Source organism: Triticum urartu, chromosome 7, assembly GCF_003073215.2.
Source record: "Triticum urartu cultivar G1812 chromosome 7, Tu2.1, whole genome shotgun sequence".
NCBI lineage: Eukaryota > Viridiplantae > Streptophyta > Magnoliopsida > Poales > Poaceae > Triticum > Triticum urartu.
In genome coordinates this window covers 218,939,223-219,011,311 of record NC_053028.1, presented here as the reverse complement: position 1 = coordinate 219,011,311, position 72,089 = coordinate 218,939,223, and the positions used below count along the sequence as shown (strand labels likewise).

General features: G+C 46.4%; 1 protein-coding gene across 1 annotated transcript; it reads left to right on the top strand.

The window, feature by feature from the left end:
* Positions 1 to 59,854: 59,854 nt before the first annotated feature.
* Positions 59,855 to 61,565, top strand: LOC125520639 (serine/threonine-protein kinase UCNL-like). The gene has a single exon (XM_048685603.1). The coding sequence runs from the start codon at positions 60,006 to 60,008 to the stop codon at positions 61,296 to 61,298; it is 1,293 nt and encodes a 430-aa protein (XP_048541560.1). The 5' UTR covers positions 59,855 to 60,005; the 3' UTR covers positions 61,299 to 61,565.
* Positions 61,566 to 72,089: the final 10,524 nt, after the last annotated feature.

Sequence of the window (72,089 nt, the reverse complement as noted above, 5' to 3'; positions counted from 1 at the left end):
ACAACATCCTTTTTGCAATCTATCTTAGCATTAACTGTGTTCAAGAAGGGTCTACCAAATATAATGGGACAAAAGCTATCTTGTGGGGAACCAAGAACAAGAAAATCAGCAGGATATTTAGTTTTCCCACACAAGACTTCAACATCTCTAACAATTCCCATTGGTGAAATTGTATCTCTATTGGCAAGTCTAATTGTGACATCAATATCTTCTAACTCAGCGGGTGCAATGTCATGCATAATTTCTTTGTATAAGTCAAAAGGTATGGCACTAGCACTAGCACCCATATCACATAAGCCATGATAACAATGATCTCCTATTTTAACAGAAATAACAGGCATGCCTACCACAGGTCTATGTTTATCTTTAGCACAAGGTTTGGCAATTCTAGTTGTTTCATTACAGAAATGAATAACGTGCCCATCAATATTATCAGCCAAGAGATCGTTAACAATAGCAATATTAGGTTCAACTTTAATTTGCTCAGGAGGTGTATAGGTTCTAATATTGCTTTTACGAACCACAGTTGAAGCTTTAGCATTTTCTTTTATCCTTACAGGAAAAGGTGGTTTCTCAACATAAGCAGTAGGAACAATTGGATCATTATAAGTGACAGTCTTTTCTTCAACTTTAATAGGTGCAACTACTTTTACTTCTATGGGAGGATGGTATTTAAACCACTTCTCCTTAAGGAGATCGATATGAACAGCAAAAGATTCATAGAAAGAGGCTACTATCTCAGAGTCAAGTCCATATTTAGTGCTAAATTTACGGAAAACATCGGTATCCATAAAAGATTTAACACAATCATACTTAGGTGTCATACCTGACTCCTTACCTTCGTCAAGGTCCCAATCTTCAGAGTTGCATTTAATTCTTTCCAATAAATCCCATTTGAATTCAATAGTCTTCATCATAAAAGAGCCAGCACAAGAATTATCGAGCATGGTGCGATTGCTATCAGAAAGCCGAGCATATAAATTTTGAATAATCATTTCTCTTGAGAGATCATGATTGGGGTATGAATATAACATTGACTTAAGCCTCCCCCAAGCTTGAGCGATACTTTCTCCTTCACGAGGCTAGAAATTATATATATAATTGCGATCACAATGAACAAGATGCATAGGATAAAACTTCTGATGAAATTCCAATTTCAATCGTTTGTAGTTCCATGACCCCGTATCATCACATAGCCTATACCATGTCAATGCATCTCGCTTCAAAGATAAAGGGAAGACCTTCTTCTTAATAACATATCCGGGCACACCTGCAAGTTTAAATAATCCACAAACTTCATCCACATATATTAGGTGCTCATCAGGATGCTTTGTTCCATCTCCTACAAAAGGATTAGCTAGCAGTTTTTCTGACATACCTGAAGGAATTTCAAAGCAGACATTTTCATTTTCAGTAGGTTCAGTAGGTTGAGGATCAACTCTTTGCTCTACTGGTTGGGGTGAAGATACCCCGAACAAGCCCCTCAGAGGATTACTTTCCATAGTAACAAGTGACAGGAAATTTCAGCACACTATATAAATTTTTCCTTACCAAATTCCACCTACCAAAGGCGCTTCACTCCCCGACAACGGCGCCAGAAAAGAGTCTTGATGACCCACAAGTATAGGGGATCTATCGTAGTCCTTTTGATAAGTAAGAGTGTCGAACCCAACGAGGAGTAGAAGGAAATGATAAGCGGTTTTCAGTAAGGTATTCTCTGCAAGCACTGAAATTATAGGTAACAGATAGTTTTGTGATAAGATAATTGGTAACGAGCAACAAGTAACAAAAGTAAATAAAGTGCAACAAGGCGGCCCAATCCCTTTTGTAGCAAAGGAAAAGCCTGGACAAATTCTTATATAGAGAAAAGCGCTCCCGAGGACACATGGGAATTATCGTCAAGCTAGTTTTCATCACGTTCATATGATTCGCGTTCGGTACTTTGATAATTTGGTATGTGGGTGGACCGGTGCTTGGGTAATGTCCTTACTTGGACAAGCATCCCACTTATGATTAACCTCTATTGCAAGCATCCGCAACTACAACAAAAGTATTAAGGTAAACCTAACCATAGCATGCAACATATGAATCCAAATCAGCCCCTTACGAAGCAACGCATAAACTAGGGTTTAAGCTTCTGTCACTCTAGCAGCCCATCATCTACTTATTACTTCCCAATGCCTTCCTCTAGGCCCAAATAATGGTGAAGTTTCATGTAGTCGACGTTCACATAACACCACTAGAGGAGAGACAACATACATCTCATCAAAATATCGAACGAATACCAAATTCACATGACTACTAATAGCAAGACTTCTCCCATGTCCTCAGTGTCGGTGTCAAAACCGGCAGATCTCGGGTAGGGGGTCCCGAACTGTGCGTCTAGGCCGGATGGTAACAGGAGGCAGGGGACACAATGTTTTACCCAGGTTCGGGCCCCCCTACCCGAGATCCGCCGGTTTTGACACCGACATTGGTGCTTTCATTGAGAGTTCCTCTGTGTCATCACCTTTAGGACCGATGGCTCCTCCGATAATCAACAACGATGCGGTACAGGGTGAGACCTTTCTCCCCGGACAGATCTTCGTGTTCGGCGGCTTTGCACTGCGGGCTAATTCGCTTGGCCATCTGGAGCAGATTGAAAGCTATGCCCCTGGCCATCAGGTCAGATTTGGAAGTTTGAACTACACGGCTGACATGTGCAGAGACTTGATCTTCGATGGATTCGAGCCACAGCCGGGCGCGCTGCACTGTCATGATGGGTATGACCTAGCTTTGCCGCCGAATAGTACCCCACAGGCCGCGCCCGCATCAGCTCCGACCCTTAGCTTGGAGCCAACTGCGCCAATCGAGGACGGATGGCTAGACACCGCCTCAGGGGCTGCAGTCTCAACGCCGATCGAGCCGAACACCAGCCTAATCCTCTGCGAAGCCCGTGACTCCAAGGTGCCGGACTCTTTTCCGGACTCCGAACCGTCCGCGCCCCTGCCAATCGAATCCGATTGGGCGCCGATCATGGAATTCACCGCCGCGGATATCTTTCAGCACTCGCCCTTCGGCGACATTCTGAATTCACTAAAGTCTCTCTCTTTGTCAGGAGAGCCCTGGCCGGACTATGGCCAACAGGATTGGGATGCGGACGACGAAGAAATTCGACGCCCACCCACCACCCACTTCGTAGCCACTGTCGATGATTTAACTGACATGCTCGACTTCGACTCCGAAGACATCGACGGTATGGACGACGATGTAGGAGATGAACATGAACCAACGCCTATAGGGCACTGGAAAGCCACCTCGTCATATGACATATACATGGTGGATACACCCAAAGAAGGCAATGGCGACGAGATAACGGAGGATGACCCCTCCAAGAAGCAACCCAAGTGCCGACATCAGCGGCGCCGCTCTAAGTCTCGCCAAAGCAAAAGTGGTGATACCGGCACAGGAGATAATAACACTCCGGATAGTGCCGAAGACAACAACAATCCCCTCCAGCAAGATTTAGAGCAGGAGGATGGAGGAGCCAGCCCTCCTGAGAGAGCAGCAGACGGAGAGGAGGAGGATGACAATTACATGCCCCCTCCGAAGACGAGGCAAGCGTCGGCGACGATTAATTCGTCGTACCAGAGGATCCCGTCGAACAAGAGCGCTTCAAGCACCGGCTTATGGCCACGGCAAATAGCCTGAAGAAAAAGCAGCAGCAGCTTCAAGCTGATCAAGATCTGCTAGCTGACAGATGGACTGAAGTCCTCGCGGCCGAGGAATATAAACTCGAGCGCCCCTCCAAGAATTACCCAAAGTGTAGGTTACTACCCCGACTGGAGGAAGAAGCGTATGATACAGCTGATCGGCCACCTCGTGGCCGCGATAGAGAGGCATTCCAGCCAAAAACTCAGCCTCCACCCTGACGCCATTCAAATAAAAAGGCATGGGGAGATACGCCAGACCTACGAGACATATTGGAGGACAAAGCAAAGCATGCAATATCGATCTACGGATCATGAGGGCGCACAACTCTGCGAGACGATAAACATCACGCCGGATACAGTAAAAGCAAATCCGGCCGGGGTGAACACAGCGGGCAAGACCCATTCGAGCTGCGTCGCGATATAGCCCAATACAGAGGCGTCGCACACCCCTTATGCTTCACAGACGAAGTAATGGATCATCAATTCCCAGAAGGTTTCAAACCTGTAAATATTGAATCATACGACGGCACAATAGATCCAGCAGTATGGATCGAGGATTTCCTCCTCCACATCCACATGGCCCGCGGTGATGACTTACACGCCATCAAATACCTCCCACTAAAGCTCAAAGGACCAGCGTGGCATTGGCTTAATAGCTTGCCAGCGGACTCCGTTAGCTGTTGGGAAGATCTGGAAGCCGCATTCCTCGACAACTTTCAGGGCACTTATGTGCGACCACCAGACGCCGATGACTTGAGCCACATAATTCAGCAGCAAGAAGAGTCGGCCAGGCAATTCTGGACTCGGTTCCTTACAAATAAAAATCAAATCGTCGACTTTCTGGATGTAGAGGCCTTAGCGGCTTTCAAACACAACATCCAAGACGAGTGGCTAGCCCAACACCTTGGTCAGGAAAAGCCGAAATCTATGGCAGCTCTCACGACGCTCATGACCTACTTTTGTGCGAGAGAAGACAACTGGCTGGCTCGCAGTAATAACATATCAAAGAACCATGGTACCTCCGATACCAAGGACGGCAATAGCAGGTCACGTCGCAACAAACATAAGTGCCGCATTAACAGCGAAAATACCGAGGATACGACAGTCAATGCCGGATTCAAAGGCTCTAAACCCGGTCAGCGGAAAAAGCCATTCAAACAAAGTACGCCGGGTCCGTCCAGCTTGGAACGTATACTCGATCGCTCATGTCAAATACACGGCACCCCAGACAAGCCAGCCAATCACACCAACAGGGATTGTTGGGTGTTCAAGCAGGTCGGCAAGTTAATTGCCGAAAACAAGGACAAGGGGCCGCATAGCGATGACGAGGAGGAGCCCCGGCAGCCGCACACCGGAGGACAGAAGAGGTTTACCCTGCAAGTGCGGACGGTGAACATGATATACGCAACCCACATCCCCAAGAGGGAGCAGAAGCGTGCGCTCAGGGACGTATATGCGTTGGAGCCAATCGCCCCAAAGTTCAACCCTTGGTCCTCCTGTCCGATCACCTTCGGTCGCAGGGACCACCCCACTAGTATCCGTCATGGCGGATTCGCCACACTGGTCCTAGACCGAATCATTGACGGATTTCACCTCACTCGAGTCCTCATGGATGGCGGCAGCAGCCTGAACCTGCTTTATCAGGACACAGTGGGCAAAATGGGTATAGACCCCTCAAGGATCAAACCCACAAAAACGACCTTTAAAGGCGTCATTCCAGGTGTAGAGGCCCATTGCACAGGCTCAATTACACTGGAAGTGGTCTTCGGATCCCCAGATAACTTCCGAAGCGAAGAGTTAATCTTCGATATAGTCCCGTTCTGCAGTGGTTATCACGCGCTGCTCGGGCGAACCGCATTTGCTAGATTCAATGCGGTACCGCATTATGCATACCTTAAGCTCAAGATGCCAGGACCTCGCGGAGTTATTACAGTCAATTGAAACACAGAGCGCTCTCTCCGAACAGAGGAGCACACCACGGCCCTCGCAGCAGAAGCGCAAAGCAGCCTCTCAAGGCAATCAACTAGTTTGACGCTTCAAAGCCCGGACACCTTCAAGCGCGCTCGGAGCAATCGGCAAATAGACTGCCTGGCGCGATCTGAGCTCGCGTAGCAATACGGCGGCCACCCCAATCCCAGCCCAACGGCGAAACTCGTGCCACGCGTACATAATTATGCATTAAAAATACCATGGGCACAGGTGGGGAGGGGGGCACAACTGCGGCACGCCCCAAGACGCGGCTTAAACCGCACTAGGGGCTCCCCGTTTGGTTATTTTTCTTTTTTTCAGGACATTAATCTCTGGAAACACTGTCCGGCAGCACTATTGCCAAACACATGATGCAGCAACCAAGGAGGCAGACAACTACGTCATACCACGGAATTCCCAGGTGGATTACAGTAAGGAGCAAAATATTCGATTTAATATCATTCCTCAGCTTGCCCTTGGAAGGGACATAGTCCTACTCTTTACTTATCACACTATCTGTATCACTCTGCTTTAACGCAATTTTTTGAATAAACAATGCATGACATTACGACTATTATTGCATTCTTGTTTATATATATATATATATGTGTGTGTGTGTGTGTGTGTGTTCATTAATGATGCCTTGCAACCGTACACTTTGGTATGGCCAATACACCAGGGGCTTATGTACCCCACAATACGGTGTGAAAAGTCCGAACACTTTCACAAGTGCGGCACCCCGAACTTATAGCATTATATGCATCAGCTCCGAATCATGTCTTTGGTCAAATGTTGGGTTTGCCCGGCTCCTATGTTTTGGTACCTTACGTTCCACTCTATCGGCTAAGGTAGCGCTAGGAGAACTACTGCAATTGTGCCCCGGTTCTGCTGGGTTCAGCACCTCAGTAGAGAAAGCTAAAACTGACTGTCATGATAAGGCGAGAGACTGGTCGCTGTTCGGCGAGGTTTTCGAGTCCCTAAAGACTTATGCCGCTTAGAGCAAGGGGCCGGCCCTGTCCGGCTTAAAGGCGTGTATCGCGCCCCAAATTCGGCCTTCCGAATACCAGGGGCTTCGCCGAAATTTAAAATTATAGAATTCTATGGCCAAGTGAGAGTGATAAAGCATTATTAGTCTGGTTGCCTTGTTCGTTGTGCTGAGCTCCTCCCCCGAAGGACCCAAACATGGGAACAAGAGTGCTCAGGTTTATCCCGAACACCCCAGTACTCGTGGCATGGGGGCAGAAGCCGAGGACTAGCCATCTCTCAGATTGGATAAACAACCAAAAAGAAGGTAATATTTTAAATTCAAACAAGCGTTGCATAGCGCATATGAAACAAGTTTTCATAAATACATGATAAAATGAGCAAGTCTCACTCAAATATTACATCTTTTGAACACTCTTCCGCTATGAGACGGGCACCCGGCAGAATACCCTTGTAGTACATCTCGGGGTGGCGGTGCTCCTTGCCCTCCGGTGGCCCCTCCTTGATCAGCTTCATGGCGTCTAGCTTGACCCACTGCAATTTCACACGGGCGAAAGCCCGGCGTGCACCTTCAATGCAGACAGATCGCTTGACGACCTCCAGCCGCAGGCAGGCATCCACAAGCCGCCTCACCAGGACGAAGAAGCTGTTCGGAAGGGCGTCGCCAGGCCACAGCCGGACTATAAAGCCCTTCATGGCCCGATCAGCCGCCTTATGTAGCTCGACCATCTGCTTCAGCTGGTCACTCATTGGCACCGGGTGTTCGGCCTCAGCATACTGAGACCAGAACAGCTTCTCCGTTGAGCTTCCATCCTCGGCCTGGTAAAATTGTGCGACATCGGACACGCTGTGGGGCAAATCTACGAATGCTCCTGGAGAGCTCCGGATTCGGGTAAGTAATCGGTAATTTACTTTTACATGCTTGCTTTGCATATAGAAAGCCTTACCCGCCGCTATCTTCTTCATCGCGTCGATCTCTTGGAGAGCATTTTGGGCTTCGGCCTTGGCACTTTTTGCGCTCTCGAGGGCCGCGGCAAGCTCAGACTCCCGCGTCTTTGAGTCAAGCTCCAATGCCTCGTGCTTCGCCACGAGAGCCTGGAGCTCTTGCTGCACCTCGCCCACCATAGCCTCGTGCTTCTCTCGCTCGGTGCGCTCCTTGGCCGCGTTATCTTCGGCCTTGGTTAGCGCTTGCTTCAAGGTCGCCACCTCGGCCGTGGCCCCTGGCGAATATACGATGATCCTATCATTTTGCAATCGCGTCTTCTTTTATATATACATATCTATAGACAGGGTATTACTTACCCTTGTTCTCCTCGAGCTGCCTCTTGACAAGGCCGAGCTCTTTGCTGGACCCCTCGAGGTCCTGCTTCAGTACGGCGACCTCCGCAGTCAGTGCGGCGGATGCCAGCAGCGAAGCATGCATATGCATATTGACATACTTATATTAGACTCCTGCGATATTATTTGATCCTCTGTTCGGCTTTTCTTTGCGAACACTGAACAAAGCATCAGGGGCTACTGTCTATGCGGTAATATTTCTACTACATTTTAAAACACTTACCTCAAAGCCTGTTAGAAGGCCGGCACAGGCTTCAGTCAACCCGCTCTTGGCGGACTGAACCTTCTAGACCACCGCACTCATAATCGTACGGTGCTCCTCGTCGATGGAAGCGCTGTGAAGCACTTCCAGTAGATTGTCCGGCGCCTCTGGATGGACAGAGGTCACCAGCACAGGTGTCTTGCCCCTCTTAGAAGGAGGCCGCCTGCCCGAGCATGGAACCACTGGAGGTTCCGGCGCGGTGTTCGGCTGAGGGCCGAACTCGGAGCTCTCAGGGGCCCCGTCCCCTCGGCTCCCGGAGTCCGGAAGGTCGCCTTGAGGCGCCTCTGGGACTGTCTCCCCTCGATCCGGTGCCTCTTGAGATAGCACCTCGGCGTCGTCGGCAGGATGAGGGGAGGTGGCGGTCGGGACTGGATCGCTATCCATGTCCGACGAGCCTAGGGAGCCGTCCGATGATACATCGATACTGGCTCGTGGCGGCCTGCATAATTATGTTCGGCGTTAGGGAAAGTAGTGCGACAAAGGAATGCTATGAGTTACTCTGGTATCCGAATACTTACGATCTCCCCAGGAGCTTGGCCCTGGGCAACCACTCGTCTTCGTCTTCGCCTTCGTCGGCGGTGGTGGAACTGTCCGGAAGGAGAGTCCTTCCCTTCTTGGACCCTTCGCCCCCCCAGTTGGGGCGGCCTTCCTTTTCTTATCTCCCCCAGCCGGAGGGGGAGCATCTTCTTCTTCTTCCCCGTCTTCGGGGAAGGAGTGCGCCGCAGAGTCATCGGACGGTGAGTCCGACGACGACTGGCGTTGGGAACTCTTTAGGGTTCCCTTGGCCTTCTTGGTCTTCTCTGGCACCGTATAAGGAGCCAGAGTCAGCATCTTCGCCAGAAGAGCGTCTGTTGGGTCTTCGGGCAAAGGAGCCGGACAGTCGATCTGTCCGGCCGTCTCCTGCCAGTCCTGTCAAAGGTACAGGAGTTTAGATCCCGCATGGAGTCAATCTATAAGAAATAAGTATCCTGTGAAAGGTAAAGCAGCTTACCGCACCGGCTTGGCGCTTCGCGCTGAATCCACGATCCTCGGTAATGGGAGGGGGGGACCTCGGCGCTTTTGAACAGCACCCTCAAGGCATCTTCGTGAGTTGTGTCGAAGAGCTTGTTCAGAGTTCGGTGCTGCGCTGGGTCGAACTCCCGTTGTTGGCACGGGAGGATCCGGCGGTGGAGCATGACCTGGACCACGTTGACGAGTTTGAGCATCTTGTTCACCATGTTTTGAATACATGTTTGGAGTCCGGTCAGCTCTCCCGAACTACCCCAGGACAGGCCCTTCTCCTTCCAGGAGGTGAGCCGCGTGGGGATGCCACATCGGAACTCAGGGGCCGCTGCCCATGCAGGGTCGCGCGGCTTGGTGATGTAGAACCACCCCAATTGCCACCCCTTTATGGTTCCCACAAAGGAGCCCACGAGCCATGTTACGTTGGGCATCTTGCCCACCATGGCGCCTCCGCACTCCGCCTGGCGGCCGCCCACAACCTTTGGCTTGACATTGAAGGTCTTCAACCATAAGCCGAAGTGGGGCTTGATGCGGAGGAAGGCCTCGCGCCGAGATGTTGAGGATGAAGTTCGGGGCCAGACCGTGGAAATCCAGGCCGTAATAGAACATGAGCCCCCGGACGAATGGGTGGAGAGGGAATCCCAGTCCGCGGAGGAAATGGGTGAGGAACACTACCCTCTCATGGGGCCTGGGGCTGGGGATGAGCTGCCCCTCATCTGGGAGCCGGTGCGCGATGTCATCAGGCAGGTATCCGGCTCTCCTCAGCTTCTTGATGTCTCCATCCGTGACGGAGGAGACCATCCACCTGCCTCCCGCTCCGAACATGGTTGGAGAAGGTTGAGGTGGGAAGTGTGGACTTGGGCGCTAGAGCTCGAGTGTGCGAAAACGGATGAGCAAGGGAGGAAGAAGGCATGGATAGAAAGGTGAATCCTTATCCCTTTATATGGGCGGACGAAACTAAGCGTCCCCACTTGCCTGGTAAAACTCTCTTATCCCCAAAGCGCCGTAATCGATGGCGCGGTTGGGTTACCCACGCCCGTATTGATGAGAATCCCGTAATAAGGGGACACGATCTCTGCTTTGACAAGACGTGTCGAAAAACTGCCTCGCGTTATGTGCGGGGCTAGTTAAAGGAAACGGTTCGAATAATCACCGGGCCATGACATAACGTCGTACTGTCAAAACAAGTCAGCAAATTAGATTTGCGAAGATATTATTCTCTCTATGGAAGTATGTGGAACTTATGTTGCAGGTTCGGACACTATCCTCGTATTCAAATTCTTCTGTGATGTATTCGGAGGAGGAACCCGCCTTGCAATGCCGAAGAAAATACTGCGCGCTGGACTCATCGTCATTGAAGCCTGGTTTAGGGGCTACCAAGGGAGTCCTGGATTAGGGGGTCTTCGGACAGCCGGATTATATCCTTTGGCCGGACTGTTAGACTATGAAGATACAAGATTGAAGACTTCGTCCTGTGTCCGGATGGGACTCTACTTGGCGTGGAAGGCAAGCTAGGCAATACGGATATGGATATCTCCTCCTTTGTAACCGACCTTGTGTAACCCTAACCCTCTCCGGTGTCTATATAAACCGGAGGTTTTAGTCCGTAGGACAACATACAATCATACATAGGCTAGCTTCTAGGGTTTAGCCTCTCTGATCTCGTGGTAGATCTACTCTTGTACTACCCATATCATCAATATTAATCAAGCAGGACGTAGGGTTTTACCTCCATCAAGAAGGCCCGAACCTGGGTAAAACATTGTGTCCCCTGCCTCCTGTTACCATCCGGCCTAGACGCACAGTTCGTGACCCCCTACCCGAGATCCGCCGGTTTTGACACCGACACTCAGGAACAAACGTAACTACTCACAAAGCATATTCATGTTCATAATCAGGGGGGTATTAATATGCATATAGGATCTGAACATATGATCTTCCACCAAATAAACCAACTAGCATCAACTACAAAGAGTAATCAACACTATGAGCAACCCACAGGCACCAATCCCGGACTTAGAGACAAGAATTGGATACAAGAGATGAACTAGGGTTTTGAGAGGAGATGGTGCTGGTGAAGATGTTGATGGAGATTGCCCTCTCCCAATCAGAGGAGCGTTGATGACGACGATGGCGATGATTTCCCCCTCCTGAAGGGAGGTTTCCCCGGCAGAATAGCTCCGCCGGAGGCCTAGATTGGTCCCGCCAAGGTTCCGCCTCGTGGCGGTGGAGTCTCGTCCGGATAGATGGCTTCTGATTTTTTCCTCATCGAAAGACTCCATACAGCAGAAGATGGGCATCGGAGGGCCACCAGGGGGCCCATGTGGTAGGGGGGCGCGCCCAGGGGGGTATGGCGCGCCCCCACCCTCGTGGGCAGGGTGTGGACCCCCTGGTGAACTTCTTGCGCTCGGTATTTTTTATATATTCTGAAAATGACTTCCGTGAAGTTTCAGGACTTTTGGAGTTGTGCAGAATAGGTCTCTAATATTTGCTCCTTTTCCAGCCCAGAATCCCAACTACCGCCATTCTCCCTCTTTATGTAAACCTTGTAAAATTAGAGAGAATAGGCATAAGTATTGTGACATAATGTGTAATAACAGCCCATAAATGCAATAAATATCGATATAAAAGCATGATGCAAAATGGACGTATCAGACACCACGTGATGATCGGGTGTGATAAGCTCTATGTTCACATACAACAGGTGCAAGCTTGTTTTGCACAAGTAGAATACTCATGTTAAACTTGACGAGCCTAGCATATGCAGATATGGCCTCGGAACACTGAGACCGAAAGGTCGAGCGTGAATCATATAGTAGATATGATCAACGTAGTGATGTTCACCATTGAAAACTACTACATCTCACGTGATGATCGAACATGGTTTAGTTGATATGGATCACATGATCATTTAGATGGCTAGAGGGATGTCTATCTAAGTGTGAGTTCTTAAGTAATATGATTAATTGAACTTCAATTTATCATGAACTTAGTACCTGATAGTATTTTGCATGTCTATGTTAATGTAGATAAATGGCCCGTGTTGTTGTTCTATTGAATTTTAATGCGTTCCTAGGGAAAGCTAAGTTGAAAGATGATGGTAGCAACTACACGGGATGGGTCCGTAACTTGAGGGTTATCCTCATTGCTACACAGAAGAATTACGTCCTGGAAGCACCGCTAGGTGCAAATCCCGCTGCAGGAGTAACACCACATGTTTTGAACATCTGGCAGAGCAAAGCTGACGACTACTCGATAGTTCAGTGTGCCATGCTTTACGGCTTAGAATTGGGACTTCAACGATGTTTTGAACGTCATGGAGCATATGAGATGTTCCAAGAATTAAAGTTAATATTTCAAGCAAATGCCCGAATTGAGAGATTTGAAGTCTCCAAGAAGTTCTATAGCTGCAAGATGGAGGAGAATAGTTCTATCAGTGAACATATACTCAGAATGTTTGGGTACCACAACCACTTGACTCAACTGGTAGTTAATCTTCCAGATGACAGTGTCATTGTCAGAGTTCTTCAATCACTCCCACCAAGCTACAAAAACTTTGTGATGAACTATAATATGCAAGGGATGGATAAGACAATTCCCGAGATCTTCGCAATGCTAAAGGTTGCGGAGGTATAAATCAAGAAGGAGCATCAAGTGTTGATGGTCAACAAGACCACTATTTTCAAGAAGAAGGGCAAAGAGAAGAAGGGGAACTTCAAGAAGAACGGAAAGCAAGTTGGTGCTCAAGTGAAGAAGCCCAAGTCTGGACCTAAGCCTGAGACTGAGTGCTTCTACTGCAAAGGGACTGGTCACTGGAAGCGCAACTGCCCCAAGTATTTGGCAGATAAGGATGGCAAAGTGAAAGGTATATTTTATATACATGTTATTGATGTGTACCTTACTAATGCTTGTAGTAGCGCCTGGGTATTTGATACTGGTTCTGTTGCTAATATTTGCAACTTGAAACAGGGGCTACGGATTAAGCGAAGATTGGCTAAGGACGAGGTGATGATGCACGTGGGAAATGGTTCCAAAGTCGATGCGATCGCGGTCGGCACGCTACCTCTACATCTACCTTCACGATTAGTATTAGACCTGAATAATTGTTATTTGGTGCCAGCGTTAAGCATGAACATTATATCTGGATCTTGTTTGATGCGAGACGGTTATTCATTTAAATCAGAGAATAATGGTTGTTCTATTTATATGAGTAATATCTTTATGGTCATGGACCCTTAATGAGTGGTCTATTTTTATTGAATCTCGATAGTAGTGATACACATATTCATAATATTGAAGCCAAAAGATATAAGTTTAATAATGATAGTGCAACTTATTTGTGGCACTGCCGTTTAGGTCATATTGGCGTAAAGCGCATGAAGGAACTCCATGCTGATGGGCTCTTGGAATCACTTGATTATGTATCACTTGATGCTTGCCAACCATGCCTCATGGGAAAGATGACTAAGACTCCGTTATCCGGAACAATGGAACGAGCAACAGACTTATTGGAAATAATACATACTCATGTATGTGGTCCGATGAGTGTTGATGCTCGTGGCGGGTATCGTTATTTTCTGACCTTCACAGATGATTTAGCAGATATGGGTATATCTACTTGATGAAACATAAGTCTGAAATATTTGAAAAGTTGAAAGAATTTCAGAGTGAAGTGGAAAATCATCATAACAAGAAAATTAAGTTTCTACGATCTGATCGTGGAGGTGAATAATTGATTTATGAGTTTGTTCTTCATTTGAAACAATGCGGAATAGTTTCGCAACTCACGCCACCTGGAACACCAGAGCGTAATGGTGTGTCTAAACGTCATAACCGCACTTTATTAGATATGGTGCGGTCTATGATGTCTCTTACTGATTTATCGCTATCGTTTTGGGGTTATGCTTCAGAGACGACTGCATTCACGTTAAATAGGGCACCATCGAAATCCATTGAGACGACACCATATGAACTGTGGTTTGGCAAGAAACCCAAGTTGTCATTTCTTAAAGTTTGGGGTTGTGATGCTTATGTGAAAAAGCTTCAACCTGATAAGCTCGAACCCAAATCATAGAAATGTGTCTTCATAGGATACCCAAAGGAGACTATTGGGTACACCTTCTATCACAGATCCGAAGGCAAGATATTCGTTGCTAAGAATGGATCCTTTCTGGAGAAGGAGTTTCTCTCGAAAGAAGTGAGTGGGTGGAAAGTAGAACTTGATGAGGTAACTGTACCTTCTCCCTTATTGGAAAGTAGTTCATCACTAAAATCAGTTCGAGTGGTTCCTACACCAATTAGTGAAGAAGCTAATGATGATGATCATGAAACTTCTGATCAAGTTACTACCGAACCTCGTAGGTCAACTAGAGTAAGATCCGCACCAGAGTGGTACGGTAATCCTGTTCTGAAGGTCATGTTACTTGAGCATGACAAACCTACGAACTATGAGGAAGTGACGATGGGCCCAAATTCCGCAAAATGGCTTGAGGCCATGAAATCTGAGATGGGATCCACGTATGAGAACAAAGTATGGACTTTGGTTGACTTCCCCGATGATCGGCAAGCCATAGAGAATAAATGTATCTTCAAGAAGAAGACTGACGCCGACGGTAATATTACTGTCTATAAAGCTCGACTTGTTGCGAAAGGTTTTCGACAAGTTCAAGGAGTTGACTATGATGAGACCTTCTCACCCGTAGCGATGCTTAAGTCCGTCCGCATGTTAGCAATTGCCACATTTTATGGTTATGAAATTTGGCAAATGGATGTCAAAACTGCATTCCTTGATGGATATCTTAAAGAAGAGTTATATATGATGCAACCGGAAGGTTTTGTCGATCCAAAAGGTTGTAACAAAGTGTGCAAACTCCAGCGATCCATTTATGGACTGGTGCAAGCATCTCGGAGTTGGAATATACGCTTTGATAGTGTGATCAAAGCATATGGTTTTATACAGACTTTTCGAGAAGCCTGTATTTACAAGAAAGTGAGTGGGAGCTCTGTAGCATTTCTGATATTATATGTGGATGGCATATTGTTGATCAGAAATGATTCAACCAATGCAATTATATCAGGATCAACAGAGAATTCATAATCCTTATCAGTAACACGGATAGGTGAAGTAGCAAAAGCAGGGTCAGGTTTCATTCTAGCATTTAGAGATTGCTTATTCCATTTAGCTAATAACCTTTTGAGTTCACATCTATCTTTGCAGGCTAAAATAGCTAAAGAAGCTTCTTGATCAAAAACATAACCCTTAGGAATAACAAGTGATTCTTCATCATCACTTTCATCAGTATTATCAGATTCAATATTTTCAATCTCTCTAGCCCTAGCAAGTTGTTCATCAAGAAATTCACCAAGTGGCACAGTAGTATCAAGCATAGAAGTAGTTTCATCATAAGTATCATGCATAGTAGAAGTAGCATCATCAATAACATGCGACATATCAGAACGAATAGCAGAAGCAGTTTTAGGTGTCACAAGTTTACTCCAAACAGAAGGTGAATCAAGTGCAGAGCTAGATGGCAGTTCCTTACCTCCCCTCGTAGTTGAGGGATAAATCTTGGTTCTTGGATCTTTCAAGTTCTTCATAATGATAAGCAGATATAAATCCCAAGTGACTCAAAGAATAGAGCTATGCTCCCCGGCAACGGTGCCAGAAAATAGTCTTGATAACCCACAAGTATAGGCGATTGCAATAGTTTTTGAGGGTAAAGTATTCAACCCTAATTTATTGATTCGACACAAGGGGAGCCAAAGAATACTCTTAAGTATTAGCAGCTAAGTTGTCAATTCAATCACACCTGTAAACTTAGTATCTGCAGCAAAGTATTTAGTAGCAAAGTAGTATGATAGTAGTGGTAACGGTAACAAAAGGTAACAGTAGTAAAAGTAATGTTTTTGGTATTTTGTAGTGATGATAGCAATAGCAACGGGAAAGTAAATAAGCGAAGAACAATATATGGAAAGCTCGTAGGCAATGGATCAGTGATGGAGAATTATGCCGATGCGGTTCATCATGTAACAGTCATAACCTAGGGTGACACAGAACTAGCTCCAGTTCATTGATATAATGTAGGCATGTATTTCGAACATAGTCATACGTGCTTATGGGAAAGAACTTGCATGAATCTTTTGTCCTACCCTCCCGTGGCAGCGGGGTCCTTACGGAAACTAAGGGATATTAAGGCCTCCTTTTAATAGAGAACCGGAACAAAGCATTAACACATAGTGAATACATGAACTCCTCAAACTATGGTCATCACCGGTAAGTATCCCGATTATTGTCACTTCGGGGTTAACGGATCATAACACATAATAGGTGACTATAGACTTGCAAGATAGGATCAAGAACTCTCATATATTGATGAAAACATAATAGGTTCAGATCTAAAATCATGGCACTCGGGCCCTAGTGACAAGCATTAAGCATAGCAAAGTCATAGCAACATCAATCTCAGAACATAGTGGATACTAGGGATCAAACCCTAACAAAACTAACTCGATTACATGATAGATCTCATCCAACCCATCACCGTCCAGCAAGCCTACGATGGAATTACTCACGCACAGCGGTGAGCATCATGAAATTGGTGATGGAGGATGGTTGATGATGACGATGGCGACGGATTCCCCTCTCTGGAGCCCCGAACGGACTCCAGATCAGCCCTCTTGAGAGTTTTTAGGGCTTGGTGGCGGCTCCGTATCGAAAACGCGATGAATTCTTCTCTCTGATTTTTTTCTCCCCGAAACACAATATATAGAGTTGGAGTTGGAGTCGAAGAGGCACCAGGGGGCCCACGAGGTAGGGGGCGCGCCCCCCACCCTCGTGGACAGGTGGTGGGCCCCCTGGCCTTCATCTTTTGCAGGTATTTTTATATTTTCGAAAAAGTTACTCCGTGAAGTTTCAGGTCATTCCGAGAACGTTTGTTTCTGCACATTAATAACACCATGGTAATTGTGCTGAAAACAGCGTCAGTCCGGGTTAGTTTCATTCAAATCGTGCAAGTTAGAGTCCAAAACAAGGGCAAAAGTGTTTGGAAAAGTAGATACGATAGAGACGTATCAAGGTGACAAAGAGCTCATCGTAAACGGTTACGTCGATGCAAGTTTTGACACTGATCCAGATGACTCTAAGTCACAATTCAGATACACATTTTTATTGAATGGTGGAGTTATCAGTTGTTGCAGTTCTGAGAAGAGCGTCGTGGCGGGATCTACGTGTGAAGCGGAATACATAGCTACTTCGAAAGCGGCAAATGAAGGAGTCTGGATGAAGGATTTCACATCCGATCTAGGTGTAATACCTAGTGCATCGGGTCCAATGAAAATCTTTTGTGACAATACTGGTGCAATTGCCTTGGCAAAGGAATCCAGATTTCACAAGAGAACTAAGCACATCAAGAGACGCTTCAATTCCATCCGCGATCAAGTCAAGGAGGGAGACATAGAAATTTGCAAGATACATACAGATCTGAATGTTGCAAACCTGTTGACTAAGCCTCTCTCATGATAAAACATGATTAGCACCAAGACTCCATGGGTGTTGGAATCATTACTGTGTAATCTAGATTATTGACTCTAGTGCAAGTGGGAGACTGAAGGAAATATGCCCTAGAGGCAATAATAAAGTTTTTATTTATATTTCCGTATATCATGATAAATGTTTATTATTCATGCTAGAATTGTATTAACCGGAAACTTAGTACATGTGTGAGTACATAGACAAACAGAGTGTCCCTAGTATGTCTCTACTAGACTAGCTCGTTAATCAAAGATGGTTAAGTTTCCTAGCCATAGACATGTGTTGTCATTTGATAAACGGGATCACATCATTGGAGAATGATGTGATGGACTAGACCCATCCATTAGCTTAGCACTATGATTGTTTAGTTTATTGCTATTCCTTTCTCCATAACTTATACATGTTTCTATGACTATGAGATCATGCAACTCCCGAATACCGGAGGAACACTTAGTGTGCTATCAAACGTCACAACATTACTGGGTGATTATAAATATGCTCTACAGGTGTCTCCGATGGTGTTTGTCGAGTTGGCATAGATTGAGATTAGGATTTGTCACTCCGATTGTCGAAGAGGTATCTCTGGGCCCTCTCGGTAATGCACATCACTATAAGCCTTGCAAGCAATGTGACTAATGAGTTAGTTGCGGGATGATGCATTACGGAACGAGTAAAGAGACTTACCGGTAACGAGATTGAACTAGGTATGATGATATCGACAATCAAATCTCGGGCAAGTAACATACCGATGACAAAGGGAACAACGTATGTTGTTGTGCGGTTTAACCGATAAAGATCTTCGTAGAATATGTAGGAACCAATATGAGCATCCAGGTTCCGCTGTTGGTTATTGACCGGATAAGTGTCTCAGTCATGTCTACATAGTTCTCGAACCCGCAGGGTCCGCACGCTTAATGTTCGATGACGATTGATATTATGAGTTTATGTGATTTGATGTACCGAAGGTTGTTCGGAGTCCCAGATGAGATCACGGACATGACGAGGAGTCTAGAAATGGTCGAGACATAAAGATTGATATATTTGACCATGTTGTTCGGACACCGGAAGTGTTCCGGAGAGTTTCGGATAAAACCGAAGTGCCGGAGGGTTACCGGACCCCCCGGGAAGTTAATGGGCCACCATGGGCCTTAGAGGAGAGAGGGACGGCCAGGAGGTGGTGCCCCCCAGTCCAAATTGTACAAGGGGTGGGGGCGGCGCCCCCTGTCGGTGTCAAAATCGGCGGATCTCGGGTAGGGGGTCCCGAACTGTGCATCTAAGGTTGATGGTAACAGGAGACAGGGGACATGATGTTTACCTAGGTTCGGGCCCTCTCGATGGAGGTAAAATCCTACGTCCTGGTAGATTAATATTGATGAGTATGGGGGTTACAAGAGTTGATCTACCATGAGATCGTAATGGCTAAAACCCTAGAAGTCTAGCCTATCTGATTATGATTGTCTCTGCAGACTAAGCCCTTCAGTTTATATAGACACTAGAGGGGACTAGGGTTATACAAACTCGGTTATAGAGAAAGGAATCTTCATATCCGAACGCCAAGCTTGCCATCCACGCCAAGGAGAGTCCCATTCGGACACGGGTGAGAGTCTTCGGTCTTTTATCTTCGTAGCCCATCAGTCCGGCCCATGTCCAACAGGCCGGACGCCCGAGGACCCCTTAGTCCAGGACTCCCTCAGTAGCCCTAAAAGCAGGCTTCAGTGACGAGGTGTCGGACACGCAGATTGTCTTCGGCATTGCAAGGCGGGTTCCTCCTTCGATCACTTCAAAACACCTGACTTAAAGACCTGTATTCGGCCTTCCATTTAATGTCGCACCCATCGACTTCTGTGCCTCCATGCTTTCTGCTCCATGCGTCAAGCGAATACGAGAGGTCAGGGCATTTTTGCATAACCCCCCTCCGGCCACATAAGAGCGCGGGGGGTCCAACCACTCCAATACAGAGGGCTCCCCATGTGGCACTATAATGGGGAAGATGATGCCTCACACTGCGGTTGGAAGGGTCCGAAACCCCCCGCCGCTTTGGCCAAAATACTAGCCGAACTATACAAAGGGGAGAAGGAGGAGTTCACTCGTCCCAAATTCTGAGATGGATTTTCCATGTATAATCCTCCTAGCTAGGTGAGTTCCAATCCCACCATTCTACTCCTCTCCCTGAATCATTTTTAATGGATAGTAACCTATCCACTCACAACAGGAATGGCGGAAGGCTACCGAGGGGATCCATAGCCCCGCCCCCCAGCCGGAGGGTCACAACCGGGACCTTGACCCCGTATTCGAAGAAGATCTGGACATATTTGTGGAGCTCGAGAATGGAGTATTCTATCAGACGAGCCATGATGGTACGGAAGTACCCATCATCGCCGATTATCCCGGCCTCCTCCCTGCTTCACATGTAAGTAATTTAAGAGACACCTTCTTCGAAAGAGTTTCCTTATTATGCCTCACCCACCGCACTATTTCGTGTTCCAAAGGGGAGGCGCTCGACGTCACAACGTGCACCAGAAGCATCTCCGAGGAGAGCGGCGCCCGCGCCGAGCACATCTTCGAAGAGGAGGGCAAACGATAATCGACAGAACCTTCATCAAAGAGGTAAGGATTTCTTTTCAAAAATACATCTCCTGATCGCCACATCAGATTGTGATGCCATTCACCACATTCTATCAGGAAAAGTGTCCGCCGGACTATGTCCGGGGATCCTTCCGGTCGTGCCTCCACTAGTCAGGTTCCAGACCCTGCCCTAAGGACGGGGGCTGACACGGGAGTGGCGCCGAACTGTCCTTCCATAGAGGATTCAGACGATATGTCCGTCACGAACTCTGAAGTGGAGAGCGCCATGAATCATCGTCGTCGGAGGGCCGCTCTCCGTGACCCCGACTTTTCAAAGGAGGCATTCGATGCCTTCATCTCGGCCGATGCGTACATCCGAGCTGCTCGGGATGGGCTTGCCAGAGCCACGGACCAGCATCTAAAAGATATGCGGGTAAGTGTAGATTTAATAATCATACACCAGTAGCCCCCGAGACTTAAAGCAGGTGATACAACTGATTTAAGGATCATTGTATAATCAGGCACTTATGGAGAAGAATAGCCTGTTGTCTCAAGAGCTGGAAAAATGTCAGACTCAACTAACTGGGGCTACCACCGAATTGGAAAAATCCAAGGAGGCACCACCTGGTAATGTTTCTCCCCAGTAGAAAGAAGTATAATCATATACTAGTTATATTAATACTGTTGTGTTTCTGCTGACAGAATCAATAGAGCAACTGAGAGAGAAACTGAAGGATGCCCAGGCTGGTGAACAAGAGGCCAAAAGGCAACATGCGGCAGGCGAACGTGTGCTGACGTGGGTCAGGGATGGAAAGAACAAGCTGTAGGATTCTCATACCCAACTGGGCGAAGAACTAAAAGATGTTCGAGCCCAGCTAGCTGACGCCGTCAAGGAGAATAGGAGGCTACAATGCGGCATATTCAGTATGCTTTTCAAACCTTCCTCCCTATAATTCGGCGAGGGCCGGAACTGACAGATTTATGTCTGCGGGTATGATGACTGGCCGTCCCGAGGAAGAAATGTCCGTATCTCAAGGCGACCTGCTACAAGAGCTGTCCCAGATGCACGAGCGAGTTCGGCAGGCAATGCGTAGTGTTGCCAAGGCTTTATGGCCATCCGCCTCTCCTCTAGGAGGTATGGCGGAGCTCATGGAGCCGTTCAAAGGGGCACGGCGGCATATTTGATTATGGAAGATATCAACCTGTCGGGAAGGTGCGCGAGAGGCCTGGGCCATGGTAAAAACACGGTATACCAAGCTTGATCCGAATCATATGGCCCGGGGCGGACCGCTAGGGTCAGATGGGAAAGAAATTCCCGTTAATTTGGTATATGACCAAGTAGAAGTAGCTGCCAAATATTCCCAACATGATTGTAAGCTAGACATCCTATTAGACGGTATAGAGGAGGAAGTTTTTGAGTCCAAGTGACTATGTACTTTCCTTGATATATTTGTTCCTAGACGGATTGTAAAGCGATTGTCATGGCCGACCTTTTCGCTTCGACCTCTGGACCCGAAGGTGCGGAGTGTTTCCGAATACTCGAGCGGTAAAATAGATCGGGGTATGCGTGGAAACCAAACATAGGGGTCATAGTTACTTGAACAGACAAGTTGTATCCGGCTAGCTATGTTATATTACATTGTGATTGTAAGAAACATCTTCCAGAGAGAATAGTTCTGTTAAGGGTTCCTTTCCCTGGGTGTGCATGCGTTAATATGCATGTTCGAACTGTGATTGAAACAATCGCAGTATAGGTAACATCTGGGGGTTCATAGTGGAAGAAATGTGAAACATCTTGTCCGCCGACCGAATATTCCCTTAAGAACACTAGCTTTCGGCTTCACCCAGTCTGAGGTACACATCCGATGACCCGGCAGTAACAATCGCAGAGGTGCTCCCTTTATGCCCTAACCGAACTAACGGGAACGTAGGGCATAAGCACATGATCTAGGCAACCTAGCTTGGCCAAAACTTAAGTCATATCAATGCATATAATGGCGAAGAAAAGGTACATATGAGGAAAAAACGCATATGTGATGATCTTGATTCTCAAAAAATAACAATAATAAGCTTTTGTGCAAGAAGCCCCCAGGTATAATGGACGTACACATTTGAGATTGTGTACATCATAGGTGTATGGTTTAGCCGCATGAAAGCTTTAAGGCTAATAAAAAAGGGCAAAAAGAGAGGATAAAAAATAATGTAAACAATAGGGAGAAGGAAACACACGAAGGGTTCGGCGCTAGGCATAGAATCTTCGGAGTCTGGCCGCATTCCAGGGGTTCGGTTCTAGGCGGTTGTCTGATGCATCACGCAGGCGGTACGCTCCTCCAGTGAGAACTTCATCAATGATGAAGGGACCCTCCCACTTGGGCTTGAGTTTTTCATTTTTCTTCTCTGGAAAGCATAGAACGAGTTCGTCAACATTGTAAGTCTTGGCCCGTACTTCTCTGCTTTGATATCTGCGGGCCTACTGTTGATAAAATACGGAACGGGCTTTTGCAACGTCGCGCTCCTCCTTCAGGGCATCTAAGCTGTCCTGCCAATCAAGCTCGGCCTCTCTCTTCATACATGCGCACTCGAGGTGAGTCATGAATAATGTCACAGGGTAACACAGCCTCTGCGCCGTACACCATGAAAAAAGGTATATATCCGGTAGTGCGATTGGGCGTGGTCCGCAGCCCCCAGAGTACAGAGTCAAGCTCCTCAACCCAGTGCTTGTCTGATTCTTTCAAAGACCACACTAGTCTGGGTTTGATGCCGCTCATAATAAGACCATTGGCTCGTTTGACTTGACCGTTTGTTTGCAGATGATAAACGGAGGAATAATCGAGCTTAATGCCTAGATTAGCACACCAGGCTTTCACCTCATCGGCTGTAAAATTGGAGCCATTGTCGGTGATGATGTTGTGTGGGACACCATAACGGTGCACAACACCGGATATAAAGTCTATCACTGGCCCGGCTTCGGCCGTTTTAACTGGTTTGGCCTCTATCCACTTAGTGAACTTATCTACCATGACTAGCATATATTTTTTCTTATGGCTGCCTCCTTTAAGGGGTCCAACCATGTCAAGCCCCCAGACCGCGAAAGGCCAAGTGATGGGGATTGTTTGTAGAGTAGTGGGTGGCATATGGCTTTGGTTAGCGAAAAGCTGGTATCCGACGCAACGTTGGACAAGGTCCTATGCATCTGCTCGGGCCGTCGACCAGTAGGAACCTGTACGGAAGGCCTTGCTTACAAGGGCCCGAGCTGCGGTGTGGTGACCATCGAGACCGGCATGAATTTCAGCCAAGAGCTGCCGCCCCTCTTCCTCGGAGATATATCTTTGAAGTACTCCGGTAGCGCTTTTCTTGTAGAGTTCTCCTTCGTGGACCTTATAGGCTTTCGAACACCGAACAATGCAGCGAGCCTCATTTTGATCCTCAGGGAGCTCTAGCCTATTGAGGTAGGCCAAGAAGGGTTCAGTCCATGGGGCAATGACTACCATGATAAGATGGGCCGGCGGTGTTATTTCAATGGCTGAGCCTCCGATGATATCGGTATGTTTGGAATCTGAGGTTATGGTCGGATCCGGACTGAATTGCCGCTCTCCCCTTGCCACACCAGGGATGGCTTGAAAAGCCTTTCCAAAATTATGTGAGGTGGGACGGGGTCGCGCTTGGCGCCGATGCGAGCGAGGACATCCGCCGCTTGATTACCTTCTCGAGCCACATGGTGAAACTCGAGCCCCTCAAACCGAGCTGACATTTTGAGAACGACGTTACGGTAAGCCGCCATCTTTGGATCCTTGGCATTGAAATCTCCATTTATTTGATATATCGCGAGGTTTGAGTCTCCGCGCACTTCCAGGCGTTGTATGCCCATGGAGACAACCATCCGAAGACCATGCAATAAAGCCTCATATTCGGCTGCATTGTTGGAGTCTGTGTATAATATTTGGAGTACGTACTGAACTATATCTCGAGTGGGGGATGTTAAGACAACGCCCGCCCCTAAGCCCGCCAGCATTTTGGAACCATCGAAGTGCATGACCCAGTTGGAATATGTGTCGTACTCTTTAGGGAGTTCGGCTTCTGTCCATTTGGCGACGAAGTCTGCCAGTACTTGGGATTTGATGGCCCGACACGACTTATATGTTACATTGAATGGAAGGAGCTCAATGGCCGACTTGGCAATCCGTCCCGTGGCGTCGCGATTGTTTATTATGTCGTTCAGTGGACTTTCGGAAGCCAACGTGATCAAGCACTCTTGGAAATAGTGTCGTAGCTTCCGGGATGCCATGAAGACCGCGTATGCTATCTTTTGATAATGAGGGTACCGGGATTTGCATGGAGTTAGGACAGCGGATACGTAGTATACCGGCTTCTAGAGCAGGAATTTGTGTCCGTCCTCCTCTCGTTCGATGACGAGTACTGCGCTCACCACCTGGTGTGTTGCAGATATGTATAATAACATTGGTTCGCTGACGCTTGGCACGACTAGGATTGGGTTGCTTGCTAAAAGAGCCTTTATTTCTTCCAATCTGGCCGTTGCTGCATCTATCCACTTGAAGTGATCGGTGCGTCGGAGGAGTCGATAAAGTGGCAATGCTTTTTCTCCTAGTCTGGAGATAAAGCGGCTTAAAGCTGCCACACATCCAGCTAGTTTTTGGACCTGTTTAAGGTCTATTCGTGTAGACAATTTTGATAAAGCTCGGTTTTTAGCTGGATTTGCCTCGATTCCTCTACTAGAAACAATGAAGCCCAGTAGTTTTCTAGAGGGGACGCCGAAAACACATTTTTGGATTGAGCTTAATGTCATATGTCCGGAGATTGTCGAATGTGAGACGCAAGTCATCTATTAATGACTCGACGCCTTAGTCTTGATGACGACGTCGTCCACATATGCTTCAACTGTCTTGCCGATTTGTTTCTCCAGGCATGTTTGAATCATGCGTTGGTAGATGGCGCCGCCATTTTTAAGCCCAAAGGGCATAGTGTTGAAGCAGAAAGGCCCGTACGGGGTAATAAATGTCATTGCGGCTTGGTCAGATTCCTTCATTTTAATTTGATGGTATCCGTAATACGTGTCGAGGAAACACAGTGAGTCGTGTCCTGTAGTGGCGTCAATAATTTGATGGATGCGGGGGAGGGGGGATGGATCCTTAGGGCAAGCTTTGTTGAGGTCTTTGAAATTGACGCACAAGCGCTAGGATTTATCCTTCTTTGGCACCATCACCGGGTTTGCTAGCTAGTCCGGATGTTTTATTTCTCTGATGAATCCGGCCTCAATTAGCTTGGCTAGCTCCTCCCCCATGTCTTGTCGTTTGGGTTTGGAAAAGCGCCGCAGTGTTTGCTTAACCGGCTTGTATCCCTTCAATATATTGAGGCTATGCTCAGCCAACTTGCGTGGGATTCCTGGCATATCATAAGGGTGCTAGGCGAATATGTCCCAGTTATCGCGTAGGAACGCTCGTAGTGCGGCGTCCACCATTGGGTCCAGCTGTGCACCGATGGAGGCTATCTTCTTTGGGTCCGTCGGGTGGACTTGAAATTTGACTATTTCATCTACTGATTTGAAGGAGGTGGATTTGGAGCACTTGTTAAGGATTACGTCGTCCCTATCCACTGTTGAGTGCAGCGCAGTTAACTCTTCGGCCGCAAGGGCTTCAGAGAGTGCCTCAAGGGCCAGGGAGGCTGTTTTGTTTTCGGTGCGGAGGGCTATATCCGGATCACTAGCAAGAGTGATAATACTGTTGAGCCCGGGCATTTTGAGCTTCGTATACCCGTAATGAGGTATGGCTTGAAAGCATGTAAAAGCATCTCGCCCCAACAGGGCGTGGTATCCACGGTTGAAAGGGGCCACTTGGAAGGTTATCTCTTCGGACCGATAGTTCTCCAGCGTGCCGAATACCACGTCAAGTGTGATTTTTCCCGCGCATCGTGCCTCCCGACTAGGAGTAATTCCTCGGAAGGTCGTGCTACTTTGCTCGATACGGCTCCTGTCTATTTCCATATTACTGAGTGTATCCTCGTAGATGAGGTTTAATCCGATGCCGCCGTCCATGAGCACTTTGGTGAGTCGAAAGCCGTCCACAATTGGATTGAGGACCAAGGCGGCTGGTGCCCGGACTGACCGGGTTTTTGGTTCGTCACTGGCATTGAAAGTTACGGCCATGTCGTTGATACGTCTCCATCGTATCTACTTTTCCAAACACTTTTGCCCTTGTTTTGGACTCTAACTTGTATGATTTGAATGGAACTAACCTAGACTAACGTTGTTTTCAGCAGAATTGCCATAGTGTTGTTTTATGTGCAGAAAACAAATATTCTCAGAATGACCTGAAAACAAATATTCTCAAAAATAATAATAAATCCTCGCCAAAGATGAAGACCAGGGGGCCCACACCCTTCTCACGAGGGTGGGGGGCGCCCCCCCTATGGCGTGCCCCCCTACCTCGTGGGCCCCCTGGAAACCCTCCGACACCAACTCCAACTCTATATATTCGCTTTCGAGAGAAAAAAAGAGAGAAGAAATCATCACGTTTTACGATACGTAGCCGCCGCCAAGCCCTAAAACCTCTCGGGAGGGCTGATCTGGAGTCCGTTCGGGGCTCCGAAGAGGGGGATTCGTCGCCGTCGTCATCATCAACCATCCTCCATCACCAATTTCATGATGCTCACGGCCGTGCATGAGTAATTCCATCGTAGGCTTGCTGGACGGTGATGGGTTGGATGAGATTTATCATGTAATCAAGTTAGTTTTGTAAGGGTTTGATCCCTAGTATCCATTATGTTCTGAGATTGATGTTGCTATGACTTTGCTATGCTTAATGCTTGTCACTAGGGCCCGAGTGCCATGATTTCAGATCTGAACCTATTATGTTTTCATGAATATATGTGAGTTCTTGATCTTATCTTGCAAGTCTATAGTCACCTACTATGTGTTATGATCCGGCAACCCCGAAGTGACAATAATCGGGACCACTCCCGGTGATGACCATTGTTTGAGGAGTTCATGTATTCACTATGTGCTAATGCTTAGTTCCGGTTCTCTATTAAAAGGAGGCCTTAATATCCCTAAGTTTCCAATAGGACCCCGCTGCCACGGGAGGGTAGGACAAAAGATGTCATGCAAGTTCTTTTCCATAAGCACGTATGACTATATACGGAATACATGCCTACATTACATTGAGGAATTGGAGCTAGTTCTGTGTCACCCTATGTTATGACTGTTACATGATGAACCACATCCGGCATAATTATCCATCACTGATCCGGTGCCTACGAGTTTTCCATATATTGGTTCTCGCTTATTTACTTTCCCGCTGCTACTGTTACAATCACTACAAAATACCAAAAACATTACTTTTGTTGTCTTTACTTTTGTTGCCGCTACCACCACTATCATATTACTTTGCTACTAAATACTTTGTTGTAGATACTAAGTTTCCAGGTGTGTTTGAATTGACAACTCAGCTGCTAATACTTGAGAATATTCTTTGGCTCCCCTTGTGTCGAATCAATAAATTTGGGTTGAATACTCTACCCTCGAAAGCTGTTGCGATCCCCTATACTTGTGGGTTATCAGTCGTTCCAAGGATTTATTGTTGCGACTTGACAGACTTCGGCGAGGTCGCGGAGTGCCCTTTTGCGCCGATTGTTTGAAGCGAAAGTCTCAAAGACTGTCAATACTCTGCGGTCGTCGTGTTCCGGGGGGGAGTTGTTCCGAGGTATTTTTGGTGAGGATATCCTCGCCACTCTTGGCCACTTGACAGAGTATCCAACATGCTCTAAGGTTGTGGGTAGGTATGGTATCCGGTGTTGTGTGTATTTTGCACGGCCTATCGAGCCATCCCTCCAGAACGGCTCCGCCCCCCGTAATGGGTTTGGATTTCTTTACTGCTGTGTCGGGCGCACCGTGAGGGTGCATCCTTTTTGTCCGGACGAGAGGTTGAGTGGGAGCTGGCAGTTCCCAGCGAGCTGCCTGAGTTTTCCAGGAGCTTTCCATTGCGCAGTACTTCTGTACTATGGTTGCCAAGTCAGCGAAGTGTAATATGTGACGGCGGTTGATAGCGTTGAGGATTCCTTCGTCCGTAAAATTACTGTGGAATATTGAGATCACGTCTTCGTCGCGGCAATCTTTAATCTTGTTCTTGACATGGAGGAATCTGGCCCGTACTGTTTCCCGAGACTGCTGCCATACGTATGTGAGATCGTGTATATCTGGGTGGGTGGGTGGATTTAAATCCGAACCCTGACCCAATTTGGGATCCGGAGTTTGAGAAATTTTCGAGCTTGATAGTTCGGGCTCTGGGAGATCAACCAATTTTTTAGGTCTACTGTCTAATATCAAGTTCGAAGGACAAGGCATGTCGTTCCGTGGACAGGTATCCGGCTCTTCCAGCTCGGAGATCCGAACATAGTTCGTCCTCAGTATAGAGGGAGAGTTGTTGTTTTGCTCCTCCACTACCGCTATCTAATGGGTGATCGATGGAGATTTGATTTCTCTCTGATCGTGTTTAAGCCCAATCTGACCGTAGTCTGTAGCGACCCCCAAGGCGGCGATGTGATCTAGGAGTTTGTTCAAGGACGATAATTCCGTTGGATCCATCTATTTGGATTATTTGGAGTCAATTCGGAGGCAATTTTCGATGACCGAAGAAGTCATCGTCGGCTCACGGCCGAACGGGCGGTCATGATAAAGCCACCCAACTGGAGGGTTTGGCCTGAGGCCAGGGATCCATCGGCGGTGATGTTGTCCTTGATCACAAGGCGAGCCATCAACCCTAACTTCGATGTCACACTGGAACTCTCAATGAAAGCACTAATGTCGGTGTCAAAACCGGCGGATCTCGGGTAGGGGGTCCCGACCTGTGCGTCTAAGGTTGATGGTAACACGAGACAGGGGAAACGATGTTTACCCAGGTTCGGGCCCTCTCGATGGAGGTAAAACCCTACGTACTACTAGATTAATATTGATGAGTATGGGGGTTACAAAAGTTGATCTACCACGAGATCGTAATGGCTAAAACCCTAGAAGTCTAGCCTATCTGATTATGATTGTCTCTACAGACTAAGCCCTCCGGTTTATATAGACACCGGAGGGGACTACGGTTATACAAAGTCGGTTACAGAGAAAGGAATCTTCATATCCGAACGCCAAGCTTTCCATCCATGCCAAGGAGAGTCCCATCCGGACACGGGTGAGAGTCTTCGGTCTTGTATCTTTGTAGCCCATCAGTCCGACCCATGTCCAACAGGTCGGATGCTCGAGGACCCCTTAGTCCAGGACTCCCTCACCCCCCTCCTTCCTTCTCTCCCCTCCTCCTTCCTTCCCCTCCTTGTTGGACTAGGAAAGGGGGAACCTACTCCTAGTAGGAGTAGGATTCCCCCCCTTGGGGCGTGCCCCTTGAGACCGGCCGGCCCCCTCCTCCCCTCCTTTATATGCGGGGGAGGGGCCACCCCCATAGACACATAAGTTGATTTCTTAGCCGTGTGCGGTGCCCCCCTCCATAGTTTTCCACCTCGGTCATATTGTCGTAGTGCTTAGGTGAAGCCCTACGTCGGTAACTTCATCATCACTGTCAACATGCCGTCGTGCTGACGAAACTCTCCCTCGGCCTCAGTTGGATCTAGAGTTCGAGGGACGTCACTGAGCTGAACGTGTGCAGATCACGGAGGTGCCGTGCATTCGGTAATTGATCGGTTGGATCGCAAATACGTTCGACTACATCAACCGCGTTACTCAACGCTTCCGCTTTCGGTCTACGAGGGTACGTAGACACACTCTCCCCTCTCGTTGCTATGCATCTCCTAGATAGATCTTGCGTGATCGTAGGAAAAAATTAAATACTGCATTCCCCAACACTACGTGTGAAGCGAAATACATAGCTGCTTCAGAAGCAGGAAATGAATGAGTCTGGATGAAGGAGTTCATATCCGATCTAGGTGTAATACCTAGTGCATCGGGTCCAATGAAAATATTTTGTGACAATACTAGTGCAATTGCCTTGGCAAAGGAATCCAGATTTCACAAGAGAACCAAGCACATCAAGAGACGCTTCAATTCCATACGCGATCAAGTCAAGGAGGGAGACATAGAGATTTGCAAGATACATACGGATCTGAATGTTGCAGACCCATTGACTAAGCCTCTCTCACGAGCAAAACGTGATCAGCACCAAGACTCCATGGGTGTTAGAATCATTACTTTGTAATCTGGATTATTGATTCTAGTGCAAGTGGGAGACTGAAGGAAATATGCCCTAGAGGCAATAATAAAGTTGTTATTTATATTTCCTTATATCATGATAAATATTTATTATTCATGCTGGAATTGTATTAACCGGAAACTTAGTACATGTGTGAATACATAGACAAACATAGTGTCCCTAGTATGCCTCTACTTGACTAGCTCGTTAATCAAAGATGGTTAAGTTTCCTAGGCATGGACATGTGTTGTCATTTGATGAACGGGATCACATCATTAGAGAATAATGTGATGGACTAGATCCATCCGTTAGCTTAGCACTATGATCATTTAGTTTATTGTTATTGCTTTCTTCATGACTTATACATGTTCCTATGACTATGAGATTATGCAACTCCCGAATACCGGAGGAACACTTAGTGTGCTATCAAATGTCAGAACGTAACCGGGTGATTATAAAGATGCTCTATAAGTGTCTCCAATGGTGTTTGTTGAGTTGGCATAGATCCAGATTAGGATTTGTCACTCCGATTGTCGGAGAGGTATCTCTGGGCCCTCTCGGTAATGCACATCACTATAAGCCTTGCAGGCAATGTGACTAATGAGTTAGTTGTGGTATGATGCATTACGGAACAAGTAAAGAGACTTTCCGATAACAAGATTGAACTAGGTATGATGATACCAACGATTGAATCTCGGGTAAGTAACATACCGATGACAAAGGGAACAACATATGTTGTTATGCGGTTTGACCGATAAAGATTTTTGTAGAATATGTAGGAAACAATATGAGCATCCAGGTTCCGCTATTGGTTATTGACCAGAGATGTGTCTCGGTCATGTCTACATAGTTCTCGAGCCCACAGGGTCCGCACGCTTAACGTTCGATGACTATATGTATTGTGAGTTATGTGATTTGATGTACCGAAGGTTGTTTGGAGTCCCGGATGTGATCACGGACATGACGAGGAGTCGCGAAATGGTCGAGGCATAAAGATTGATATATTGGACCATGTTATTCGGACACCGAAAGTGTTCCAGGGTTACCCCCCCCCCCCCCCCCCGCCGGAAGTTATGGGCCTTAGTGGGCCTTAGGGGAGAGAGATGGCCGCAGCCAGGAGGTGGAGCGCCCCCCCCCCCCAAGGGGAGTCTGAATAGGACGAGGGGAGGGGGGCGTGGCCCCTCTTTCCCTCTCCCTCTCCTTCCGTCTTCTCCTAGTTGGACTAGGAAAGGGGGGAACCTACTCCTACTAGGAGTAGGATTCCCCCCTTGGGCGCGCCCCTTGTGGCCGGCCGGCCCCCTCCTCCTATCCTTTATATACGGGGGAGGGGGCACCCCATAGACACACACGTTGATCTTTAGCCGTGTGCGGTTCCCCCCTCCACAGTTTTACACCTCAGTCATATTGTCGTAGTGCTTAGGCGAAACCCTGCGTCGGTAACTTCATCATCACCGTCAACACGCCGTCGTGCTGACGGAACTCACCCTCGGCCTCAGCTGGATCAAGAGTATGAGGGGCGTCACCGAGCTGAACGTGTGCGGATCACGGAGGTGTCGTGCGTTCGGTACTTGATCGGTTGGATCGCGAAGACGTTCGACTACGTCAACCGCGTTACTAAACGCTTCCGCTTTCGGTTTACGAGGGTACGTAGACACACTCTCCCCTCACGTTGATATGCATCTCCTAGATAGATCTTGCGTGATCGTAGGAATTTTTTTGAAATACTGCGTTCCCCAACAGTCTGGATACTTAAGCCAGTCTTGATGATTATGCTGGATGGAGCAGGGTACAGTACACATTCTATTCTACGTAGACTTCGTGCCACACACGCCACCACCATAGTCTCCCCTGCAAGTTATGACTATGGTAATTAAGGGTTACCCCGTGAACCAGCCTCTTTAAGGGTTCTGAGTAAACCCCCTTGCAAAGGCTAGAAGATAATGCTTTTACTGCCACCTCGAATTACATTCACATCCTAACCTTTAAAATGATAATGATACACTTCATGGCCTTCCGACGGTAATGCTGAGTGGAGCCCCTTCACAACATCTATGAAGTCTATTAAACTAAGCGTTCAACAAAATATCTCATATCCAATATAACGTTTCTGATCCTATAAATACCAAGGTTCATCTGTATCCCCGAGAACTAGGGGTTTACTCACACATGGAAACAACAAACATCATAAGGGTGGTGATGGTAAATATGAATGAATAACACACGTAACACACAAGACGATCCACTAGGGTTCTTGATGTTACAATGAGATGGATGTGGATGATGATGACAGTGGTGTTGATGTTGTAGACCCCTTGTGCTTGTTGGTGAAGAGGGCATTCTCCTTGCCAACCCTCCTCCTGATGATCTTCGGAGGCTACAGATTTGCCTTCTAGATGAGTTACTGGCATTTCTCTGCGACTAATCCCCGATCTGATTTCACGGGGTGGAAGTAGTGGACAAGGCGATGACGCTGACACATCATATGACCACCCATGCGAGCGGGCGAGCTCGTACGGAGCGCCGTCTTTTCTCTAGAGGCGCCACAAGTAATCTTTCTTTGGCCCCTTTCCTTCATTCTTTTATGGTAGTTGATTATCACATTAAATACACGATTTTCCTATCATTTTCTAGGATACCTTCTATAAAGTAGTATTTGCTCCAAAAGGTGTTACATGTGGAATACCGACAAAAAGAGATACGCGAACACGGTAAAATCCCATAAGGCCTACTATGTAGGCACAAAATAACTACCTAATTCATCACATAAATTGGATTCAACAGTTGGAGTTGTCCGCCTCGATCAATGCGGTGCGAGATTGAATCCCGCATTGTACATATTTTTAGCTTTCTTTTATTTAATTTTATGCATATTTTTTAAAAATATCTATATTAAAAAATTATTTACATAAAATATTTTAAAAATCAAGCATTTGAAAGAGTTACATGTGTATAGAAAAATGTTTCTCATGTATACGAAAGATGTATCAGAAAAATACAATGTGTATGAAAAAGTTGATCTTGTATATTAAAAAGTTTAACCAAACATTTGAAAAATGTTAAACAAGTAATTGAAAAATGTAAATCAAGCATTTGAAATAATATCAAATATGCATAGAAAAAATCTTGACCATGTATTAATCAAAGTTAATCTTATATTGTATTAAAAAATGTGAAACTTGTATTTGTAAAATGTTAATCAAGAATTTAAAAATGTTAAATATATATAGAAAAATGTTAATATTGCATTTGAAATATGTTAATTAGGCATTTGAAAAAAAATTAAATGTGTAGAAAAATTGTTGACCATGTATTAAAAAAATTATCAATCTTGTATCTGAATTTTTTAATCAAGCATTTTAAAATGTTTGCAAAAATGTTGATAATGTATTAATAAAGTTAATATTCTATTGTACTCAAATAATGTTAAAATTGTATTCAGAAAATGTTAATCAACATTTGAAAAATGTTAAATGAATATAGAAAAATATTGACCATGTATTAAAAAATGTTAATTAAGCATTTTAAAATTTTAAAATATGTATAGAAAAACTGTTGAGCATGTATTAAAAAATATTAATCTTTTTTTTGGAAATTTTAATCAAGCATTTTTTAATGTGTATATAAAAATGTTGACCATGTATTAAAAAAACCTTAATCTTGTATTTGTAAAATGTTAATCAGGCATTTTATATTTTTTAAATGTGTATAGAAAGAACACTCAGGGCTGCAAACGAGTCGAGTTCGAGCGAGTTGGCCTCGACTCAGCTCAACTCATACTAAAATTCGAGCGAGCTCAAAATGTGCGAAGCTCAAGGTCGAGTTGTAGAAAGTGGCTCATGCTCAGCTTGTAACGATCTCGAGTCGATCTCGAGCTAGTTTCGAGCTAAATAAGATGATTTCTAAAATTACTTGATGACAAATTTTAAAGTAAGATAGGCCACAATAGAAAAAATCTATAAAATTTGACTTATTCTTTCTCAACTTAAGAGTAGTATTTAGTAACAAGAGATCATGGATAGAAGACCATGAAGGTGCGCCTGCTCTTAAACTTTGGCCAAAATAACAAGATATTGAACATATGGTTGGTCACATGTCATATTGAGGCTAAATTTTCTCCACGCTTGATTTTCATGTTTGCTAGTAGGTAAAATGAAGAAAGAAATCGTACATAACATATATGGCAATGGATGATCATAATTCTTCATAACAGACATTAATATTATTTAATATATTTATATGATATCGAGCTATCGAGTGAAAATCGAGCGAGCCAATGCAGGCTCAAAATCAGCTCATTTCTCCATCGAGCTACATAAAGTGTTTACACTCAGCTCATTTCTTTTCGAGTCGATCTCGAGTCGAGCTAGAATACGAGTCGATCTCGAGCCGCTCATGAGTCTCGACCTTTCCTTGCACCCTGCTGACCATGTATTAAAAAAAGGCAAACTTGTATTTAAAAAATGTTCTTGATGCATACGAAAAATGTAGAATGAAAACCTAAAGAAACAAATAAAAATAAAAAAGCCAAAGGAAAACGGAAACAACAACAAATAATAAACCAAAGAAAAAAGTGCAAAAACGAATGGAAAATAGTGAAAACCGATAAATAAGCAAAGAAAACAAAGAAAACCAAATAGAAAACAATGCAAAAAATTAAAACCAAAAGAAGACAATGCGAAAAAAATAAAACCAAGAAAACCAATCAAGAAACAAAAGAAAAACAATGAAAACCAAGAAAAACCAGGGAACGAAAAAACCATCAAAACCAAGAAAGAAAGAACTAAAGATAAAAAAAATAATGAACCCCGAGAAGAAAAGAGAGAAAGAACGAAAGGAAAAAAAGTGAAACCCAAGAAAGAAAGAAATAAAAACAAAGAAAAACTGGTGAAAACCGATAAAGAAATAAAGAAAATAAATGAAAAAGCAAAGAAAACAGGAAACCAAAGAAACCATGAATAAAACCGATGAAAAAAATAAAGGAAAACAAAAAAACCTTAGAAAACCAGAGAAGAAACAAATAAACGAAGAAAGCCAAAAAGAACAAAAAAAAAGTAAAACACGAGCAAAACGCACCGAGCGAATGAGCACGGCCCGGTGAGTGAGCTAGTGAGCGCGCAGAAAAGGGTCGGCCCTTTACGGTAGATAGCATGGGAACTTTCAGCGAGATAGAAGCTAGTCTCGCGCTAAACGAGATATAGCTCTCGCATGGATTGTCGGGGCAATACGGTACTTCCTTCGTCTGGATTTATTTGGACCCTTGTATTATGGATTAAATTATGACCATGTGTATATAACTAACAAAATATCATTTGTATGGTACAAAAGATACATTATTGGTTTGTATTAGAAAGAGGTTTCCTACCATGTACTCCCTTCGTCTCAAAATTCTTGTCTTATATTTGTGTAGATACGCATGTATCTAATACTAAAACGTGACTTGATACATTCATATTTAAACAAATTTAAGACAAGAATTTTAGGATGGAAGAAGTAATTTTTATGACATATAGTTTACAACTCATTAGTTCTTTTATCAAAGTTAAACACTAAATATGAGAGGGGGCAATAAATCCAGACGGAGGATGTACTATGCCTACATCTTTCTCCGATATCTCTTATCCTACGGGGTAGCAAATGTCTCGTACTCTCTTTGTTTAGATTTATTATTAGCCCCGGTCCTATTTTGTGCTAACATTTGACAATAAATTTAACTCGTAAAATGTAAACTATATGCCATAAAAATTATATCATTAGAATTCTTTTTCGACTAAAAATCAAACAACATACTTTTTGTAGCACATATTATATATTTTTTAGTCACATGAATGGTCAAAATTATCATAAAATATAAAGGGGTCTAATAAACTCGGACCGACGAACTAGGTCTCAAATAAAAAAAATGATCGTCGTCTGGGCGTAGGCTAGCTAGGCACGCGGGATGCGGCCATCCCCCGTACTCCTACGTGCGTGCCCACAGGGGTAGAGAAGCCGCTTCCTTGCTCCGAGGTGTGCCGCGTGCGTGCCGTGCGCGGCGCCCCCGTACCGACGCCTGCCGCGGTGGTGCCACGCCGTAGCAGCAGCACGCGCGGGATGGCCTGGAAAGGCGCGGAGTCTAGTGCGCGGCCGCGGCGTGGTGCGTGCCCCTGCCGCCGGCCCTATCGGCGCGCGCGCGGTCCTCCCTCCTCGACTGGCGTCGGCCCGGTGCAGTGCAGTGCAGTGCACGCGCGCGGCCTTCGTCGCCTGCCCGGCCGGTACGGCGTCTGCTTTTCTTTCGAGCCCACCCACTGCCCGATGGACCAGTCTCAGTCGCTGCATTCGACGGAGCGGCACCAGTCCAGTCCTGTACAGCTCGAGCGAATTCCCGTGAGCAGCGAAACAACGTTTGATCCTCCGGGTCACTCCGTGCGTGCACAAGCTGTTCAATGCATGTGCCGTGCGGTTGCGTGCATGGGCCGGCCGGGCTGAAAATCTTCCGGGGCGCCGCTTCGAGGCAAGGCGTCTGATGAACATCTATCTCACTGACAGCGCAGGCGACACAGCACGACGACATAAAGGGGGCTCTGTATGCGAATCCACCAGTAGCTTGCTCACTGCGGCAACACCCGTCATAAAAAGGAAACAAAAGAAAAACTCGTTGAGGCAACAACGTAAATGAACCCATGCGCCACTGTTAAACAGCATTGTGTGTTAGTAAGCTTTATTATTATTATTATTATTACAAAAAGAAAACTATCTGCAAGCAAGCAAGCTAGCTCCTCCTCTCACTCCCCCGGAGCTATGATGGTCACCATGTTCCGCTCCCAGCCGCTTTACCAACGGCTGCATGTGATTCCTGTTCTTTCACGTACACTAGTGACGCCGAATGGCCCCTTAGATTAGCTTAAATATTCAGATTAGTGGCACTAATCAGCAGTCACCACCATCATGTTCCGCTGCCAAAAGGCCATGGAGCACGGGCTACGCTAGCTAGCCCTCAAAACTAATCCTCACACACACCAAAAGATGGCAGTGGCAATGTGGGATATCATACCCGAGAGGTAGCTAGAGATCAGAACAAAAGTGCATCAACACCTTTACCAAGCATGTCCCCCTTTACATAGCCAAGAGGCAGTTTTCAATAGATGCCCACATACTAAGCATCCCCATTACCCCTAAACGACTGCATGTCTTGCAATGTTAATGGCCGACCGAGCCGCCCACACAAAAACGAGATATCTCTAACTTTAGGCCTTCGCATTGGTGTGCTAACATGGCTAGCTAGCTGCATCCAAGTGTATCTCGGGTAGCTTTACACCCTCTGCATTTCTCCTGGGAATTTCATGTACAAGTAGGGGTGGGGCTATGTGAGCAAATCATGTTTAGGTAGAGCGATGAGTTGAAGACACTGGCCGGTAACAACAATAACAAACAAGGCTGAAAATTAACTTGTCCACAGCAAGTTGCCGAGTGATGTATTAGCACTAGCAGCATTGGTTCTTCCTTGATCAACTGGATATGGTTGTTGTAAAATCAACCGAGACATAGCTAATCCATTGTTAGACTGTATAGTTTCTGTATTTATATGTGTATACTGTAACGTTGTATACCACCTCATTATATATATGTGATAGGCCACCTCTAGAGGGTTGTGCCGGTTCCCCCAAACCCTATTGTCTTACATGGTATCACGCTAGGTTACATCCGCTTCCGCCTAAAAACCCTAAACCGCCACCGCCGCCGTCGCCACCGCAACCGCCGCCGCCGTCGCCCGACCGCTGCAATCGCCGCTATGTCGTCCGCCGCTGCGTCCGGTTCCACCGCCGCCGGGTTTCTGCCGGCCTCCCTCGCCGCGCTACTATCGCGGCCGCTGGACGCCGCCTCCCTTCAGGCGCCGATCGGGACGAGGAGCGTCGGCTCCCTGTTCGCGCTACCACTGGCTGCCTCCTCGCCTGGCCAGGCGCTCGCGGTCCATACCGCCGCCGCCCCGTCAACCGCGGCCGACGCGCCCTCGGCAACCGCGCCGCTGGTGGCGGAGGACGCCGTGATGGCGGGCTTCGCGGCGTCAACCGCGGCCGTCGCGCCCCCTGCCACCGCGCCGGTTGCCTCTCCGACAGTCTCCTCGATGGGATCGCAGCCGCCGCCGCCGTTTCACTTCGGCCATCTCATCACCATCAAGTTGTCATCGGACAACTACATCTTCTGGCGCACGCAGGTTCTTCCGCTTCTTGGGAGTCACTACCTGCTTGGCTATGTCGACGGCTCTCTCCCTTGCCCTCCTGCGCTGGTTGACAGCGTGCACGGTCCGGTCTATAATCCGGCTCACCGTGTTTGGACAGGGCAGGACCAGGCGAACCTCTCCTCCATCCAGGGGTCGCTCTCTCCGGCTGTTGCTGAGCTTGTTGTCTTCGCCAAGACGTCTCATGAGGCGTGGACTATTCTTGAGCGCTCGTTTGCGGCACAGTCGCAGGCTCGTGTATCTGGGCTCCGTCGCCAACTTGGGGAGTGTCAGAAGCTTGACTCCACCGCCACTGAGTTCTACAACAAGGTCAAGGGCCTCGCCGACACGCTGGCCTCCATTGGACAGCCCCTCAGCGACTCCGAGTTCAACTCGTTTATTGTCAATGGTCTTGATGAGGAGTATGACACCTTAGTCGAGATCATCAATGAGAGGGGCAACTCCACACCCATGCCGGCACACGAGGTCTTTTCACGCCTCCTTCTTACTGAGCAACGAGTTGAGACGCGCCGATCCAGGGGCAACGGCTCCCTCTCGGCCAACGCCGCCACCAAGGGTGGTCGCTCTTCTTCATCATCCAGGGCTCCTTCGGGGCAGCCACCGCCGCCCGCCTCGGCCCCTCCTCCTACTGCGACATTACCGGGGGCTGGCGGTCCGCGTGTGTGTCAGCTTTGTGGTCGTGATGGGCACTGGGCCTCGAAGTGTCACAAGCGCTTCCAGCGGAGTTTTCTTGGTCTCGGCAATGACGGCAAGGATACACGCAACTTTGCTCGTCAGGTCGCCATGGCTGATCGTCCGCCGCCGTAGAAGCCACAGGGACACACTCAGTCCTACTCCATCGATCCCCACTGGTACATGGACTCTGGGGCGACAGAGCACCTGACCAGCGAGATGGGGAAGCTTCACACTCGTGAACCCTATCATGGCTCCGACAAGATCCACACCGCCAATGGAGCAGGTATGCACATCTCTCATATTGGTCAAGCATCACTTCTCACTAGACATGCCAATAGGAGTCTTCAACTTCGCAATGTTCTTCGAGTTCCATCTGTGACACGTAATCTTCTTTCAGTTCCTAAACTCACACGTGATAATAATGTGCTTTGTGAATTTCATCCTTTTGATCTTTTTATTAAGGATCGGGGCACGAGGGACATTCTTCTTAGTGGGCGGCTCTGTCAGGGTCTCTATCGTCTGGAGCATCCTGGCGTCTCTCGCGTCTTCAGTGGAGTTCGGGTATCTCCGTCACAGTGGCATGCTCGTCTTGGTCACCCAGCCACACCTATTGTCCGGCATGTTTTGCGTCGTCATGAGCTTCCTAGTGTGTCTAGCAATAAAGATGTAGCAGTGTGTGATGCTTGTCAGCAGGGGAAGAGTCATCAACTTCCTTTTTCGGAGTCCGGTCGTGAGGTGAAACATCCTTTAGAACTTGTGTTTTCAGATGTATGGGGTCCTGCTCAGACTTCTGTTAGTGGTCATAATTATTATATCAGTTTTGTTGATGCTTACAGTCGTTTTACCTGGCTTTATCTTATCAAACGTAATCTGATGTGTTTGGCATTTTTGTTCAGTTCCAAAAACATGTTGAACGACTTCTCAAGCACAAAATTGTTCATGTTCAGTCGGACTGGGGTGGCGAGTATCGCAACCTCAACTCCTTCTTTCAGTCGCTTGGGATCGCTCACCGTTTAGCATGTCCACGCACACATCAGCAGAATGGTTCAGTAGAACGTAAGCATCGTCACATTGCTGAAGCTAGTCTGACTCTTTTGGCCCATGCATCTGTTCCGTTTTGTTTTTGGAGTGATGCTTTCACCACTGCATGTTTTCTCATCAATCGTACTCCCACTCGTGTTTTGAACATGAAGACTCCCATTGAAGTTCTCCTTAATGAACAACCGGACTACACCTTTATCAAGGTGTTTGGGTGTGCTTGCTGGCCCCATCTCCGTCCATATAACAAGCGCAAGCTCGAGTTTCGTTCCAAGAAGTGTGTTTTTCTTGGTTATAGCTCTCTTCATAAAGGATACAAATGTCTTCATGTGCCCACTAATCGTGTCTACATCTCTCGGGATGTTGTGTTTGATGAACATGTATTTCCCTTTGCCAAACTCCCTGTGTCCACTGCCGAGCCACCAACCATGCATTCATCCTCTGCTGCTTCTGACCAATTTGATGATGTTGCATATTCTCCTCTATTGTTGCCTAACCATGGTGCAGGCACTGGTCGTGGGGCTTGTTTGGAGATCTTGGAGGCGCCATCGTCCTCTTCGTCGCCATCGCCTTCCTCGTCGGCACCTTCTGTTGTGCATGAGGAGCACATGGCGCCCCTGCATGGCCTCGGTTTCCGTGCCCATGCACGGCTGATCGATGTCCCGGTCCGGTCGCCTCTAGCTTCTGGGCTGTCTTCGCCACCATCGCGCCCTGCGACTGGGCCGGCCTCGCCGGTCCCCGTCTCGCCCAGGGCGTCTGGGCAGTCGTCACCAGGACTGGCCTCGCCCGCCCTCGCCTCGCCCAGGGCGTCTGGGCCGCTGTCACCAGGGCCGGCCTCGCCTGCCCTCGCCTCGCCAAGGCCGTCTGGACCGTTGTCACTGGAGCTGGCCTTGCCCACGCTCGGTTCGCCCATGGCCTCTGGGCCGCTGTCGTCGGGCCCGGCTTCGCCATGCAGCCCAGAGCCGTCTGTCCCGGGCTCGCCTGAGGCGATGCCTGCATCTCCGTCGACCGTGATGTCTCCATCACCCTCGCCGCCGCCGGCTCCTGCTGCTGCTCTACGTCCACATACGCGCAGCCGGAGTGGCATTTTTCAGCCTAAGCAGCGTCACGATGGAACAGTTGCTTGGTTAGCGGCGTGCATGTCTGCTGCTCTTGCAGATCCATCCTCTGAGCCACGCATGTATCAAGCTGCTATGCGCATTCCTCATTGGAGAGAGGCCATGGAGCAGGAGTATCAAGCGCTTATTCGCAATCAGACATGGACTCTTGTTCCTCCACCATCACGGGTTAATGTCATTGATTCAAAATGGGTGTTCAAAGTGAAGAGGAATTCTGATGGGTCCATTGAGCGCTATAAAGCTCGTCTGGTTGCTCGTGGATTTCGACAGCGTTTTGGTCTTGACTATGAAGACACCTTCAGTCCAGTGGTCAAGCCTACTACCATCAGACTTCTTCTCTCTCTCTCTTGCCGTTACTCGAGGTTGGTTTCTTCGTCAGCTTGATGTTCAAAATGCTTTTCTTCATGGTGTGTTGGAGGAGGAGGTTTATATGCGCCAGCCTCCGGGTTTCTCTGATCCGGATCACCCTGATCATCTCTGTCGTCTGTCCAAGGCAATTTATGGTCTGAAGCAGGCTCCTCGTGCTTGGCATGCTCGTCTTGCAATGGCTCTTCGTGCTCATGGTTTTGCATCATCAACTGCTGACTCCTCACTGTTTTTTCTTCAAAGGCCTGAGGTTACTATGTACTTGTTGGTCTATGTAGATGATATCATTTTGGTCAGCTCCTCTCAGTCGGCTGCTACTGCGCTTGTTCGCTCGCTTGGTGCTGATTTTGCGGTCAAGGACCTTGGGAAGCTTCATTACTTTCTTGGTGTGGAGGTTACTTCTCGGGATGCTGGCCTTGTTATGACGCAGAAGAAGTACTCTCTGGATTTGTTGCAGCGCGCTGGGATGCTTAAGTGCAAACCGACGACTACACCCATGTCTACCACTGATAAGCTCACTGCTGTTGATGGTGCGCTTCTCTCTTCTTCTGATGCGACAGAGTACAGGAGTATTGTTGGTGGGCTTCAGTACTTGACCATCACGAGACCGGACATTTCCTTTGCTGTTAACCGAGTCTGCCAGTATCTGCAGTCACCCCGTGATACTCATTGGTCTGCTGTTAAGCGAATTTTGCGCTATATTCGTTTCACGGTGGCTCATGGATTGCATATTCGGCCGTCTGACTCTGGTTGTCTTTCAGCATATTCTGATGCAGACTGGGCTGGCAATCCAGATGACAGGCGATCCACGGGGGGTTATGCTGTATTCTTTGGCTCTAACCTGATTGCCTGGAGTGCTCGAAAACAGGCTACTGTCTCGCGTAGCAGTACTGAGGCTGAGTATAAGGCTGTGGCCAATGCCACTTCGCAGATTATCTGGGTACAGTCCTTGCTTCGGGAGTTGGGTATACCCCAATCACAGCCTCCTGTTCTTTGGTGTGATAATATCGGTGCTACATACCTTTCTGCAAATCCGGTATTCCATGCCCGAACGAAACACATTGAAGTTGACTATCACTTTGTGCGTGAACGTGTCTCTCAGAAGCAACTACAGATCAAGTTTATTTCCTCCAAAGATCAACTTGCTGACATCTTCACCAAGCCATTGCCTTTACCGCAGTTTGAGACTTGCAGGCGCAATCTTACCCTTCTAGATTCTTTAGGAAGTGGCTAAGATTGAGGGAGGGTGTTAAACTGTATAGTTTCTGTATTTACATGTGTATACTATAACGTCGTATACCACCTCATTATATATATGTGATAGGCCACCTCTAGAGGGTTGTGCCGGTTCCCCCAAACCCTATTGTCTTACGTCCATTTATATTTTTTCCTAAGCCGAGACATGCGTGACACTACATGCAGAGCAGAGGTTAGACGGCGGTCGGCTTTGAAACATGTTACCCACAACCGCGAATGCCAAAACATCACTGGCATGCAAAGATTGGTTTTTGTCATAATTGAACACGTACACATCCGCCATGTTTGAGCACGTACGCACTCTGGCAGACTTATATTTTGTAATGGCTCCAACTGCTAGAGGTATGGCCGTTTCCAGCAACAAAATCCAAAGCGGCAGATCAGCTGAAACTGAAAGCAATGACACGGCAATAGCTTCCTCTGGAGAACTATATGGCACAAGCACGGCGACTGAGGAGTTTTAAGAAGCAACAGAAGTTGCGCATGATTGGGTTTGTACCTAAAGCATGGTATGCACTCACTTCCGGACACTGTAATTTTAATTTGGCCTGTCAGACCAAAGTAAGCTTATAACTGAACACTTGGTCATCTGTGACGGCAACTGAATACTGCAAAACATTTCTGAGTGGGTTGAGTCTGTTACTTATTTTCCTCTTTCCCTTTGCATCATGTAACAGCTCAGTGGCAAAATATTAATGTGGTGCAATCATATAGGAGTATATAAAACAAGCTAGTCAACTTGTTTGGATCTGTGCAGCAACTATGAGGTAGGTCAGTTCCATCATTATTTCTCTTCGTATGATACCCGCGGCATAATAATTCTCCTAACCACCCAAATAGTGGTAATAAGGAAAAGCTTCATGCATTGTTTTCTCTTTCTTCTTCAGTTTCTTCTTCCTCTAGTTTGTATATAAAGCTGAGACAATCATATGACATGTTGCACATGTACCACTGAAGACTAACGCCCAGATCAGATCACCAGTGGAAGTTTCGTCCAGAAATTCGTTAGAACCCCTGTTCTTGACAAAAAAAAAACGTCAATAGTATATTTATACCACATAAATTTGTGGTGGCTGCGCTAGGTAGGAGTTGGCTGAGATGACCAATCACATTCTAAACAAAGGATTTGTTTTCTTTAACTTCTTGTCTTGCCAACTCATATATTTCCAAATGCAGCGCTGTAGTAATTTTTTTTGGACAATTGCAGCGCTGTATACTAATACTCCTTCATTCCTTCCATCAACATGAATATTGTTTCCTCCGTCCGGAAATACTTGTCATCAAAATGAATAAAAAAGGATGTATCTAGATGTAGATACATCCCTTTTTATTCATTTTGATGACAAGTATTTCCGGACGGAGGAAGTGACATTCGTAGTAATGAAGTGGAAAATAAATAATGGAGTACAATTGTTAATAAAAATATCTAATGCAAACTCAATATGTGCAACTGCACTAACACAAACATGATATCATTTAAATATAAGTTCTCCCACTTAAAAAATTATAGCATTACAACCCCACGATTATACCTAATATCATTTAAAACATACTAGTATCACATATAATTGAAATCCTCAATACCAAATTGTAAGTGCCAAACGGGGAACAAAATCATCAACAAAAAAAATAGTAAATATATAATTCTTAGAATTAATAATTTCATCTATGATTTATTCGTCAGTTCTCGAACATGTAAAGGGTTACAATTTATTTTGATCAAATGTCATAGCATTTGTACTGTACAAGATGGAATTGTGCACTACTCCCTCCGTTCCTAAATATTTGTCTTTCTAGACATTTCAAATGACTATTAGATACGGATGTACGTAGACATATTTTAGAGTGTAGATTCACTCATTTTACTCCGTATGTAGTCACTTGTTGAAATGCCTAGAAAGACAAGTATTTAGGAACGGAGGGAGTACAAAATAAAACTAATATGACGACTAGCACTACGAATATTGTCTTTGGAGGCCGAGCTTCATGGAGCTCGGTTTTGAAAAATTCGAATTTCGCCATATTTTATAATTTCTATGTTTAAAAAAATTCTGAAAAAAACATAGATTTATATAAAGGCATAACACACGTGTGTGCAAATTTTCAGGGCAAAATACGGTGAAATGAGAGCTGTACAAAAAAGACAAATCTGAGGCTTTTTAACACATGATACTATTCATCATCTCAGGCCATGAATTTGTCTTTTTTCGTACAGGTTGCATTTCAACGTTTTTCATCCTGAAATTTTACACACACACACACACACACACACTTAACATTCTTGTTTACTTGCACAATTTTTTTCATATTTTTTGAAACCGAAAAGTTTGAATTTTGATTTGTTTTTAGAAAAAGGCCCCCATGGAGGCCGAGAGCCAAACGTCCGTTCTCCTTATTCAGCTTGTAATTGAATTCTTTGACATCGAAGTACATTGCTCAGATAAAAAATGCAATCCCTGGATCTTCCTGGTATTCCACATGACTACTAAAAATAAATGAATCGTTCTGGTATAAGTGAATTACATGACTTACCTTTTCAATGCACAATACTTGGCTCATGAAGTTTCTTTGACCTCCTCCGACTATCACAAGAGCAACTCCAACTACCGAATAACCTTTCAATGCAGTCAAGCAATGCGTTATGTATTATATTGACACATACTTCATGTTTTTCTTTCATGTAGATTGAAGTACCATTTCCACACTACAGATCTAAAACGTTAATCACTTTCACATCCCACTCAAAACAGCGGCTACATCTCTTGGTCTAGAAGGAATACCACTTTTTTGCATTTCTCGAGCATAGAATTTCACTTTTCTATCTTTGCATAATTTAAAGCAATGATCATTCACATCTGTTGCACTTACAAGAGATATACTATACTTAAAAGCTAACTTTTTATATATATTTCAGGTGACTTTAGTAATCCATCAAATTTGATCTCAGACAACATTTTTTATATTCGGAAAATCTATTCAGAACACCACAAACATGATCCACTTTGAGTCTAGACTTTGAATTACATCTTTCATCCTCAGTTTTCAGGCTTAAGTCATCTCATTTAGTGTAATTATATCTGAAATCTCTGGTACATACCGATATCACACTTCCTGAATATAACTTGACCTAGATGACATTTTACATCACTCAAAGAGAAAACTTAGTCAGTATAGCAAACCAATATTTTTATATGTGAATCATATAAATGTTCCTCACCGCCTGTTCGGAAGCTCTCCGGTCTCGTAACTCCGCTCCGTGCGAGGAGCTCGGTTCGAGCAGCTCCCTGCCATTGTGCTGGCGCTCCCTCCGCTCCGGGAGTGGAGAGTATGTGAACAGGGCCTTAATATGTAAATATATTGAATAATGCATCCACATACAAGTATGTTCTACTCTATGTAACTTAGTTGAATACAGTTTGTAACTATTGTCAACAGTTAACTTTTCATTTTGCATTCTAATATTTGTAATCAGTCCTTGAAACATTATGTACCTATCAACTTATATTTCAATAAATAAATAAAGTTATATCCATTTTGTCAAAGAAGTTAAATCACTAATACAATCAAACGACCTTAAGTTTCAGTCCCAGGGACTTAGCTCAGGACTCATGTATCAATTAAGTATTAGTTTCCATAACTAACATTTACATCGTGAGAAGGTGTAAGTTTCTACTTATCAAACTTAGTATGATACGTTTTACATACGTAAGTGTACTACCTCCATTTCTATTTGCATTTTTTTGTACAATTACAAATCAAGATATTAGATACCACAAAAGATTCAATAAGTCCAATATGAGAGTTCTTGCTAGAGAGCAAAGTGACTACAAGAACAGAAAGCTAGCAGCATAAACATGCACAATAAGATTCAACACATACTTAAAATATACGACACTGCACCAACATGAAACTTGAATGAAAATCAAATACAAGAACAACTGACATATTCCAGAAAGAGTTCAGATATACCTTTGCTCATGTTCTCAATATGATTCATGTCTTCTACATCATTGCTGCTTGAAGACAAGAGTTTAGTAGCGGAGGTATGTTGAGGCCAGGGATTTTCGGCTAGCTCCGCCACTGCAAGAGTTCTTGTAAAAAAGAACAAACCGACTAATATAACAGACAACTAGCCAGAAGAAGAAGAACACGAGTGTTTTTTTCCACAACCGGCCGGTTCCATTACTTGAATTCAATGTATATAAAGAAATTATACCCATAAAATGGGCCCCACACGAACAATCGCTTTCAAGTTACAAACAGATTACATGTATTTACCTTAGAGCTATAAAGGGGAATAGATTATATACACAATTATATTTCCGAATCATGGCGCAGATCAACGGCCCACAATCTGCTTGCGCCGCCCCCGCATGTCACGACTAGTTGGCTGCTCTATTTTTGTAGACGGTTGGCAGTTAAGTAGATAACAATGAATCTCTGCTTCGATCGACAATGTGCACATGTACTACGGTTTTTTGGTTATTCTTACTATGATTATTTTGGTTGTTATTTTATGAAAACTGAAGTTCTAAAAAAGCCGAATAAACCAACCGGATTAACCATATAAACCCAATGCCCACCCCTAGTTACTCCTGCCTCATGTAGTGCCAGAAACCGCAGCCAATAGCTGTTGCAGCTTTGCAACAACACAAAAGGAGTGATAGCAGCAGACATGCACAGCAACTAAAATTGTACAAGTGGTAATACAATACAAGCCCTGTCTATCTACTTGTAAACCGTGATTAGGTGTCAGATGCGATGCAAAACAAAGAATAATTCCAGGCCCATCCCTAGCCATGATTCTCATCACATGCGGCTCATCGGGAGGATCAAGCAGCAGCTCAATTCAAAACTGCAAAGATGGCAGCGGGACCAGTGACAGTGAGCAGACCATGCATGCATGCATGCATGCTTGAACCTAAACAATGGAGGAGAGCATGCACTGATGATTTGACAGAGGGTTAGGCTATAATACTGGCGGACTGGTGGTACTTGCTCGATATGGTTATGCATATGCGCTCCTTCCTGGTAGCTGCAGCAGCAGCTTGATTTGGAACAGGGTCAGTACGTATTTCAGTGTTTTCTTTAAGCTCGGCAGGCACCGTGCTCCCTAAAAAAATGTTCTACGGTTAAGAGAGGATGTATAATATACGTGTAGCCGTATTTCACGACCTGTCTGGCTTGTCCATTTCTTGTTCTAGTTGGCAGTGAAGTCAAAATAACTGTAAAAATCGTTCTCACGGAACATCTCGAGCAGTTATATATGCAGCCGTATTCCACGATGAAGATTAGTTAATCTTGGCGCGGGGAAGACAAAGCCACGGGGGAAAGGAATCGCTTGGAACTATCGGCCGTGACACGGGCTGATGCTCTTGCTAGTCACGGTCGCCACACTTGCTTGGACCTCAGGATCTAGGAGTAGCAGCTGCTATGCAAGCAGACAATCCAAGATCAAACAAAATCCACGTATATGAGCATCATGTCAAGCTCAGCAACACTAGAAATACTTGCGCTTCCCGCGACATATCACTTCAAAACCTATTCACCTAAGCAATTTTATCGCGTTAGATCGACGGCGACAAGATCGTTTTCACTTACTTTGCGTTAGACCGACGGCGACAAACTCGCTTTCACATAGGTAATTATTACTGGGTATAAGGTTTCAGCCTAGCCTGGAGATCCTTCAGTGGAATTTGGTTCAGAGCTCCTCTTGTGTGTGTTCCGATCCATCGCGTCAGATATGATTATGATTGCTGAGTTCGTCTGCAGTGGATATATTCTATTCCCGCTGTCACACGTGGAAACCCCCACCTTTCCCTCCTTGAGCTCCACGCCCACCCCCTTTGCTGCACAATCAATCAAGCGGCGATTCACCACAAAAAACAACGATTGTTTACACCTCGCAGGATTAGTGGCGATTCATCATCCACCTCGCAGGATTAGTGGATCGGCAACGGCGTCCGCTGCTCTATTTTAGTCGCCAGCTAGCCAAGAGAAGAGCAGTACATGTCGTACTCTATAGAATCACGCCAAAAACACAAGATTGTTGCTCGCTGCGTAGAGTACGGTTTGTGTGTGTCAATGTGGCGTGGGAATTGCTAATGCATCATGTGTGGGGTACAATTGCATCCAGGGAACATGCCATTTTGTTATGGACTTTGCCTGGAAATACTCCCTCTGTTTTCTTCTCAATTATACTCCCTCCGTTCCTAAATATAAGTCTTTTTAGAGATGTCACTACAGACTACATACGGAACAAAATGAGTGAATCTACACTCTAAAGTATGTCTATATACATTCGTATGTAGTCCGTTGTGGAATCTCTAAAAAGACTTATATTTTGAAATGGAGGGAGTACTTATATTGTTAAAATTTTGGTCATTGTCATGCAGATACAGTAACTATTTTTGTAAAAAGAATAAAATCTATTATAAAGATTCATCGGAAATACAAAACACCTCAACCATAATGAAAAATTACATCAAGGTTCTTGAACCACCGAACGACCATTGTCGCCGCGAGAACGAGCCGCCGACGCGCTGCTGTCGCCGCTCCCATACCAGAGCCGACCTAACCTTGTCGATGACAGTCGAGAGTCTGCGTGCACGTGCCATAAGGACCAGCGCCCCGGAGCTGTAGTTGTCGCCGTTGAATCCTTACATAGATCTGAAGAACCTGACACCAGATATCGCCGCTGCATACGCATGACGTGAAACCCTAACCTCCTCCCCCCCCCTCCCCCCCCCCACCCGAGGAGCTGACAGGAATCTACACCGGAGCTCAGTCTAATCCGTTCCAACGAACGAACTTTAGGAGGATCGGAGCCCAGAAGACTGGCTCAAAGAAGAAGCGTCGCCATCCGTCCAAACACCGTTGTGCGAGGACTAAAACCCTACATACCTACTAGCCGGATTCGATGCACCAGAAATCCCCTCCCCGCCACCGGCCGCCGGAGCGGCAGGCGGAGGGGAGGCGAATCAACGGACTCGCCGGTGGAGACCGAGGGGAGGAAGGCTTTTCCCTGGTCGCCTTGCGAGTGGGGGAAGAAAATCTTTATATCGGGCCAAACTCAACGCACCAAACTAGCCTGCAGATAACTATTTAGATCACTGCTTAATAACACTATGAGTAGATTTATGATAAAAATTTATAATTGCTATTTTTTAGACGAATGATTTTTTGGTTTCAATTAAAAAAGTAGATTCTCCAATTCTTCTCTTTCTATATCTGTTGGTTTTTATTTATTTTTTACTTATTTTCGTATTTTTTGCTAATAAACTTTCAACTTACTAGTTTTGATACATATTTATTTGTTTGTTTTTTTAGTAATACACTTGTTGTGTGGTCGGTGGTTTTGATATCTATTTATTTATTTTGGGTGTGGTGGATGGATTTGCCTGAGCTTGAATTCTGGTCTTATTTTGTTTCTCTTCTTTCTTCATTTTCGTTTTATGTTTCTGTTTGTTGCTGGTTTCATCAAATGCATATTTGTAGCAATCTGGACATGCGCACATATTCTATGATCTTAGCAATCCTAGCAATAAATCTGGACATGCTCACATAGTATGATCCTAGCAATGCTAGCAATCAGTCTGGACATGCCAACATACTATGATGCTAGCAATCAGTCTAGACATGCACATTTACTACATGACCCTATTCAAGCAATCAGTCTCGGCATGCACACATACTATGATCCTAGCTATCCTAGCAATCGTAACTATCCTACACACAAATCGATTCAGTAGAATTCTAATCAATCTGGAACAACAACCACCACTCAGAAAACCCTAATCGCTTAAATCAAATCACGTTTGCAGAATTGAATGTACTTACATCAATGGATGGCCGAAGGAGGAGCTGGTGTCGCTAGAGATGGAGCGGAGACCAATGGCAACGGAAACCCTGACGGGAACAACTGCAACATTGCCCCTACCACAATGGATGTCATGAGGATTGCAACCGAAGTGCCAGCCCATGCCACGGCTGCTGTTGTCCCCCCTCTGCAGCAGCGGAAATACCGGCTACGGTAGTTCCCGCTATTATCGGTGACCCGGTGCAGATGGGGAAGGTGCCTTCGACATCCATGCCAACCTAGCGGGGACGAGGTTCACCTTCGTCATGGAGGCAACCCGCTGGTCGTCGTTGGTGCTGCCAACATGGAAAGGAGTCACGCAGCAGGGTGGTGGAGTGCCGGCAAGCATCGGTGCTAATGAAGGTGCGATGAGAGAGGGATGTGAATGGGGGTTTTGGGCGATGAAGGAAGAGGAGCGCAAAGTAATGGTTTTATAGTCTCTCGTGCTTCCTGAGGCGTGCAGGTGAGGGTCACGCGTAGCTCAATGGAGCCTAGCTGAGTGAAAACGAATGATTCGAATGTTTTTACCTAGTCCGGCCCAGCGGTGTTTTATGTTTCGTGCAGGCTAGAATTTTGATTTAACCTAGGCATCCGAACGGGCCAAAACAACATCTTAGAGGCTCTATGGGGAGTACGTAGGCTACCCAACACACCCTTTGCTTTACTTCTCGCTTTCTTTTGAACTTTGTGTCGTTGTGTAGGAACTATGATGGTGGATGCACTTTTGGGTGATGTGTGTGGCAACAAATAAAATAGGATGACCATCGATTCTTCAAAATGCAACTGCAAGATTTAATTTGAAATATTTTGGTAATACGACACATATAGAGTGCCTCAATACAATAATATATTTTTAAGTCTCAATTAATTCAAAAAATTGCAAATTTCATTCCTATGCCTCAATTTACCTGATGTAAATTACATTCTTAAACCAAAATGCTTAAACATGTGCTATGAGCGGGATGTTTTATAGGTTTCTGTTGGAAATATGAGCAATTTACCAAATGATTTTATTAACAGAAATACTAGATAAAGCATGACTAATATAGTAGAGATAAAACAAGTCATACGTTCTGACAGAGAGAAGGTAAATAGCTTCTGCATGTATGAACCGTATCCTATCATATCTAAAGTAGACAGTATAGCAAGTAACATATATGAAGTAGAACCTATCATGTGTAGGACAAGGACTAGAACAAGGAACTGTGACAGAACTTTTAACAGGAAAGACAAGAACACGTACGGGACAGCAGCAACAGAAGCGCTGGACTTGGGGTCGGTGTCCACGCCTGCCATGTCGTCGAGGAGGTCGTGGACGTCGGGGAAGAAGTCGTCGTCGGGGAAGTAGTCATCGGCGCCCGGATCGTCCGTGATGAAGCAGCCAGTAGTCGCGCTGAGCGCTCCCCAAAAACCTTATCACCCTTCTCCCGTACAGGACTCAAAAAATGCGGTCTCGGAGGCCTACTGTCCCGACCTGCGGTGCATGCCGCAAGACAGGATGGGGAAGAACGTAGCAGCAGCGCAGTGGTCGGAACTTTTTGGCGAGAGGAAGAGGAGCTTCTGTTGTGTCTCTCTGAAGCAACGAAGGGAGACGAAGCGAACAGGCAGCGGCCGAAGAGGCGCGCCGTTCGAATTCAGTGTCCACTACAGAAAACGTTTCAACTCCCACGTGACCTTTCGTATACCCATCGTGCGTGGCAAAAATTTAGATATCGGCTTGGCTCATTTCCGCAACCCGCGACGCGTCGTGACGAGGCGTGGCGTGGCGAGGCGGGCGGCGGAGGAGGAGTGCGCGTGGATATCCCTCTTGTTCTCATGCTCGTACAAGTGGGGAAAGAACCTCCCTTATAAGGAGGTCCAACTCCCTCTAAACTAGCAATGTGAGACTAAACTTTAGTAGTACCCCTTGCCTTGCACAAATGGGCTAAGTGGGCCTCTAGGATTTATTAGGAATTTCTGAAATAGTTATTGGGCTATCCAAAATAGACTAAATTCCAGCAATCCCCCACCAGATCCCAGAGGCACACAGAAATTTGCCTTTGATTCCAAAACACTGTTTTATATATTGGTACTGCAGTGGAGACTGTTAAGTTGAACTTCCATCTAGAACTCTATGCTACACTAGTAAGCAACTTAAACAGTGGACTGGGCTTTGAACTGCAAGTTTTCTGTGAATCTAGCTTCACATAAAGCCTTGACCGATACGTAGCTACCGTAGATCTTCCCCGCGGGTGGAGCTTATGCGTCATACTCCGTGACCTTTCATGAGTTTACTAGAGAGAACCCTACTCTCATAGATTGCGATGTTTGACAATCAGACTCATATAGGTGTGTTCTTCAAAAGATGTTCTGCAGGATAACATCTCTGCTTAAATAAGCCACTTAGAATACATTAAGATATACATCAACCTGCCATGCAGATTAGGAGAGTATTGCATCTTCATGGAGTGGTATTGTGAATAGTAAGGATACTCTCCTCTCAGTTGACCAACAGCTTGTCTTCCACATCTAATTCACGGGATCTCCGATCACAAAGAATAGGTTACCACTGTGAACAACTCATATTGTGGGTCTCATACCCATCTCCCTCGATGCATTATCTATCACATTACGTGATAGACCCTTGGTAAAAGGATCTGCTAGATTTTTAGACGTTTGGATATAATCCAACGCAATAACTCCGGAGTTTTTCATTTTCCTGACAGACTTTAACCTTCTCTGAATGTGTCTTGATGACTTCATGTTATCCTTTGAGCTGCTCATTTTCGTGATCACAGTTTGATTGTCGCAGTTCATAAGGACAGCCGATACAGATTTCTCAACAACCGGCAAGTCATTCAAGAGCCGGCGAAGCCAATCTGCTTCAACCGTAGATGTATCTAGTGCTGTGAGTTCTGCTTCCATTGTTGATCTCGTTAAGATGGTCTGCTTGCAAGACTTCCAAGAAACAGCGCCACCTCCATGAGTGAATACATAACCGCTCGTGGCCTTTATCTCATCAGCATCTGAGATCCAGTTTGAGTCACTATACCCTTCAAGCACCTTTGGGTGCCCGGTGGTGTAGTGAATTCCATAATTTGTAGTGCCTTTCAAATAACGCAAAACTCTCTCTAGAGCTTTCCAATGCACATCTCCTGGTTTTGAGACAAACCGACTCAGTTTGCTAACAGCAAAAGAGATGTCAGGTCTTGTAGCACTTGCTAAGTACATAAGCAAGCCAATAATCTGAGAATACTTCAATTGATCTCTAGCAATTCTTCGATTCTTTCGAAGTAACACACTCGCATCATATGGTGTTGGAGAGGGCTTGCAGTCACTATAGCCAAAGCGACTCAAGATCTTTTCCACATAGTGAGATTGAAGCAATGTAATCCCACCATCATCACCTCTCAACAACTTGATGTTCAGAATGACATCAGCTACTCCTAAATCCTTCGTCTCAAAACAATGAGATAGGAAATCCTTGACCTCCTTAATAACATTCAGATTGGTTCCAAAAATCAGTATGTCATCAACATACAAGCACAGGATAACTCCCTCGCCCCCACCATGGCGATAGTACACACATTTGTCAGCTTCGTTCACAACAAAGCCTGCAGTTGTTAAAGTTCTTTCAAACTTCTCATGCCACTGTTTGGGTGCTTGCTTAAGTCCGTACAAAGACTTAGCAACTTGCACACTTTCCCTTCCTGACCATCTAGTACAAACCCATCTGGTTGTTCCATACAAATTTCCTCGTCCAACTCTCCATTTAGGAAAGCAGTCTTAACATCCATTTGATGAACGAGAAGACCATGCGAGGCAGCTAGTGAAAGTAGAACTCGAATAGTGGTCAGTCGAGCCACAGGTGAGTAAGTATCAAAGAAGTCTTCACCTGCCTTTTGGGTATAACCCTTAGCCATGAGCCTAGCCTTGTACTTATCAATAGTACCATCAGGCCTAAGCTTTTCCTTGAATACCCATTTGCATCCTATAGGTTTGCACCCATAAGGACGATCAGTTATCTCCCAGGTTTCATTCGCCAAGATGGAATCCATCTCGCTACGAACCGCTTCCTTCCAGTAGTCAGCATCTTCAGATGCATAGGTCTCTGAAATAGAACTGGGAGTGTCATCTATGAGATACACAAGAAAATCATCACCAAAGGACTTTGCAATCCTTTGTCTCTTGCTCCTAGTAGGAACTTCATTGTTCTTCTCCACAGGACTTTCAAAGTGTTCTACCGAAATGGCAGGTTTGGTAGTTGTAACTGGTTTCTGATTCGATGAACTAGGCATCTCCTGATTAGATGAGGTAGCCATATCCTTCATGGGAAAGATATCTTCAAAGAAAGTCGCATCATTCGACTCCATGATCGTACCGACATGCATGTCAGGTACCTCAGATTTTACAACCAAGAATCTATAGTCAGTGCTATGAAAAGCATATCCCAGGAAAACACAATCCACAGTCTTTGGTCCAAGCTTCCGCTTCTTTGAATTGGAGCATCGACTTTCGCCAAACAACCCCATGTTCGCAGATAAGAGAGTTTTAACCTTTTCTTCTCCATTCCTCGAATGGAGTTATCTCTTTGTTCTTTGTGGGGACTCGGTTCAGGACATGACATGCTGTCAATATCGCCTCCCCCCACCATGCCTTGGAGAGACCCGATGTATCTAACATGGCGTTAACCAAATCAGTTAGAGTACGGTTCTTTCTTTCAGCCACCCCATTTGACTGAGGTGAGTAGGGAGGAGTCCTCTCATGGATTATACCATGTTCCGCACAAAAAACATCAAACTCTTTGGAAAAATACTCTCCACCACGGTCGGACCTAAGCCTCTTGATTTTTCGATCAAGTTGGTTTTCCACTTCAGCTTTATAGATCTTGAAAAAGTTCAAAGCCTCATCCTTAGATTTCAGAAGATACACACGGCAGTATCTAGTGGAGTCATCAATTAACGTCATGAAATATTTCTTTTCACCTTTTGTCAACACACCATTCATTTCACATAGATCTGAATGTATGAGCTCTAGTGGTGCAAGATTTCTTATTTCCGCAGTCGTGTGAGACTTACGAGGTTGCTTAGCTTGCACACACACTTGACACTTAGATCCCTTGATGGTGGTGAAACTAGGGATTAAGTTCAACTTCGCTAGTCGCGACATGCAACCAAAGTTAACATGACAAAGACGTGAATGCCACACATTGGATTCACTATTATTGCAAATATGATTAACAACTTTATTGCAAACGTCTGATAAGGATAAACGAAACAAGTCTCCTGACTCATAGCCTTTACCAACAAAGGTTCCATACTTGCATATTACAAATTTATTCGACTCAAAGACAAGCTTGTAGCCATCTCTACACAGAAGAGATCCGCTAACAAGATTTTTATTGACGGAGGGGACATAATGCACGTTCTTCAGCCGCACGATCTTCCCCGAAGTAAACTTTAGATCGACCGTGCCAACACCACGAACAGAAGCACTTGAACTGTTGCCCATCAGCACGGTTGAAGTCCCTGTGGTCTAATAAGACGAAAACATGGAAATATCACCGCATACATGCACATTAGCACCCGTGTCAATCAACCAGTCAGGAGAATGACATACTGAAAGAATAGTGGGAAATATACCATACCCAACATCCTTCATGTCAGTGTCTCCAATGACAACATTAGCGGTCTTGCCGCCTTTCCCAGGATGACGCTTGTCATAGCGATTAGGGCAACTAGGAGCCCAATGATCAGGATCCCCACACACATGACAAGCACCTTTTTTCTTGCCATTCTTCTTGAAGTTCGTGTGTTGCACAGCCTTGTTCTTCCCATCAAACTTTGCTTTTCCATCAAACTTGCCCTTGTTCTTGAACTTGTTGGGCTGGAAGTTCTGCTTTTGTACCACATTGGCACTAGATCCTCCCTCAATACCTCGAGCACGTGTGTCCTTTGCTCTCGCCTTTTCTTCCACATCAAGAGTGCCAATGAGATCCGGGACGGAAAACTCCTGCCTCTTATGCTTCAGCAAGGTAGTAAAGTTCCTCCATGAAGGAGGAAGCTTAGTGATGATACCTCCGGCAACAAACTTGTCCGGTAGCATACAACTAAAGTGCTCAAGTTCTCTAGCAAATGAATGTATCTCATGAGCTTGCTCAACCACAGAGCGCTCTTTAGTCATCCTGTAATCATAGAATTGCTCCATGATGTACAGCTCAGTGCCTGCATCCGAGGCCCCAAACTTGGCCTCGAGTGCATCCCACATATCTTTTCCATTATCAATTGACGCATAAGCATCAACTATGTTCTCACCAAGAACACTCAAGAGAGCAACCTTAAACAGAGTATCCATTTTCTGAAAAGCTTGTGCCTGTTGAGCATCAAGCTCTCCTTCAGGTTTGCCGAGAGTGGCGTCATAGCAACTCATGGTTTGAAACCATAAGACTGCTCTCACGCGCCACCTCTTATAGTGAATACCCTCAAACATAGGAGGTCTCATGGAAACAGCAAAACCACTTGGGGTAAATTGCCTATAATAAGGTTTTTGGATTGTTGGAAATATGAGCAATTTACCAAATGATTTTATTAACAGAAATACTAGATAAAGCATGACTAATATAGTAGAGATAAAACAAGTCATGCGTTCTGACAGAGAGAAGGTAAATAGCTTCTGCATGTATGAACCGTATCCTATCATATCTAAAGCAGACAGTATAGCAAGTAGCATATATGAAGTAGAACCTATCATGTGTAGGATAAGGACTAGAACAAGGAACTGTGGCAGAACCTTTAACAGGAAAGACAAGAACACGTACGGGACAGCAGCAGCAGAAGCGCTGGACTTGGGGTCGGTGTCCTCGCCTGCCATGTCGTCGAGGAGGTCGTGGACGTCGGGGAAGAAGTCATCGTCGGGGAAGTAGTCGTCGGCGACCGGATCGTCCGTGATGAAGCAGCCAGTAGTCGTGCTGAGCGCTCCCCAAAAACCTTATCACCCTTCTCCCGTACAGGACTCAAAAGGTGCGGTCTCGGAGGCCTACTGTCCCGACCTGCGGTGCACGCTGCAAGACGGGATGGGGAAGAACGTAGCAGCAGCGCAGTGGTCGGAACTTTTTGGCGAGAGGAAGAGGAGCTTCTGTTGTGTCTCTCTGGAGAGGAGCGACCTCTCTTATATAGGCACAGGAGAAGGACGCGAAGAGACGGCGGCAGGAGGTGAGACGAAGCGAACAGGCAGCGGCCGAAGAGGCGCGCCGTTCGAATTTAGTGTCCACTACAGAAAACGTTTCAACTCCCACGTGACCTTTCGTATACCCGTCGTGCGTGGCAAAAATTTAGATATCGGTTCGGCTCATTCCCGCGTCGCGTCGCGTCGCGTCGGGGCGAGGCAGGCGGCGGAGGAGGAGCGCGCGTGGATATCCCTCTTGTTCTCATGCTCGTACAAGTGGGGAAAGAACCTGCCTTATAAGGAGGTCCAACTTCCTCTAAATTAGCAATGTGGGACTAAACTTTAATAGTACCTCTTGCCTTGCATAAATGGGCTAAGTGGGCCTCTAGGATTTATTAAGAATTTCTGAAATAGTTATTGGGCTGCTCAAAATAGACTAAATTCCAGCAGTTTCCTATCATTGAATTGAAATTCAGGGCTTCTCAATTCGGTAAAACAAACTTGACATACCCACACAAAAAAACTTGATGTAAAAGATTCCTTCATTCAAAGTTGTACTTAAGGTAGTGGTGCTACACGATGGGAGTCATAGTTTCCCTCTCGTGGGCATTAAGATGATCTTCATTTGACGGTGGCGAGACGTTGGCGTCGCTGTCAACATGGAATAAAGTCTTCTCGCCTCGTCCTTGTTCTGGCGATGCTTCTTCTTATGTCGTGAGGCATGTGAAAGACGGTGTGTTCTCATATCTCATTCTTTTAGTCTGGCATTTTCTTTTGCATGTTCATCTCGGGCGCGTCATCATGCGAAGCGCACAATGTAGTTGTACGTCTTGAATTTCCGGTTCTAGTTCCAACCCATAACAATTGCCCTCACTCAGCCTCGTCAATGAGCGTGTCGGGTTCGTGGCGATCTCCAGGCCCCCTCTACCACTTTCTTTCCCCGGGGTGATGATTTGCTACGCAGATGGTGGCCGCCACTATCTTCTTGTGTACATCGATGACTTTCTGGTCACTCCTTTTATGAGCTTATGGATTTGCTCCACTCAGCCGGAGGACCAGATGCGACAACGAGCTTTGCTCATGGCGTGTCAAAGTGGATATTGGAGGGAGAAGACTTTGGCACTCTCAAGTATTTGAATGTATTTTCAATTTCTGTGAAGGCGTCATGTATATATGACCTATGGCCTTTTCGAACAAAAGACGCTACAAGCAAACCCGGCCTAAATATGAAAATAAAAGAACTAGCGAATTGAGGGTAACTCAGATGGTGAAATCAACCCATCAAGATTCAAGTCCCATCAGGATTCAAATCCTATACTTAGTGATATCATTTTTTTGAATTTATTTTAGGCTTTTCGGCGATGTGCGTTCAATGCAAGCGGACGTTTGCATCGAATATGAAGGCGTTTGTGGCGACTTCATCAATTTTAAAATAATGTGTCGGCTTAGTCTCTCGAAGTGTTCATAGGGATAATGTGTGCACGCGTGCGTTATAGGAGTGAGCGTATGTACGTATGTATGAGCATCTGCATCCTTACCGTCTTAAGAAATAAAACAATTAATAACACTTTTTAAAGAAATAAATACTAGAAGAGAGCGACGATTTAAGCAGGGCAGTGAGACCCTTTTCCCTCCCATCTCTCTCTTGCCGCTACGCAGCGCTCCTCTTATATCTCGCCTCCGAACCCTCCTCGCCTCTCTCACCATTCCACGCGCGTCCCCCTATTCTTGGAGCGCCCAAACTCCTCCCTCACTCCCCGGCGTACAAACACGCGCGCGCCCCCGCCCGTGCCGGCTCATGCCCATGGAGGTCGACCTCGACCGTGCACGCGCTCTGCGCGTTCTCGGCCGAGGCGCCATGGGCACCGTCTTCCTTGTCGAGGCCGACCTGGCGCGGCCCGGCTGCGGCCGCTACGCCCTCAAGGTCTTCGACAAGCGCTCCGCCGGGCCGACCAAGCCCGACGCCGACCGCCGCGCGCGGTGGGAGGTGACCCTGCTCTCACGCCTTGCGCACCCGCACCTCCCGTCACTCCTCGGCACCGCTGAGACGCCCGACCTCCTCGCCTGGGCCGTCCCCTACTGCCCCGGCGGTGACCTGAACGAGCTCCGCTACTCCCTAGCTGACCGTGTCTTCTCCCCGGCCGCCATACGCTTCTACATCGCCGAGACCGTGTCCGCGCTCGCCGACCTCCACGCCTCCGGCATCGTGTACCGCGACCTCAAGCCCGAGAACGTGCTCCTCCAAGCCGACGGCCATGTTACCCTCACCGATTTCGACCTCTCGCGCCTCCTCCCGGCCTCTACCTCTTCCCCGTCAACGTCACCTCCTCCTCAGGTGAAGCCCGTCTTCCGTCACGGCCACCGCCGGGCGCGCGCCTCCGCTGCTGGCCACCACGCCAAGCGCGAGCCCGTGTCCGCGGCCGCGTCGACGCCGAAGCTGCAGCAGTTTCAGAATCTGGTTCGTTTCTTGACGCGAAGCAACGGCAGCGCTCCCGAGCTGGCCAAGAAGACCAAGTCGGCGCGCGTGTCCCCGGTGAGCCGGAAGGCCGCATGCTCCGGCGCGGCGTGGGGCAGGTCGTACTCGTTCGTCGGCACGGAGGAGTACGTGGCGCCGGAGGTGGTGAGCGGCGACGGCCACGGGTTCGCCGTGGACTGGTGGGCGGTGGGCGTGCTCGTCTACGAGATGGCGTTCGGCCGCACGCCGTTCAAGGGCAAGAACCGCAAGGAGACGTTCCGGAACGTGCTGCACAGGGAGGTCGAGTTCCCGGGCGACACCCAGCGCCGGATGCCGGAGCTGACCGACCTCATCTCGCGGCTGCTGCAGCGGGATCCCGCGAGGCGGCTCGGGTACGCCGGCGGCGCCGACGAGATCCGGGCGCACCCGTTCTTCGCCGGGATGGCGTGGGACCTGCTCGCGGAGGTGACCCGCCCGCCCTACATCCCGCCGCCCGCGGAGGACAGCGCGGCCGACGGCCAGGGCTTCGACGTGAGGGATTACTTCAAGAAGCTCCACCAACCGCCGCCGCCGCCGCCTCCGGAGTCGGGCTCGTCGTCGTCGTCTTCGTCGTCGGACTTCTCGTCGGTGTTCTGACTTGTATAGCTTACGTGGCCGGCCATGTGGTAGTCCATTCGCTCCTCGGTAGATTGCTGTTTCGTAACGAGCGAACGGGGGTGCACTGTGCAGTGCAGGCAGTGCAGACGTCGAGAACACGGGCGTGATCGGTGTAAATAAATTCGGTGTAGCGCTGGTGCAGATACGGAAGCAGTTTTGAGAGGTGCACGGTTCAGTTGGGGGTCCAAGGCCTTTCTTGCTGTATTTCACTGCCATGATGAATTCACGAGGGGGTTCTGATTTAAACTGTGACTTGCCACTACTCCATCTTGTGTGATCACTGAATAAACTGCGAGTAGAATTTCTCTGGTGGTCGTTCACTGGAACCATAGACTTTGATGATGTATAGTCCGATTCCTAGAGGAAATTAAATCCAGTAATAGCAACAGTTCGATTCTCGTGGCATTTCTCACGAGTGTCGTTGGTTAGAGCTTAGTATTTGTGATGATATACATTTGGTTCGATCGTACATGATTTTCTTTCTTTTAGTTAGCTCGAGCTGTTTCGAGCTGTTGGTTACTGAACCCCATGTGATCCATCACGGTTCCTGCAGGATTTTCAGTTGGCGTGCGATTTTTAAATTTGGACCTTCGATTTATCTATCCCCTCTGCATAATTCCAGGCTCTGTACGTGCACGCATGGACAGTATCATTCAATGATTCCTTCTCGTGTAATCAAGGAAATCGCAAGGACAAATTGTTTTATCTTTCTTGGTCAAGTACAATCATACACATTGTGGTTTAAGTCGACGGGAATGCTTCAATTGTTTTTCGGAAATACTAATGTCCACATGTGTGGGGGTTTGTATCTCGCCCACACGTATGGATCAACGTCGGTTTAAGTCTGCATGAATCTTGATATGTTTTCTTAGATTTTTTATGTCACGTAGGATTGGACTGATGTGTGGGCATTTATTCGGTCGCCCACATGTCCGTTTCCACACATGGAGGTGTTGGTGTGTGGGCGTTTAACAGTTCGCCCACATGTCAGTTTGCAACGCACGCAGAGGGGTTGGTATGTTGGCGTTTATCAGTTCGCCTACACGCCCGTCTCCTCTCCCACACCCAAGCAACCAGTTGACATGTGTTTTGCAGGGTACATGGCAACTGCCCTATTATGCTTGTAAGCAGATGACAACTCTCTCTTTACCCGAACATGTTATTTTGCCATGTCTTTTGTAGTGCTACATGGCAACTGCCTAGTGTTAGTAGGTGGCAACTCCTAAAGTTTTCAAATCATGACAACTGTAGTAGACCAGACCACAAATGACAACAGCTGCAGTTATCCAAAAATGGCATCTGGCACTTGACCTGAGATGACAACTGCAGTTGAGCAACCATGGCAACTGTAGTTCAGCAACATGGCAACTGCAGTTAAACGAATATGGAAGAGGGACCGAACCATGGCAACTGCGGGGACGCGTGGTGACTGTCACAGAAGCGTGCGTGACCATGAGGTAGGAAGCCTGACGTACAAGCGTGTGGGCTTTATCTATTTTGCCCAAGGCGTGTGGGAGGGACCACAAGGCAAAAAAAGAGGCATGTGAACATTACTTGTTTTTCCCACACGTAAGCATGCGAGGTGGTTCTCTTAGACACCATACAAAACATGTGGCCAGACCCCTTAACGCCCACATGTGTGGGCGTTATCAGCGTCCTTATTTTTTTGTTTTTATGATGAAAAGGCTTTCATTGCTAGATTTATTAACTTAGATGACACTTACATTGTTTGCTAAAAGTTCAGCGATAAAATCAGGGGGCGAGTTCTAACCACACACATGGTGGGTCAGCGTACCCCTGTTGAGCTAAAAAGTGAGCTACTATGTTTGATCATCTATTACAATGTTTAATAAGAACCTTCTTGAAATCATTTAATTTTTTTTGTAAAGGGGGATCCTCGGCCTCTGCATCAGAACAATGCATACGGCCATACTTATTAGTAAGCAAATAGGTTCAACATAAGTCGTCATGTCTCAAAGAAAAGAACGATAAATGCTCACACAGAGCAGGAAAAGTAAAAGTAAAGCGACAACCGACTGACATAAGAAAGATAGGGAAACTAATTGACTATCATATTCCATGACCGCCATCCAAACCGGTTGAAAATAGCCCGTGCTATCATCTCTCATCGGATAGATCCAGTAACCAAACGCTCCCTGGACTCCATCGGAGTGAGTAGCAACCACATACGGATTAACGCAGTAGCTCGGAAGATAACATGCAAAAAATGAATGTTGTTGTTCTCTTAAAGACCAAATCATTTCTACAGTTCCAGACTGCCCATAATAAGGCACATACTCCTACACGAATGTGTCTCGCTGTTTCAGAATCTATCCCATCAAGCCACGTCCCAAACAACATGCTGATAGTATTCGGAGGAGTAATATTAAAGGCTACGTGAACTGTCCGCCATAAGATCTTTGCCAAAGGGCAGTCAAGAAAGAGGTGTTTGATGGATTCATCCCGATCACAAAAACTACATCTCGTAGATCCTGTCAAGTTGCGTTTTGCCAAGTTGTCCTTAGTTAAAATGACTTGTTTATGTATAAACCACATAAACATTTTAACTTTCAAAGGTACTTTGACTTTCCAAACATGTTTCGAACTAGGGATAGAGCTAGAATTGATAATATCCAGATACATGGATTTAACCGTAAACTCTCCATTCCTAATTAGCTTCCGGCACAACTAATCGGGTCGTTGAGAAAGCTGAACATCCATCAGTCGTCTCACGAGATGGAGCCTAGCTTCCGAGCGGTTTTCGGCTAGCGTCCTCCTGAAGTGAATATTGAGAGGGTATGGACTGAAATACTGTTGCAACGTAAGCATCTCTTCGTTGAACAATGCTATACAGTGAAGGATATTGAAGCGCGAGGGGTGTTCCCCCTAGCCATGTATCCTCCCAAAATCTCATAGTGGTACCATTTCCAACAATAAACTTCGTCCTATGGAAAAAGACTGATTTAACTCTCATCGGTCCTTTCCAAAAAGGCGAGTCCGTCGGCCTCACTGTCACCTGAGACAAAGTTTTAGAGTACAGGTAATTATTACACAGAATCTGCGCCCATATGGCCTCCGTCTCAACAGATAGCTTATATAGCCACTTGCTAAGAAGACATTTGTTCTTCACCTCAAGATTTTCAATACCTAGACCCCCTTGGTCTTTCGGCCTACAAATAATATCCCATTTAGTAAGTCTGTATTTTCGCTTTAGTTCATCACTCTGTCAGAAGAACCGTGATTGATAGAAGTCAAGCCTTTTCCGAACTCCAACTGGTACCTCGAAAAAGGACAAGAGAAACATAGGCATACTCGTGAGAACCGAATTAATGAGAATTAATCGGCCTCCGTATGACATTAGCGTGCCCTTCCAGCAGCTCAGTTTCTTCTCAAATCTATCCTCAATGCACTTCCATTCTCTGTTTGTCAGCTTACGATGGTGAATTGGTATACCCAAATACGTGATAGGTAAAGCCCCCAATTCGCACTCGAACTATTGTTTGTAGGCATCTTGTTCCTCCTTGGATCTTCCAAAACAGAACAATTTGCTTTTATGGAAGTTAATATTTAACCCGGTCAATTGTTCGAATAAGCATAGTACCGACTTCATGTTTCGTGCTTTCGGCAAGTCATGCTCCATGAAAATGATAGTATCATCGGCGTACTGTAGGATAGACACACCTCCATCAACTAGATGAGGAACCAGGCCACCTACCTAGCCAGCATCCTTAGCCCTTCCTATTAGAATCGTCAACATGTCGACCACTATGTTGAACAGAATAGGGGACATCGGATCTCCTTGTCTCAGGCCCTTATGTGTTTGGAAATAGTGACCTATGTCATCATTCACTTTAATTCCAACACTCCCTTTTTGCGTAAAGGATTATACCTGGTGTCTCCAGGCCTGATCGAAACCTTTCATACGCAAGGCCCGTTGAAGGAATGGCCATTTGACTTTATCGTACACTTTTTCCAAATCCACTTTGACAACAACCCCGTCTAGTTTTTTCATGTGAATTTCATGGAGTGTTTCATGAAGGACCACAACCCCTTCTGGGACGTTCCTGTCTGGCATGAAAGCAGTTTGGGACAGCTGTACCATAGAGTGCGCAATCTGCGTAAGTCTATTAGTCCCAGCCTTAGTGAAAATTTTGAAACTTACATTAAGAAGACAGATCGGCCTGAACTGCTCAATTCTCACGGCCTCTGTTTTCTTAGGAAGCAAAGTTATCGTTCCAAAATTCAAATAAAACAACTGAAGCTGCCCAGAGAATAAATCATGGAACATCGGTATCAAATCCCCTTTAATAACATGCCAGCACTTTTTATAAAACTCCGCCGGAAATCCATCCGACCCTGGAGCTTTATTATTCTTCATTTGTGAAATAGCATCAAACACCCCATTCTCCGAAAATGGGGTGGTCAAGGTATCATTCTCATCCGCAGCAAGTTGAGGAACATCCTCAACCCTCGACTCATCCAAGGATGCAAAATTATCCTCCGGAGGCCCAAACAGCTGCTTGTAGTAATTGATAATATATAATTTTAGGTTTTCGTGTCCTAAAATCGTCCCCTCATCTTGCTCAAGCTGAAAAATTCTTTTCTTTTGGTGCTTGCCATTGGCGATCATGTGAAAGAATTGCGTGTTATCGTCCCCTTGGACAATTTTGCGAACCTTAGCTCGCAATGCCCACTTCAATTCCTCCTCTCACATGAGTTCTTTCAATCTTATTTCCGCGTCCATTTTAGTTTCCAGCTCCCTGGTCTCAAGAATTGTGGACTCAACTTTTAATTCGAGGGACTGAATAAGTGTAAGGAGCCTTTCCTTTTCAACCTTATAAATCCCACTCAGATGCTTAGCCCACCCACATAAGAAACTTCTTAAATCCCTTATCTTATTCTGCCATCTTTCAACCGACGTTCTCCCTCCAGCATCTTTAGCCCATTCCCTCGTATCATATCCAAAAAACCTTCTCTTTCAAACCACGCCAATTCGAAAGAAAAGGTGTTTTTATTCCCCACACGCGTTGCCTCACTAGAGTCAACTAGCAGAGGGGTGTGGTCGGAGATTGCGCGCGATAAAGCTTGGACTGTTACCAGGGGAAAATTGTGCTCCCATTCGACGCTCATGAGGACATGATCCTGTTGGGGAACACAGTAATTTCAAAAAAATTGCTATGCACACGCAAGATCATGGTGATGCATAGCAATGAGAGAGGAAGAGTGTTGTCCACATACCCTCGTAGAATGTAAGCAGAAGCGTTATGACAACACGGTTGATGTAGTTGTACGTATTCACGATCGACCGATCCAAGTACCGAAAGTACGGCACCTCCGTGATCTGCGCACGTTTGGCTCGGTGACGTCCCACGAACTCACGATCCAGCAGAGTGTCGAGGGAGAGCTTCGTCAGCACGACGGTGTGATGACGGTGATGATGATGCTACCGGAACAGAGCTTCGCCTAAGCACCGCTACGATATGACCGAGGTGGATTATGGTGGAGGGGGGCACCGCACATGGCTGGAAACCATCAACTTGTGTGTTCTAGGGTGCCCCTGCCCCCGTATATACAGGAGCAAGGGGGAGGCCGACCGGCCCTTGGGGCGCGCCAGGAGAGGAGGAGTGCTCCTCCTAGTAGGAGTAGGACTCCCCTTTCCTACTCCTACTAGGAGGGGGAAAGGAAGGAGGAGAGGGAGAAGGAAAGGGGGCCCCCCTTCCCTAGTCCAATTCGGACCAGAGGGGGAGGGGGCGCATGGCCTGCCCTAGCCAGCCCTCTCTCTCTCCACTAAGGCCCATGTAGCCCACTAGTTCTCCGGGGGGGGGGGTTCCGATAACCCTCCGGTACTTTGGTTTTCTCCGAAATCACCCGGAACAATTCCGGTGTCCGAATATAGCCGTCCAATATATCAATCTTTATGTCTCAACCATTTCGAGACTCCTCGTCATGTACGTGATCACATCCGGGACTCCAAACTACCTTCAATACATCAAAACACATAAACTCATAATACCGATCGTCACCGAATGTTAAGCGTGCGGACCCTACGGGTTCGAGAACTATGTAGACATGACCGAGACACGTCTCCGGTCAATAACCAATAGAGGAACCTAGATGCTCATATTGGCTCCTACATATTCTACAAAGATCTTTATCGATCAAACCACATAACAACATACGTTGTTCCCTTTGTCATCGGTATGTTACTTTCCCGAGATTCGATCGTCGGTATCATCATACCTAGTTCAATCTCGTTACAGGCAAGTCTCTTTACTCATTCCGTAATGCACCATCCCGCAACTAACTCATTGGTCACATTGCTTGCAAGGCCAATAGTGATGTACATTACCGAGAGGGCCCAGAGATACCTCTCCGATAGACGGAGTGACAAATCCTAATCTCGATCTATGCCAACTCAACAAACACCATTGGAGACACCTTTAGAGCATCTTTATAATCACCCAGTTATGTTGTGACGTTTGATAGCACACAAGGTGTTATCCGGTATTTGGGAGTTGCATAATCTCATAGTGAGAGGAACATGTATAAGTCATGAAGAAAGTAGTAGCAATCACTGCAAAAAAAGACACATCCGTGACATTTTGGGCCGAATGAATTTTTTTCCTGTCATACTTATGACACTTCTATGACGATAGTTGTGACAAAACCCGGTATCATCATAGATGTGGTGGGCTCCAACTTCTATGACAAAAAATCATGACAGAAAATGGGCTTTTCGTCCTGGGTGGGCCGAAGACGCAGCTGCATGACATTCTTTGTGATGCGGAGCATCCCACGTTCATCCCCATGTACACTCCGACTACTCTCCAAGACCCAAGAGAACATGAGACAAGACCTCAACTAGACACCATTTGACACAAGGTAAACTCGCTCCTCTTCGAACCATCACCTTCCATACGTGAGACATGGCTATTACCTCAAACATGTGTGCTATGCATGACCAGGAAGCAAGAGGAAGCGCATGGACAAGAAGGCGAGGACACCAAGCACGAGGAACAAGAAGAAGGGCCACAAAACAAGCTCCAGCCACCGAACGACCGGTCGGGACCGGACGTCCGACGCCTAAAGTCTCACCGAACGACCAGCCCGGACCGGACGACCGGACCGGCCCGGACCGGACGACCGGCGATCCCGCACCCGAGCCAAAATGAGCGGACATCCGACAAGTCCCGGACGTCCGACACACTCCAGCGTCCGTATGTCTGACCGCCCTCGGAAATCCGGCGCCACCTCATCCGAGCCAAAACGCCGGGCGTCCGACAAGTACCGGACGACCGGACCCTCGCGAGCCACCGGACGTCCGACGCTTGTCTGTGCACAGTGTTCTGGCCCGAGGCCCATGTACCCCTTCACTTCCCCCCATTTGCACTAAGACTATAAATAGACCTCCTCCTCCTCCTAGATAGGGTTAGCATTGGTTTAGCTCATTTGAGAGATAGAGCATTGCTCATCCACATCGGATCTACTCCTCGTGAGAGACCGCGGCCTCTTTGGAGAAGATCCCTTTGGATTCAAGACCTCCTTGCGGAGAAGATCATCAAGACCCCCCCTCTTGGGTGGCCCCATCAAGACCTCCCCACGGAGAAGACCGTTACCTCTTGTATCGTCCTTAGTTGTCCGTGGATCGTGTATCTTTTCTTATGTACTCAAGGATCTAGCACATGTGTGACTTATTCTTGTTGGTTTGAGTGTTCTCTTGTGTTCCCCTTGTGATTTTCCCCTCATTTCCCTCCTCGTGTTCTTCGTGTTCATCGCGGGATCCGCTCCTTTCATGAAAGATCGGCCGATTAGGGTTCTACCCTACATCATCTTGGTATCATGAGCCACGTTGATCACGATTTCGGAGCCTCCCCTCTTCGTTTTCTAGCTTGATTTTCTTGTGTTCTTCCCCAATTTTGAAAATCCCCACCAAAAATAGCCCCAATTTTTTTGTGATTTGTTGGTTTGACGAAGTTTTGTTGGATTTGATCCGTAGATTTGCTTGGTTTCAAGTGGATATAGCATCTTCCCAAGTTTCCCCATCTTTCATCCACGAAATCTCCTCATTTTTGATACAAAAATCCCCAAATTCCGCCCAAAATCGCGTCCCGGATCTAAAATTTCGCGTTGACCCCGACCCCCCGGACGACCGACACTTTACGGATGTCCGGAGCCCCTGGAACGACCGGACGTCTGACCTTTTCCGGACGACCGGAACCCCTAACCCTAGCCGAATTTATGGATTTCCGAGCCCGCGCGGACATCCGGCCCCCGGACATCCGACCTTGTCCGGACGTCCATAACCTGTAATTTCAGATTTCAACTGATTTTTGTTTCGGCCATAGCTAAGTCATCCGGAGTCCGATTTTCGCGTTCTTTAGCTCGTTCGAAAGCTCTTGACATCCCCCTTCCCACAAAAATACCACCAAAATCTTTTGACACCATCAAAATTTGAAAACTTTGGCATCTTTGCCTAGGGCTTCCACCGCATCATCCGCTACACCACCACCGACTTCCGCAACCTAACCAATTTTGTTCGCCATCGCATTAGTGGTTGCTTAGGAGTGATTTGAGTCTCCTAAGGTGTATAGGATACTTAGGGACGGTTGCTTCTTCATCAACCACCACCACCACTTCCGCATAGGCTTACCAACCATACACTTCTTCCACACCGACTTAACCCAATTTTGTTTGTGTTGAGAGTTGTGTCTCCTAAGGTGTTTCGGCTACTTAGGGACCGTGCTTCCAACTCCGACACCGTGTATAGTCCACCACCTTACCCTCCATTTCCGCATTGCGTACTCCACAACCCATCATTGCCATTCCGCAATTCCATTGAGCTTCCACAAAATCACCACCGCTTTCCCGCTACCACCTTTTGACATTTGAGATTTTGAGTTCGCGGTTTTTCCGTTTCCTAAGGTGTTTCGGCTACTTAGGGATGAGTCTCCATCATCTTATTATCTCATCAACATCACCACCACTCATCATCGCCGAGGACGGTAACCTCCATATCAACTTGGTATCGTGGTATCCTTCCATTGTATATTCCCTTGCCATTGCATTAACCCCTAGCCCATTTTACGTCACTTGCCTATCGAGACTAGCCATTTGAGTATTGCCGGCAACGTTACTTGTGCACATTAGTGACCTACACCATACATTGCATACATACTATATCATATTGGTATCATCATATCATCTCTTGTGCCTCAAGTTTGTTCCCGTATATATACAATTGCTATCTTGGTTTGTGCATCGTGCAAAAGTGGCCACTCAAAAAAAGAATAAGCTTTTAAGCAAAGAAAAAGAGTGAACAAAGAGCTTGTAAGCAAGTGCCATATCATCATACCACATTGCATATAAGGTCATCTTGGATCATACCACCGGAACATCATACACATAGCATACTTGGGATATAAAGTTCATACATTTTGCATCTTATAGGTTGTGCACAAGTGTCGTATCTGCCTTTTGAGAAATCGTGCTAGCGTCTCTCTTGAGTTGTGCAACACGAGCGTTTTCCATGGATTCCACATTTTGTGCTCATCCTTGGTTGCACGACCCCATTTATCTATCCGTGTGTGCGTTTTCGTGTGCCACATATTGCTATTGGTCTACTTGTTTCACTTGCGAATTTGTGAATATCTTTCAAAATTATTGACTCTTGCTAACATTTTGCATCAATTTTTTTGTGCCACTATCCTCACCGAGCTCCACCATAAGCCTTACTTGTGTAGGTGTGAGAAACCGACAAGAATTGATACCAATTGTGCTATTTCCTTGTCCACATTGGAGTGATCATTGATCCAGTTTCAACTTCGGTCAAGGTACATTTGGTATTCGTTCTTATCTTTCTCCCACTCACATTTTTCTCTTGGAGTGATGGATAGGCAAGGCATTTCATCTCCGGTCTTCCACAACAACGACGGCGCGAACAACTACATCACCAAAGCGTCAATCTTCGATCTACAACGACAAATGCAAGGCGCATAATAAAGATTGCGAGAGCGCATCGAGAACCACTCCATCGACATTCGTCACACCAAAGCAAGGAAAAGGGACTACATTGACAACAAGCTTTCCGCACAAAAGGAGGAGCAAGATGCAAGGATGGAGGAGATTCGGACCTTGTTGATCAACCGTTCTTCCCCTTCATCATCCTCAAGGCGACAACGTTCAAGTCACAAGTCTTCGGAGCACAAAAATGATGCAAGCGCAAGTCATCCATGTCCACATCTCCATGGCGACCACCATCACGTTCTTGGTCCACCTCGTCATGAAGGGAAAGTCACCTCCAAGCAACATGTGCACGACGACGACGAACGACATCTACTACGAGCTCAAGCACGACAATGACACCATCATCATGATGATGCTCGCCAAGCGCAAAGGCACAAGTCCCAACAAGCCCTACATCACGCCAAGGCCAACCTTCATGAGCATAAGAGAAGATCGTAAGACGAGCACCACCAAGACGGCGCTACGACTACAACAACCACTTCGGCATCTTCGCCAAGTGCTATCAAGGCATCTTCGCCTTTGGCCGTACGACATCTTCGCCTACTTCCGATGAGTTCGCCTACATCGACATCATCAAGTACAAGGTGACCACCTATGAGTGAGGGCGACACTTCCATCTTCAGAAGCCCCTCAAGGAAGATGGCCAAGCATGGGAATTTCCATTCGGTCATGGAGACGAGCTACGAGGTGTCACATCATATGGGCCTCCAACAACAAGACGACAACAAGACGGTCGAGCTAGGGCCA

Excerpts from the sequence above, each read along its gene's own strand:
- LOC125520639 (XM_048685603.1), top strand. The coding sequence starts at position 60,006 with ATGCCCATGGAGGTCGACCTCGACCGTGCACGCGCTCTGCGCGTTCTC.